The sequence below is a fragment of the Leptosomus discolor genome, chromosome 3 (assembly GCF_034619465.1).
Source record: "Leptosomus discolor isolate bLepDis1 chromosome 3, bLepDis1.hap2, whole genome shotgun sequence".
Taxonomy (NCBI): Eukaryota; Metazoa; Chordata; class Aves; order Leptosomiformes; family Leptosomidae; genus Leptosomus; species Leptosomus discolor.
In genome coordinates this window covers 10,563,285-10,634,040 of record NC_141393.1, presented here as the reverse complement: position 1 = coordinate 10,634,040, position 70,756 = coordinate 10,563,285, and the positions used below count along the sequence as shown (strand labels likewise).

The 70,756-nt window shown below is 44.9% G+C and overlaps 1 protein-coding gene across 2 annotated transcripts; it reads left to right on the top strand.

Annotated features, from left to right (window-relative positions):
- Nucleotides 1-16,351: 16,351 nt before the first annotated feature.
- On the top strand, nucleotides 16,352-69,760 carry CEP170B (centrosomal protein 170B). 2 transcript variants are annotated; one of them, XM_086462554.1, is made up of 20 exons: nucleotides 16,367-16,471; nucleotides 28,444-28,533; nucleotides 31,477-31,555; nucleotides 34,770-34,828; nucleotides 36,091-36,229; nucleotides 44,310-44,411; nucleotides 45,533-46,009; nucleotides 48,289-48,351; nucleotides 49,205-49,968; nucleotides 52,095-52,283; nucleotides 52,479-52,587; nucleotides 53,964-55,733; nucleotides 59,000-59,249; nucleotides 61,455-61,614; nucleotides 64,854-64,892; nucleotides 65,455-65,598; nucleotides 67,105-67,193; nucleotides 67,738-67,831; nucleotides 68,760-68,811; nucleotides 69,525-69,760. In XM_086462554.1, the coding sequence occupies exons 1-20, from the start codon at nucleotides 16,367-16,369 to the stop codon at nucleotides 69,758-69,760; spliced, it is 5,010 nt and encodes a 1,669-aa protein (XP_086318680.1). The 2 variants fall into 2 exon arrangements, with proteins under 2 accessions (XP_086318681.1, XP_086318680.1); XM_086462555.1 differs by lacking the exon at nucleotides 64,854-64,892 and having other exon boundaries at nucleotides 16,352-16,471.
- The last annotated feature ends 996 nt before the right edge of the window (nucleotides 69,761-70,756 follow it).

Sequence of the window (70,756 nt, the reverse complement as noted above, 5' to 3'; positions counted from 1 at the left end):
TCACTCAGACACACTGGCATATGACTAAACGGAGATGGCCAAGTTGCCACCTATGCTCCTTCACCTGCCATCTCCCACTGACTGAGTCTTCAGAGCAGACTTGGTGATCTTAAGAGTCTTTTCCAACCTAATTGATTCTGTGATTCTATGGCTATGAAGGAATGAAACAGCATCTGGATGAACCCAGAGCATCTGAATATGGCCCAGTCCTTACACCTCAGGCTTCCTGTCCTCGTCTACTTTTACACCATTTCAAGCCATGATAAAGCACTATTTCCAGAAAGCCATCTTCACTGGCATCAAGGAATGTAAGTAAATTCAATCTAAGGCACACACTTGGCATGCCAAAGTTTAAAATAAATGCTTCTTGTGATAAAACTACAAGTAACTGTGTAAAGCCCAATCTACTGGGAGATACTGGGCATATCTACTAGGCAAGGCAGGTGGCTCTGGGGAGAAAATGTGTAGCTTTTTATAGGCAAATATTCCAGCTGGGCTCAATGATCGTTGTAGATCCCTTCCAACTGGAACTATTCTATTCTCTTAAAAAGAACTGCTGGGCATACACCGTATTTTTGAACTTATTTCTTCTGCTGACCTGAGATTTAATTAGGTCATGGAGCTAGACACAAGATAAACAGGTTCAAGCAACACAGATCTTGAACATTAAAGCAGAAATGTTCATGTCACCAAGGCCACTCTGGATTTTGCCTGTTCAAGATTCTAACTAAAGTGCAGGTTGTTGAGTTTTGTGGACTGATGCCCTCCCATCTGCAGCTGGGGTGGTTCTATGAATTGGGAGTGTCAGTGTGTGTGAATATTTGCCCACAGACTTGCGGGGCTGATTGGTCACCTCCTGCCCCGTCTCGATCCTGTATCCTCTGAGTAACCTATTGCAACCCCACCTTGAGAGCGCACAGGCAGTGTTCAGTTTATACTGGCAGTGGTTTCAGTAGGACAGTATGGATAGCAGAAGCATGGCAACAAATGTATATCATGAATAGACACAAGTAGGACCCAATGATGTGTCATTTGATCAATAGAAAATCTCTTAATAATACTTGATCTAGATTGCAGAGCTACTGCACAACAGTGGTGAGAGGAGGTGTTGCCGGAGTTACTCATTCAACCTTGTGCACAATCTTGCAACCCCCTGCCACATCCCATCACAATCTGATGAAAAGAGCAGTGGCTTAGCTACTGATTGAAATAGGTGTTGGATCAGGTGCTGGTGAATGCTGTATTTTCTTGCACTCGTTTTAGCTGGTAATGCCACCTGCAGCACTGACTGCCAGTTTTTTCCCAAGATATTGAGTGATGCTCCCTCTGCTGCCTTCCCTCTGCCTTCTGTCTTTCTAATTAGGCTTTTACCCACCCACCCAGCCTATGATATTTGCCCCATGCCTGCTGCAGGAGGGTGGGCTCTGGAGTCACTTCTCTGTTGCTCTTTGGCTTCTGTCATTTTTGTGGAAATCCATCCTACCTTCCCAACAACCAAACCCGTCCCCTAAACCCAGCCTTCTAGCTATGCTGTCTCATTTCAAGTCTTAGATGTCCAGAAGCTGCTTTTCTTCAGCAAAGGAGCTAAGCTTGATTTATAAAGTCTATGGTTCTGATCGGTGCAGGCAACTCGAACTTGTTTCAAGCCTCTCCTTTTCCCTAGAAGGCTTAGCAGTTGCAAGATGCTTTGTATTCACCTCGTGGTCTTGCTGAGCACAGTGATCGTGGTGGGAAGACTTCCAGAGCCACATCACCTTGTGCATGACTCAATTCAGGTGAATCATCAGCATGCAGTGCCAAGAAGTCACAGTAATTGCCTAAAAGCCTGAAGGAAAACTCAGTGCAAGCTGATCTATAACAGCCTTTCAAATGCAGTAAGCCCTTCAAATACAGGTGTCCTAAATCCCCTCTGTCTTCACTGGTACAGGGGAGCCCACTGTACCCTGGTAAAGGAAGGTGAAACGTGGCCCCATGTGCCTTACATCTCTTTGGTGCAATATTATATTGCAAATGATAAAAATCATCCTGAGTTCAAGGAGAGGCTGGGCAGATTCTCAAAAGGCTGTTTACCAGAGGGAAACCACACAGACCTCAGGAAGCCCCTGAGCTGCTAACGGCTGGCAGCCAGGCAATACCCAGGGCAAGTAGGTATTTTTGCATTTTTCCCCAGGAATTCACTTTGGCTGTGGCCAGAGAGGCACTGCTGCCTAGATGGCTCTTTGCCTGATGGGGTATGGCCATTCCCAGGAAAGTCTTTGCTTCCCAGAGCGCACGTGAGCTCTCAGGTCTCTTGCTTATCCCACACTGGCTCTGCCTGCTCTGCCTGCGCGTGGCTGATATCACTGGGAGTAGGTCCCTGGGGCATTGCGAGCCTTTGTAGCCTGTGTCTTCCTGCCTCATGTCAAGAGCAAAGCAAAAGCTGGTGTGCTGCTCAAAGCACAACTGGCAGTGCTAATTTTAGGTCAAGAGCTTTAAGTTTCCCTTCAAACAGCAAAGGCTGCAGTTTAAACCTTTCCCTGATCACGGGGTGATGCGTGTCCCTGATAGGCAAGGACACAGCATGTAAAAACTTGCCTTGCTGAAGTCAGCAGGAGTTCACCCCTTCACTTGAACAAGGGGCTTTTCTGGCCATCCCACACGTTTCCATTGCGAAGGAGCAGAGAGATGCAGTCCCACGCAGCAGTCTACAGTCGGCAAATCCACCCGTCAGGAGCAGTGAATTTATGAATTTTCATGGTATCCATTAGGAGTAAGCAGAAGTTGCCTTGAGACAGGCTTTTTGTTAATTAACCTTCTGAACACGCACTTTTGTTTCTAACTGGTGAATGAATTCAGTGTTCAAAGTCTTTCCCACGTGCCCCTGCTTTTTTCTTTTCCTCTTCCAGGTTAATGGCTTTGTAATCCTTCACGGATAGTAAAACAATTACCAGGAGGCAAAAGGGGTAATTACACAGAGCAGAATAAAAGCACGTGGTCAGAACCTCTGCTAAGGTAAATAGATTTTGAGGGATCTATTCCTACTAGATGAGGGTATTCAAAGCCTCTCCTGCCCTTCTTCCTTCCCCAGAAAAGGAATTTGGAGCGAGTTCTCAGGGATGTGAAATCTCACTGTGTAATAATGTGAACATCTCCATGTTTACTTCTTGGCTTTTTATTTTTACACTGTCTAGCAAAAGCAGTCAGAGCACAGACGAAATGCTCAGCTGTGCTAAATGATCCCAGCACAACTGCTTTGGTGACTGAAAACCAGAATCCCAAATGCCGAGCCACCCATGTTCCAGTGGGTCCGTGGAGCTGGACCACAGCACACAGGGCTGGGAGGTCTTCAGGAGCAATGCATGAGAGGACATGGCCCATGACTGGCTAGCGGGTGATCTCCTGATCCCAGAGGGTAGGAGGGGGAGTCTGGGGGCTCTGCATGGGCGCCCAAGTGGAGCGGTTCAGATCAACTTGCTCCTGTGTCCGACCAGCACTTGTCCCTTCTGCCACGGGGGAGAGGGTGGCCCCAGGGCTGAGCTCCTGCCCCGCACATGCTCTGGATTTTGTATACCCAGAGGGACCAGCTGCAGCCCAGTTGTATGATGATATTTTTTCATAGCCAGTTGCAGAGGAGGCAATGGTACAAAACCAGCTTCAACTGGCACTCCTAGAAACTGTGACATCCACATTTTTTTAATTGGAGACTGTTTTACAAAACTGCACAAACCACACACCTTAGAAAAAGCAGCAGGGTGATGTTGGCTGCAGTATCAGGACCTGGTTACACTTCTGTTTCTTGCTGAGTCTTTACCGAAGTCTGTATTTTACTTAAGACTTGCCAGTTTGCCAGTTCCTAATTCACTTACCTGGTCCTTGAATGTTATTAGTTACCATGATAACTTATGAGAGTATTGCAAGCAATAAAGCATTTTGCAAAAGGCAAATATCTTACATCTATGTAGTAGCTGTTATCAACCAAACCAATAATTTAAGGAAAAGAGAAAATCAGGTTTCTTTCACAAGACATTTTCCCTGTAAATCATGTTGACCCCTATTATATCCACTGACATTCTTTATTTGCTGACTACTATACTAGTATTTTATTACTTTGCCCAGAATTGCTAAGCTGACTGGCTTAGAATTACTTATATTGCCCTAGTGAGTGTTTTTAACGATTTATCCAAAAGCAGCATTTCTCCAGTCCTCTAAAACATTTGCAGTCCTTCAAGATTAAGTGGGAGTGGGTCAGAGATCCCTCAAGCCAATTCGTTTCAGTTGTGAGGGTGACAGTTGTCTGGGCCTGTTAAGGTAATAACGTTTATCTCTAGTAATGCTGTTTAATAGCCTCCTTGGTTACTAATGGGATGGAAAGAGCACTGTTGCTCGTGACATCAGTGCATGATTCTTCTGGTTTCCAAATTCAGAACAAAAATATTTATTGAACACCTCAGTCCTTTTCACATCATCATCAACAATTTTACCATTTCCATCTAGTGATGCAAGTGCTTTTGAAGTGAACATCATCTTAAATGTAAACCAGAGCCAAATGCCAGCTTATTGCCATGTTCTATTTAATGTACTTGTGACCAATTTAGGACCTGATTGTTCAAGACTGCAGTAATATGAAAATCCTAAAGGACCTTCAGGGGTGAACTCAACCTCCCAGGATGTTGGTATAGAATCACAGAATGGTTTGAGTTGGAAGGGACTTGAAAGATCATCTAATTCCAGCCCCCCCACCAGTGGCAGGAACACCTTCCACTAGACCCAGTTGCTCAAAGCCTCCCCAGCTTCCAGGCAGGGGGCATCCACAACTTCTCTAGTATCTCTGCTCCTGCCTGCCAAAATGACTTCAAAGTTTGAAATGGGCAAAGACTGACACAGCATACGGTCTTATCGATTCTGTTAAAGCTAAAAATGGCTGCAATTCAAGTTTTAAATTAGTCTGAAAGGCAGCGCGGTACTTTTCCTAAGCCAATGGCATTCTTAAATTTATTTTACAGCAGCAGGCATCTTTCATACAATGTTTTTAAAAGCCGGTTTCTATGCACTATCCACTCTAAGTGCTTCTGATGTAAGAAATTAACCAGCTGTAGCTCAGAGGTGGAAGAAAATGGCTTAGCTCTGACACACAGCGCAGAAACGGCAGAGAGCTACAAAAGTGCACTGTGAGGAAGTGCCCGATGGCCAATGACATCATCCCTGCCGCTGCTAACATCTACGGTCTATGACCTGTTCTTGTGGTTAGGGCTCTGAAGGTACCAACATCCCTTCACATGGGTTATTTACATCAGGTAGACTTCTCTCTTCCTGGGCACTCTTGGGCTCAAGCTTCATGCTGCTGTGAGCGAGGCAGCGTCGAGGGGGCCGTGCTCCTGCTGCTCAGAGGGTTCCTGTGGTGGGAGCACCTTGGCCCCACCAGTGCAGTGCCTCTCCTCCTATTCACTGTGCGTGGGGCTCTGCGGTACACTAGGAATGATACAGTCACTCTTTTCCTCCAACTCCATCCCCCTTTTCTTTAAGGAAAAATAAAAAGCATATTTTAAAAGGTAGCTATTTTGGGTGGATTTTTTTTCTTTGCTTTGAAGCAGGAAATGTCACCTCTTTGAAAGCTGTTGTGTCCATTTCTGTTTGCAAAGGCAGATTTATAGGAATGAGGAAGCCTAAGACATGCTTCTGTATGACTTTTTATCCTGCAGGGTGGAACAAAGAAACCTGGCAAATAATTGGCCAATGCACTAGTCAGAGTTCAAAATGCTTTCAAATATTAATTGGAAATTTCAAAAGTCCTTTTGTGCCACCAGGACAGTATTGTATTAGTTTTTTTCTTCCCTTCAAATACTTGCAAAAGACATTTGCATAAAGTTTGCTGAATTCATTGTGAAAGGTCATAGCGAGCTCTCCGCAGAGCGCGGTTAACCTCAGCACCTCTCCTTGTCCAGACGTGTCCCAAGCAATCAGCTTATGGCAGAAAAACAGATCACAGGACCAGTTGAACTACATGCTGAAGAATTTTCTATTCATCTTCTCCTTATGTTAATGAGATGACTTGTTATAAGTTTGATCATTTGAGTAAAAGATGTTGCTCAGTTTCCTTTTTTCTGCCTAGCTGTTACCAGTCCATGACATAAATTATAGACAATGTCATCAACCTTAACTGTACCACCACCTCTCTCCCCTTCTCACTTTACTGTCTTCATAGTTAAATTCTAATAAGAAGCTATCTCCAGTTTACTTAGAGTCTCAAAGGGATCTGAGTTTCAGCCTTGACAGGTATACATTAACTTCCGTTTAACAATTATTTGTATTGTAGAAGTGCTGAGAAGCTCAATGCAGAGTACAAAGTGTAAGAGACAGTCCCTGACTCAAGATGCTTGCAGTCTATTTGAGTACCAGACAACAGGGGGGAAAATAACTGCCAAGTGGGACAACTCTCGTGTCCCACCTTTTCTCAGTCTTGTAGAACACCAAGGTGTACAGTCTTCAGCATTTTTCTTGCTCTCCTTGCCTTTTCTTTCACATTTTTTTTCCCCCTGACCATCTAGTCTTAAAGCACACCACTTGGAGGACCTCTTTGTGGCATCTCACTGCTGTGTTGGCTCCTCCATTCTCCATTATGTGTTTGAGCTGATGCATATGCAAGCCCAGGTACTGAGAAATGTCTGATGTAGAGTGGGGAAAATTACCCTTGAGAATGAATGAGAAATTAAGACAAAATACAGTGCTAATGAATATCTTTGTATTTAAATTCAACTCACAGTGAGTGGGCGGAAAGCTCTAGGATGTTTCTTCAAGATCTCAAGAGAAGAAATTTGACCTGTAGCAGCTAGTGGCAAAGGCAAAATGAAGCTAGACATGACTGTGATGGTGATGTGCCCTGGAGAAGGCTCTGCCCTGTGATGTGATGCAGAACCTATTCTGCATGTCCCAGTGCAATAAAGGATGGCTACAGCACCTTAGTGCAATTTAGTAGCATAATCCATTCTCATCCCTAAGTACTTGGCTGTCGGGCAGGTGTGACCAGCAGTGATTAGTGTTACAGTCACTGTTGTTTCCTAAAGGCACCATTTACTGGTGTTATCTGCCTCTTTTTCTCTCTGAAACCGGTGCCATGGAGGTGCCCAAGTCAGTGAAAAAGAGGAAACTTGCACAAATTTCCTGTGCCCCAGGGAATGGAGAGGCATCGGCCAAAGCTGATAACTGGGTCCTCTTCTGGAAGATCCTACACCCTCTGATATTAGATCTGGCCAGTGAGCTATGACGTGGTCCTTCTGCCTGCAGTGGCCAGATGTGATCAGTTCAGAGTTGTTTCTGCTAAAGCTTTTCCTGCAGAAAATGCAACTTATCCCCAAACACTGAAGCTGATTATTAACAAAGGCAGTCCGATGGTGCTGTTATCGCCCTGCAGGCATCCATCCTGTACGTATAGGTATTGAAAGGGCCCAGAATTTTATTCATCTCAAAAAATGCTGCAAGATAGTGAAACTTGGTGGAGGTGAGAGGTATTTTCTTCTGGGCAATTTAAACAAAGCAGCCTCTGTGTGTAGGAAGTGTACATTTACTTTGTGCTTGGCAGATAACCAACACTGTGGTACCTCTGGTTCTTCTTCAGATGTCACTTTGCCTTCATCAATCAATTATCTCGCCAGCCCACAACTCATTTCCAGGAGTTAATTTTACCAGCATGGAAATACCCTGGAACTTGAGAGCTGCTGGAAGTGTTGAAATGATACTATGATCTGTGCCCAGCTTACCTGAGAGCTTGTTTCAGTAGGGAACGTTTCGTTTACCTGAAATGGATGGAGCTTCTACTTATAAAATCTACGGTGAGAAGGATAGTCCCAAGCACACGTGTGCAGTTAGTTAACACACATATTTTTCAGGGTTTTGAGATGATTTAATAATTGTGGATGGGAGTTCATGCACCTGCTGACTAAAGAAGATTATCTCAAAGTATCCTGAAGCTTTTAAGGATCAGCATGTAATGAATCCACTACTACTACATCTTGAAAATACTGCTCTGCTGTTCTCTTTCTGGTGGCTTTTATTCTCCTATGGTGTTGCTAATCCAACTGTTTTCCCCAAATAAATAGATATTGACCTGATGAGTTCTTATAAAATGCCTGCAAGCATATAAATCTCCAGTCTGCTATAAATTACTAAAGCTGCCCCTACAGTTGACCCCATCGAAGCAGGCTGGCTCGTCCTGACACTGACAACATTTTCATCCATATTCATGACATTCTTCTCCACCATTTTCAAGTGAAGGAGGAGCATCACTGAAGATCAGCACAATGGAATATGGTTTTAACTTCACAGGGCAGAAAACAGGTGAATCTCCAAGTGATTTAGTAAATTGTTCCCTGCAGGCCAGCAAATTATGAACTTTGTCTTCCTGTAAGGGCTTCACTGCTACATTGAATATTACTGCAGACATATCCTTGAATTTAAAAGGAAGTATGATTTTTTAAAAATGTATCTGTTAAATATTTCATCAAAGCTTTTCATCTTGCAGGCAAAAATTATAATGCAATAGAATGCAAGAAACCAAGAAGATAGTTTCAAGCAGAACTGACATTTTCATTACGCTGGAATGGTCCGATCTAGTATTGGTCAGCAGGGCGAACACTTGGCTACAGAGATGATGGTACCGATTCCTCTAGAGATGCAGCTGTCTACTGTAACTTGGAATCTCGCTTCTTTATTTGCTTTATTTATAAGGCCAGCGAAGAAAGTTCAGCAGTCTTTGATTTCCAGTAAAATACATTAATTTGATCAAAAAAACCAGGAATGGCTTCTTTTTTCATGAGTTCTCATTCACCCATTGCCAAGTCTCTAAGTCTTGTCTTAATAAGTCTCAGGCAAGGAGCAACTTTTTGCAGTCCATAAATCAGTGAGCTCCTGTTGAATGACAATCTTGGTTTTCCTCAGTGTAAACTGATGTTTCAATTAAAACCAGGATTTTCATCCTCTTTGTGAATATCAATCAAACGGACCCAGTAAACTAAATATCAGGAGGATTTTCCCAGAAAGGTATGAAATTGATCTTATATTGAAGTTCTATAAAGCATCTTCTGAACAAGCAGACCCTTGGGACAGCGTAGCAGAGGATCAGCTGTGTGGAACAGAGTCTGCAGTGAATGTACTCCCAAAATAAACCTTGGACTGGGTCTGAAAATGTGCAAGCATGTGAGCAGAGTAGTAGGGGAAAGGAAGGAAAAGAAAAAGAGGTGGTTACTGGAGCAGAACTGCTTAAGGAAATCTTGCATCTCTGGTTTTCAACCAAATACTCTTGCCCTAGCATTATAATAACAACCACAGAGAGGTTCAGAGGGCAAAGTACAGCCCTCTGGCCATGCATATTGCACTGGATTCTCGAGGCCATGTGAAATAGTTTTTCTGTTTAAGTAGGCTTGCAACATTTCTCATGAGAAATAGGCACATGCACTAAAATTAATTGAATGAATAAGAGGAAAAAAACCTGAAATAGAGAAGATCTCAAGCTGCCCGTTGTTCCCATTCTCCCACACAGGAGTCCTCAAAACCCTGCTGCTTCTCTTATGAAACCAATCAACTTTCCCTGAGAAGCTATTTCTTTAAATGTGATATCGAAACGGCTCTGACTTGCCATAAGGTGATTCCTATTTAAGATGCCACACCATACAATATGTATCATCTGACCTAATCTCATCAGACAGCACGACATCATCATTGCTGAGCTTTTACTAATTAAAAATGCCAAAAATTAGACCAGTTAAGTGTATATTCTTAATTCTTTCAGCAAAGTTTCATACCACACAAATCCTAGATGACACATTCTGACAACATTAACACTACACCAGCTCCACCGTTTTATTGCATTGATATTTCTTCCTGCCCAACTCCAGAGCTACGAGGGTCATAAATTAAAAATAGGTGCACGATTTCAGCTACATAATAACAAGAAGATAATTTTTGTGGCATAGCAAGGCAATAAAAGAGGATGACTGGAGAAGGCCATACGGCACATTCTGAAAAGGAGTGTTAATGCATATAGGGTTTTATTTTAGTAAATTCCATAGTAGTAGAATTAAGTGTCATGTTGGTATACAGGACTATGTTGTGGGTAAAAAAAAAAAAACCAGAAAAATTCTCCAGCTGGTGTAAAACGAGGATGACAAACCAAAGCCATTTTGAGCAATGCTACCATGTTCCAGCTAAGAACCTGTCCCTATAGCTTGTTAGTAAATGGGTTAAAAATACTAGTATTGTAAAAAGCCATCCTGTAGAACCATCCAAATGACAGAGGCCTGTCCCAGTCAGACAGTATCTCTGCAAACATTTATGCCAGTGAATAACCATGCACATGAATGGTCTTATTGTTTTCCAGTTGACTAGGCAGGGCTGAGGCCTGTTCCCGGCTGTACAGGAGACGGGAATGTTGGCAACCAGCACAACCGAGATATTGGGCAGAGCGAAAGATTGATGCTTAGACAGAGAGGAGGGGCAGATTGCTTTTGCTGGTCCAAACTCAGTTCAGCAACGTTGTTACACCAGTCTAACTAAAATTAAGATAAACATCCATACTGTCGACAAACACCTAGTCATTTAGAAAGCAATAAATCAACGAGAAACAAAAAAAAAATTAACGTGAAGTTTTTCAAAATGGCGCTTAAAAAGCACATATTCAGAAGGGGGATTATTTGGATTTTATGATGATTCAGCTCATGCTGACACCAGTGATGAAAAGCTTTGGTCTCAGGCTCTGTAGGAATGGTCTCAATCCTGCACTTTCTGTTGGCAGGCAACGGCACCATTAGCCGTATGAAGGACACAGGTTCAGACCTGCAGTGCTTTCTTGCAGAAGTCCATGGAACTTTCCTGCTTGCATTAAAAATCAAGGCAGATATCCTGATCTGAAGTGAGAATACTGCAGGCACACACCAGGAGTGCACGGGTCCCTGCAGCAGGGCCCAAAGAACTGGCCTGGCTGCAATTTTGGCTTTCTGGGAAAGAAAGTCATCACTGGGGAGCAGAATCCATCCGAGTGAAGAAACGCTGCGTGACCTGCTTGTGAACCTCTCCTGATGCATCTCAAAGTAAGTTATCAAAAAGCAAATGAAATAATCTTGGGGAACAGTGCCTGACAACTACTTCTACAGTCTCTTTGATGCAAAGCGGCCAGGAATTCCTAAGCTGCACACGTGCCTGTGAATATATGTGCATGCAGCTGTGCACACTGGATTTCAGCCGGGCTGTGACGGGTTAATTGGGCAGAGTTCGCCTAGCAGTCCTGCACTCCTTTACTTATAAGCTACCCATCATGTCAATAACCGAAATTATTTCTTTCCCTTAGCTTATGCACAAGGAAAACTGCCCTTTAGGGGGGAAGCCACACAGGATATCTGGATCAGGCTATGATCAGTCTGGAACAGAAGCCTCCTCTGCAGCAAGATGCAGCAAGATGCAGCAAGATAGTTCATGTTTGGGAACTCTGTCAAAAATCTCACTTACATCAGAGCCTGGCAAAAAAAGCTTGATTTAGTTCAGCTCCTTTGGGGATGGTGGGGTCTTTGTTTTGAAGCAGGGATCCAAAGTGGTTCTGCTCCAGGTTGTGATAGCTGTGGGTTCAGGGTGACAGACAAAAGGTATGTCAGTAGAGCAGACAACCTTATTCAACAGCTCTGGATACAGAAATCTGGCTTTCCTATAGCCCTGTGACCTGCTGTTTTTCTTCTGCCTGGACATTTTGTCTCACCTTCAATCTCCTTGTGTACTGGGCATAGGAGTGCTTTGGGACAGGGACTGGTCCTGACTGCACCTGCACAATGTACAGCACAGTGAACCTCCTGCCACCTGAGTCGTGCAGGCTAGTACAGCTGTGGGCATGTCCCTTGTACTTGAAGGTGACAGTGCTGTACATAATGTGGAGAGATTTGCATGATAAGCACCTTCAGTCGTGAACTTAGAGTGAGCTGCATTGTGCTGCTGCTGCTGCACCCAACTTCTTGAGGTCTTTCCCAGGCCTTCCCTCCTCCCACTGGGAACTGATGGTTTTAAGACACTCCTATAGTACTGTATTTTCAAAGGCAGTTGTGTGTTTGGTCAGCCTGTGTGTTTGAGCAGCCCAAGGACCACAGTGGCTACCAACAGGGCTTGTTCCAATAGGAAAAAAATGTAAAAATCAAAGTACAACAGTGCAACAGCTCCTTTTGCCCACAGACACGCTCTCTGACTGGGATTTAAAGATGACAGTGTAAGCACCAGGCTATTCGACAGCCCCTAGTGCCCACACACTGTTTTGGGGGAGGTGAGGAGAGAAGAGAAAGAACTCCACTTATTAGCTTTTTTAATTCCTTTTAGATCACCGGAATAAAATAAAGAGGCTGTAATGCAGCATTCGGCCAGGCCCAGTGTATTGGCCTGAACCACATCTTCAATCAGGTCAGAAGACACATGGTGGGAACAGGAACTATTTTTCTTCTCTATAAATAGTGAAGTACTGACGGTTCAGATAAATACAGAAGTATAAATGAATGGGAAAACCGGGCTTAAAGAAAGGCTAAAGCAAACGCTAACCTTTTTATAGTAACTTATAACAAAGATTTGCCTAGATGGCAGGCTTGTATAAAGAAGTAAATTATCCCACTTTGTCACAGCAGTATAGAGATGCTCTACAGATCGGCTCATAGAGCAGCCTCTCCAGTAAACAGATGTGGTTCAGAAAGAAGTGAATAGTATTTATAAAAGCTTAACCTATAGGTCAGTTAAATCAATAATAAACCAGCACTCAACAACAGGACAAACTGGCAAATATGGTGGAAGTCCATTTTTATTTATAAAGGGTTTCTATTACTTCACAGCAGTGCTTAATGCAAAAGCCTCTGAAGTACCCTATAAGTGGTGGCCGCTCACTCCATCCTCCTGCCTGGTGTCCGAAGGACACAGCATGCTGCAAGGGTGTGGTGCTCCGCTCCAAGGAGATACCACAAGCACTCCAATAAAACACAGATGCTGCAGCTTCAGCCAGCTTTGAAGCCTTTGAAGGTAATCACACCCTGAAATCACCTGGGGCATGATGTATTTGCCAGGGAAGAGGCCAAATGTTGATTAAAGAATGCAATAATACTATTAATAAATAATAACAACACCCTACTGCTCTTCAGAAAGAGGAGAGAAAAGAATAAATGCTGTTTTGGTCCCCTTCTCACGGTTCTGCTGCAGCTCGCTTTGCTTTCCCTGGCTCCTCAGCCTTGCAGTAAGGCTGTAGACCAGGAGTAAGCCCACAGAGTGATGCTGCTGTAGGACCGCCCCCAGCGAGTGAATGCACCAGACCTGTGGTTTCTATGCCATCAGACTTTATTAAGGTCCTGAGCCAAAATTGTAAACAACAGTACTGAAGACACCAAGGGAAGCTCCTGTAGGTGACTGAGAAATGATACTTAAAACCAAACATATAGGGTATAAATACAAAGACACCTTTCCAGCTGGCATACGAGCCTGGGGAAATATCACTCTGGACTTGCTGTCTTCTTATAATCTTTCCTTAGCAGCCTGTGCCCGCTGGAACCAGTGCGAAGTTGCTGCTGTTTGCAGCTCCACTGACTTCTGCAGGAGCTGGAGGCTCTCTTGAAAACGCTTTTGCATCAGCAAATAGTTGGATTCATTACCATGATACTCAGTCTTCTTCCCAATGGGAAAAAAGAAGTGGTCATTGCTCTCTGCACTTACTGCTCTTTAGGAATTTTCTAGTTACCTGCAACGGAAATGAACCCACGAAATGGCATGTCCTTTCACAGCACCTATTTCAGGCTCTTATTCCATGGTCAGATCCTTGAGATTAATTCAGTCCTGTCAACTGCCTTTAGGTACAGGCCTGCAAGAGGACTGAGGGATGCACGTGGAGATGGATGTCAACCTACGCCCTGAAGCCCAGTGGAGAGTGAGGGAGAAGAGGCTGGTGTCGGGACCCACTCGGGTTGTAGAAGAGGCGGGTGTTGGGACCCATTTGGGTTGTAGAAGAAGCTGGTGTTGGGGCTCACTTGGGTGGGAGAAGAGGCTGGTGTTGGGACCCACTTGGGTTGTAGAAGAAGCCGATGTTGGGGCTCACTTGGGTGGGAGAAGAGGCTAGTGTTGGGGCTCACTTGGGCGGGAGAAGAGGATGGTGTTGGGCCTCACTTGGGTGGGAGAAGAGGCTGGTGTTGGGACCCACTTGGGTTGTAGAAGAAGCCGATGTTGGGGCTCACTTGGGTGGGAGAAGAGGCTAGTGTTGGGGCTCACTTGGGCGGGAGAAGAGGATGGTGTTGGGCCTCACTTGGGTGGGAGAAGAGGCTGGGGTTGGGCCTCACTTGGGTGGGAGAAGAGGACGGCGTTGGGGCACACTCCGGTGGCTAGCAGAGACAGCATTCCTGTCCCACGGCCTCGATCTTGCCTGTTGGGCCTCCCAAGGCCGGGGACAGGTGCTGGGAGGCTCTGCTGGCGTCTTGCGAGCCCCTCAGAGAGCCCGAAACGAGGGATGCTGAGCTGGGGCAAGGCCGACCCAGCACTAAGGAGCCATGACCCAGAAATCCCGTCGGCTCCGTCACACCTGCCGTGCAGCTGCCGGACCCCGGCAGGGCCCGCGCCGGCCACGGCCCGAGGCCGGAGCCGGGCTGGGGGCGGGGCGGGCCGGTCCGATGGGCCGGGGCAGGGCCGCGGCGGCGGAGGCGGTCGGGCCGCGGCCGGGCCTGGCGGCTGGAGCCGCCTCCTGACGTCGGGAACCTGCCGCGCGCGGGGGCGGGGCGGGCGCCGGGAGCGGCCCGCGGGGCAGGCAGAGCCGGCTGGCGGGGCGCGGCGCCCGGCCTGCCACCGCGCCGAGGGCCGCAGCAGGTAGGGCGGCGGGCGGGCAGGAGGGGGGAGGGCAGCCGGGCCGCGGCAGACAAAGGGCCTGGCCCGCCCCGCGCGGGGGGGATCCCGCGCCGCACCTGGCACCTCCGCGGCGAGCGCGGCCCGGCCAGGGCGCTGGGGAGGGGAGCCGGCCCCAGCGGCCGCGCGGCAGCCCGGCTCGGGGCGGTGAGAGGCGGCCACGGGGCTCGGCCGGCGGCTCCCGGCTCTCCCCCCCGGGCGCTTTGTCGGGGAGGCGGCGTTTCCCCGGGAGGGCGCGGTGCGGCGAGGCCGCTCGCACGTCGTGACACGGGCAGGGCAGCCCCTACCGCCGGCTCCCGGAGCGGTTTTGCGCGTCCGCAACGACAGAGCGGGCGGCGGGGGCATGCGGTCTCTCTTCGTCCTCCCACCCAGGCCTGCGCCTTGCCGGGGGCGGTCATTCATCCTCCCGGCGGGTGTCACCTGCGCTTCCCCGGGGGGGGGGGGGGGGGGGGCGGTGTGTGTGTCGGTCAGGCCCGGGAGCGCAGCGCAGCCCAGATAAAATGGAGATCTTCTTCCCGCGGCGTATTTAGGAATGCAATTTCGATCCCGGGAGGTGGGTGAGGGGAAGGCGAGAGCCTGATGTGTGCCACCTGATTTTCCTTCAAGCGGGGAGAGGAAGATACTGTGGGAGAGGGAGGAGGAGAGGCCCCGGACCAGGCTGCCGGCAGCCGGGCTGTGGCAGCGACAACAAACAGGTGTGGCCGGGAGAGTTCCCGATAAGTGCTGCACGCCGCTGCTGCCCTCGCAGGTCACGGCTGCCTGCTCGTCTGCCTGTGCGGGGGAGAGAGGGGCGGCGGACACGCCAGCCCTCCGGTGGGGATTGCAGCCTGTGTTTCCTGACCTGGGGTAGCGGCGCGGTTTGGTTTTTGGACCAGCTCATGCAGTGGCGCAGGAAGGAAGGAAGGATTTATGGGCTCCCCGTTTATATCAGTGTGGAAGTGGGGTGAGCAATAGGGAGGCTGTTCTCCTCCCAGCTCCGCTGTAACCGCTCCTGGGAGTGTACCATGAAAGGTTAGGGGATCCAGGTTATGTCACTGGTGTGCTGGTCCAGATCTTTGATGATGGGGGAAGCTCAAGCTGTGATTCGTGCTAGTGATGAGGAAATGTTCTGGAAGAGAGGTCTTTTTTTTTTTTTTTTTTAAACCTACCATGTTTCATCATTTCATTGATTGGATTCAGCTACATGCTTCATTTTTTAAACAATCCTCTCCTCAGACTCTTAGTCTTACTTTGCTGTGAGGATAATTCAGGGCCGCAGAGCTCCTACACATGGCACATGGGCAGCAGATCCTGGCACGCACTTCACAACTGCTTGTTGCCACGAGACATTAAAGACATGAATGCAAAGTGCAAGAGGCGGGGCTGGGCCCCATGGTACAGGGAAATTTGGGAACTGCAGCTATGCAGTGGTGTACTTCATAGTATCACTTCGTTAATAGCTCATGGTGTGTCATGGTTTTTTTTTGTGTTTAGGATGTATAAAGATTAAATGCTGAGCGTCAAAATGAGCGTGACTTCGTGGTTCTTGGTGAGCAGCACTGGCATTCGCCATCGGCTCCCTCGGGAGATGATATTTGTTGGCAGAGATGACTGTGAACTGATGCTCCAGGTAAAGTTACGCTTTTTGTTATTTCTTCTGAAAATGCAGATGTGAATGTAATGCTGGAAATCTGTAGAGATGTTGCATGCTTTCTTCAAATGCCATCTTTTAAAAGAAACTTCCTTTTTAATGTTGAGTCTGTGGTTCCCATGAAGACTTCATATGTTTGTGAAAGTGCAAGTGAGGTTTTTTCAAATTTGTGTCATCAGATGGATAGGAGCTGTAGTGGTGGGAGATTAATCAAATAGGTTAATTATCTTGAGGCTACTAGAAGTAGTAAGCAAAGACATACCATTCTGTCCTGATGTGCCATTATGCTACTGTTTTTTGTAGCTTTTAATATGTGCACTGTTTTACTAGTATGTGTCATTTGAATGGGCAGGGTTTTTTGTTTGCCTATCTTTCCCTTTAAGTTTTGATTAAATTGTCAGTGTTTTTATCTCTCATTTGTTTTTTTTTATTGTGGTAGAAAATACTGATGTTTAGTACGGACACTCTGGCTGTTTTGGTGGGGTGAGTAAGGTGGTGACCTCTTCCCAAAGTAATCTTTACTCAGGCAAACTTGGAGCTTCTGTGAAGTGCTTCCCATACCAGCATGTTTCTCTGGTGGACCTAATCCAATGCCTCTGAAGTGTTGACTGTGGCCTGATGTTTGACGGCATAATGTAATGGATGTCACTCCAAACAAATGGAGCTGGAATCTGGCAAAGAGCTTTTGACAGGAGCAGTTTAGCTCAGGAATTTGTAGAAGCTCAGGGTTAAATTAGTGTTTCTGCTAGACCTATGCCATGAGTACTTAAATGCAAAAAAAATGCTTGGTTGCACCTGCCTGGCCCCTTTTTACCCCTTTACAAAGGTGGCAAATGTACCTGTTGGTGGCAAAATTAGGAAGCTGCCTGCACAACAGGGAGTCCCACCTCATAATTTCCACTACTAACCTGGTCACAGGTATGTCCTAAATGCTTTGCTGATGATCTACCAAGCAGGATGTGTTTGCAGTTACTGCAGGGATTTTGTATGATATGTTAGCAGAAGATCTGTTTAGGGGGGTAGAAGTTCTTGCATGAGGTGTATTTGGAAGGCAAGGTGTTGTCTAACTGTGATAAAATGTTTGTGTCCACGAAAGGAGAGCTTGCAGTGTTTGTACTGCTCTGCTAGCTGGCAGCGAATGGGCTGGCTGTGCTGCAGTGGTAGAGTCAGAAGCATGCTCCTGTTCTGCAGCATATCGTTTGTTTGGGTTTTCCCATGAATCACGCTATCTTTTATTTCATGTTTCTGCATGTCTGACTGGTGAGACATGTAACAGTGAGACATTAAAAACATCCTAATATTTTCTCTGAGTCTGCGTTTGGCTGCTCAGGAACCTGATTGCTGTGTTCTCTCGTGACTTGAAGGGAGAAAACGTACACAGTGGCCTTGGTTTCCAAAAATGGTCTGAGTTTTAGGGTGCCCATCTTAATACCTTTTGAAAGTACTTGAGGTTTGGGTTTCGTTTTTTTTGTTTGTTTGGGTTTTTTTACTGTCAGTGTTCAGCACTCTGAGAGACACACATCTCAAGTTGTACACCCTAAAATAAAAGTGCCCAAATATCAGTCTTGCTTAAAATGCATTGCTTGGTTCTGTGGTTATTTATGTGGTTAACTGAACAGCATGGGTACCACATGGAGTGTTTCATGGTCTTTGCAAGTCTGAGCTGACTTGTCAGTGTTGCATGTGGACTAGCAACTTTCTGACACTCTACATTTGCCGTGCTTTTTTCTGTATGGGAGATGAATTAAGATTCCTTGGAGGAGCCAGCAGTATCTGTGAGTGAAATGGGGGCTCATAGGTGGTGGTATTTAAGGAGGTTTTCATTATTTTACCAGAATTAAGGCTCTGGATTGTCTGTAAAGCCAGCTGGTTATGTTTATGGGGTATGTTACGTGTGACCCTTTATAAACATACTAGTTTACTATCTCCAGTAATAAAGCTTTTTCTAGGATCACATTTAAAGTCTTATTTTGAACAGCGCAGCATGTTGTTTTCCTAGCTATTTGCTTATAAAGATGTTTTCCAGAGCTACCTTGGGCTCCAAATGAGGTGATTGTAGTAAGACTCAATGTGGAAGAGAGACTGTGGACAGAGACTTGATAGCCAAGCAAAATTGTGTGTCAGCAGATGGAGGATGAGATCTAAAAATAGACTTTTTTTCATACTGTGACTGTCCATGTCACAAAATCGTTGTGCAGACTGGCACAATCATTTGTCTTGAAGAAAGCTTGGGAAGCAGGGCAGTTATCAGAGCAGATGGACAGAGTTCTTGTGACAGTGCTTGCACCTGCAGTATTTCTGTTGTACTGACCCTGACACTGTATATTCACTGCACAGTTACTTTGTTTATATATTTCAAGATACTGGCATTTAATCCATTAAAGTGCACAACTGGGAGCAGACTGGCAGTGTCTGGGGAATGGACTGGATGACCTGCCCAGTGTTTTTTTCATCTCTGAGAATGTTACTACTTAGAGATTTCGTTGTGATGTTCTCTGTTGAGACCGTGTGTATTATACAGTGTGCAAACATACTACACAGACCTTTGTCCTGGAGACTTTGCATCTTGCCATTCTCATTTTACTGTTTTAGGAGTGTCTTGTCTTTTGATATTTTCTTGGAACATGTTGTCTCAAGGTATCAGATCCCTAAACAGCAAAAAATGATGGCTTTGTCAACAAACAATCAAGCTTTAGTTTAGCCTGTGTTTGCTTATTTCATACAGGTACTAGATTTGCTTCCTGGTTAGCAAAGAGGTGAAGAAAACCAGAGTCTTTAAGCTTAAAATTAAGTAGGTTTGATAATGGGGAAACATAATCTACCTTGGAATCTTCTATACCTACTAAGAGGATTAGAAATATTTTAAATGTTTTTGCAGCACTGTAAATCTTCTAGTACAAGTAAATGCGAGATTTACATTGGGTTTGAATGTTAATGCATGGGCAAAAATGCCACGTAGCGTAGCTTGGCATGCACGGTGTTGAGCACAGAGTCAAGCGCTCAGTTCTGCCCTTTTTCTGAAGAACAGTGCTTGGTTTCTTCAGCAGTCTCACTGGCTCCCTTCAGGTAACAGTCAACAAACAGCAGGAGTATGGAAATCTAGACCTTCACTAACTTGCACTAGCGTGGTTTTTTCTGTGAAGCTTGGTGGTGGTGGTAGGAAGTAATTATCTGAAAAGATTTAATTATTTTTTTAACCAAAAAAATAAGAGGAAATAAGAGGGGTTTTGGACCATTCCCCCTGCCTTGCCCCCCCCCCCCCCCCCCTTCTTGGGAAGTATAGTTGCTGGTTTTATCAGCTTTGATCATTTGCTTAATGTGATGGCTGTTTACTCAAGGGGGCAAACACTGCAAACTCAAAATTTTCCCTTAACTCTTAAAACCTTCCCCTCCATCCCTAAACAAAGCATCTTTCGCATTTTTACTAAATGTAAATATTTAACAGAAGGGAAAGAGGGAAAGCAGGGTCATGATTTCCCTGTTTTTGTTTGAGGGAGATGTGTTTGCTGGAAAATTTGTGAAAGCAAAATGCTTAACCGGTGCTCCCTTGACTATTTCCCTCTCTTTAGAGCGATGATTTGGGCATGCTGTTGTCCTGTGCTGAGTGAGTTTGTATACATGAACGTGAGTTACAGCAGGAGTAGGTGCAGATGGCATGATGCTTTCTGTTTTATGCCTTGGGCCTGTGTGCCTTTTAAGACAGCTTGACACTTCCTATTAGGACACAGTGTTTCTGATTGCTTATAACTGCTAAAATTTGTAACTGTTTGGGGTGAGAGTTTATTTTTCAGGCTCTGTTTCAGGCAGTGTGTTCTGGATGCAGTCAGCGCTCCTCTTGATGTGAGCAGCTCTGAGAAAAATGCTGTTTTCTTCATGTAAACTATTTAAAAAAGTATGTTTAACCTGTTCTTTGACATTCTGATGTTGTAGAGCTGGGGGGGGGGTGACTCATGAAAAGACTGAATGCCTAGGCCAGAGGTGATTTTCCATCCCACCGCCACCCCCAGTCAATAATCTAAATGTGTTGGCCAAGTTCCAAACCTTTGAAAAAGAAGTTAGACTTTGCACATGGTCAGCAGGGACTTGTTTGATCCTATTGTCTGAAGCTGTATTTCATCTGGGAGTGAGGTTATGCGGGGCTGATTGGAGGACAAAACTGTCACCAGCTTGGGCAAAGAGGAACTAGGTGCAGAGATGCACAAGGGTGGGGTTTAGGTGTAAGTGCTAGATTAGATCAAGGTGCATCCAGCCCAGTATCCTGACTCAGACGTTGGTCAAAGCAGCTGTCAAGGAAAGTGCAAAGACAAGCCAAGAGTATAGTGATACTTCCAGAGTACTTGCTCAACCTCTTGACCTGTATTTCAGGAAGCCAGAGGCCAGATCTTTGCGTCTAATCGTTGTATTTATACTCTATAAAGCCTCACCAGGAGGTTAAGACTTGACTGAGCAGGGAGGGGCAACAAGGGGTCTGTCATTTGTGCAGAGTGAGTGGAGGAGCAGCAGGACTTGGAAAAGTGGGCAGAAGCTGTTCAGCTGGGGAAAGCGGGGGTTACAGGAGGTGACTGCTGAGCAGCATCTCCCTTAGGCCTGAGATGGTCAAGACTTGCTTTTATTCTGGTGTCAGCAGATAGCTGTGAAAGCTACTAGCCAAGCATCTGTCACTGGTGCATATGGGACATCGCGTGCTGCTTATGGTATCAATTAGTCAGTTCAAGGTAGGGACATGTGAGCTGGACATACAAGTTTGTTCAGCTGGTGAATTAGATAAATGGTAACAATACTGCTTGAATAGACATTTTCCTCTTTTTAGCTTGCTTTGGTGAAAAGCTAGGGAATTAAAAATGTTCTAGGCACTGGAGGAACATTCTTGTGGCTGCTAAGCCAAGTGTTTATAACTGCGGAGCAGATACGACATACCAGCGTGAAGATTGCCTGTGGAATCCTGCTTCTGCCCCTGTGTACATAGGCATGAAGATGCAATCTGTTATTGTGCTGTTACCGGATACTTTTTTCCCTGCAGGATCTGTGCAGTGTTTGGTACGCAGGGTGCACAGCACACTCTGCAAATAACACGGTGCGATGGCAAATTCTGCGTGTATGTGACATCTGGTCAAATTAAGGTTTCATTGACCTGACACATCCTACCTTCCCCGGGCTGTGCTTGATAATACGATGTCTCTCCTATGTAGTTTAGTGAGTGTATACATAAACAAGTGCAAATAGGTGCGGTGTAGTTTGTCTACAGCATTATGCTGTGAGGAAGCAGATGGTGTGAACTTGGTAGATTATCTTTTTCCTGGTACTTCTAGGCAAGTTCACTGCAGTGCAGAAGTCATATCCCTCCATCACTGAGGTATTTCCTGCATTGGGAGCTCCCAGTAGAATCCATGGGGAGTCTCTGCTGCCTTTAGTGTCCCAACCTCCTTCCCCGTAGAAGTGCGGGGCTGGAGTGGGACAGGGTGGTGGTCCGATCGTGCTGTTTTGCTGCAGTTATCCAGAGGGCGTACACCAGCACCTGAGTTAGTCCCTGAGTGTTGGGAATTGCTGGGAGTCATTCATTAGGTGTCACAAGGGAAGTAGGTGTCTTACAGGCAGAAGGGAAAGGATCTAGCCTTGGGAAGGCTCTGCTTTTTGACAGGTAGTGTTTCTAGGTGCCTGGGCAGCAGCTGTGGGAGGAAGGATGCACATCCTGTATTTCCAGGCCTAGAGTTGTTTTTTTGGCTCTTGTCTCTCCCATTGTTTTCTGTTAATGTGCAGTTGACAGGAGGATTAAGATGTCTGATGAAATGTGGGTTGAGGAGGCTGGAGGCATGGCAGGACCGGCAAACCTGGGAGGGGAGTTCATTGCTGGAGGCAGGGTAGGGAGAGAGGTGATGGTGGCACTGCAGGCAGGTGGTTATTAGGGGTGAGAGGGCTGCACGCAGCTGGCAAGGTGCTTGGAGCCTGGCCTGCGGAGGGAGGGTTTGTCCCTTTCCCGAGTGGGCAGGGAAAGGGGACCCCTTCCGTGTCTGAGATCCTAATCCAGGCACTAGCATGCAGCTTGGCTGCGCTGCAGAAATTTAGGCTTCTGTCCCACCTAAGATGATGCTTTTCTCTGCCTCCTGGGTGGCCATGTAAAACAAAGGGAAAGCCAGTGCATCTGAGGGCAGCATGTTCCCTGCCTGCGGTCAGGATCTGACCCTGGGTCACTTGAACCAATGCTCCACTTTGGGAAAGGGGAACTAGCAAGCAAAAAGCCATCCTACCCCAAAATAATGGGTTAAATTGTTACGGGAACTATGCCAGCCTCCAAATCCCCTTGCCAAGCTGTAGGGATTACAGTTTCATTTTCTTGGGGGATTTCTCTCTTTTGTTCAGTGCCTTATTTTTTGCATGAATACTCAGGCCCTGGTCCTGCCACAGATCCACTAAGCCTGTGATCTTGACGGCAGCAAAGATGAAGGCAGGAGCCTCTGCAGCTTGGGAGCTGTAATGTGAGTCCAGCTTCAGAATGAGGTGGCTACGCTTGCTGAAGAGACATTTGTCTGCTTAGGCAGTCATTTAGAAACGGGCAGCACATGCCCCTGGGAGTGATTAGGCTGCCTCTTGTGGGGGTGTCTCAATTGCAACTAGCCTGGGGCAGGACAGACCATTCACTAATATTCTGGAAAAGTACTGAAGTGGCCGATATACACAATTCTGTGAAATGTGTTGTGGTGAAAGAGTGAGACCCAGTGTTCGTACCTGTCCTTAAATGTTATCTGGGGTTTTACTTTTGAGGAGCAAAAATCATATTTCAGGCCAGAATGCAAGGGATTTTTTAAAATTTGATTATTTTTATTTATTTTTTTTTTAATTTGTCTTTGTCTGTCTCCCTTCTCAAGTGGGACACTAGGAGAGGTTTGTATTTCCTTACTGGGACACTCATGCAGAGCACAGTACTGACAGAAATGTAACCTGTTCACTATGGAAAGTATTTGAGCAAATGTTTATTGCGTGCTGCCACCAGAATGCTGCAGTTATCTTGTGCCAGACGTGCACAACAGACTGTAGTAGGGAATAGGGAAACTGCTCTCGTTTGTTTATTTTATCTCCAATACCACGATGCCTCGCGGCACTGGCAGGGCTGAGGTCCAAATCTCAACCTCGAGCGGTAGGTTTTTGCCCGTGGCAACTCTCCTGGGGGAAAAGCAGCATCTGTATCTACATAGACAGCTGAGCTGTGTCTGCTCCCCGGCCCTGTGGGGAAACGCAGGCTGTCTGGCTGTATTTCTCCTCCTGCCTTCCTAAGCAGGTCTTGTTTCTTTGTGGGTTTTGCTTGGCATCTCTGCAGCTTGTGGTTTCATGCCAAGTGTCCTGTTCTACGTATCAGAGCCTTCACCAAACGCAAAGCTGTAGGATATGTGCAACACACGTAGCCAGCATGATATGTACCTCCGTGGCGACACCCGTGCACTTCTGAAGATGCTTTTGCTGCTCCCATGCTAAGCAGGAGCTTTGGCTGATTTGATGCCTGCAATTCTGAGAATCACAAGCGAGTTCCCTGGTTGCGTGTCTGATTGGAGACAGATGTTGGTACTGGTATGGGACTGGGAGACCCAGAGGTGCCATTCCTGTCTGTGATTTGGACTATCTGTTTAATATGATTGTAGAAGAAAGAAGAGCTATAAAATACCTCTGTCTTCAAATACACACCACACGTGCATTTTGTCTACTAGGTATTTAAAACATGATGCATTGTAGATAGTATGATGGAGAAGCAGGACAGCCTGATATTAGGAAGTGATTTCAATGTCTGGAAATGCAAGCCCTGGATGAGCTTAGTGTAGCAACAAATCAGTGTCTATGTTTTCCCTTCAAAGAAGTGTAAATGTTGTAATCAGAAAAGCACATGTTGTGTTTTTCCGAGAGTTGTTTTCATTTGGTAACAGGTCCAGTGTGGGCATGGTGAGAATGCTGTGTTCTTCCTTCATTCCCAGACCCTTGAAGTGTAGTCTTATTTCTTGCCTGCAAATCGCTAGTGCTTAGGAGGACACCTCCCTTCCTTGCTTTCTTTTCCCCTTCTCGATCTCGTCTGAGGTGCTCCAGCTCTGGTTTTGTTTGAATCCAAGCAGAATCTCAGTGATCCTTGCCATAGCTCAGGAGTGCTGCTCACTCCACCACAAGTGCTTTTCCAGTGAAACAGATTAACTGCAAGGGTGTACTAGTTATTTTCTGCCTTTGATGTTCTGAGTATAGGCACTTCAGAGTTTTTTAAACGCTTTATTGGAAATTTGTATTTTTTTTTTTTTCGTGTGGATCCCTGTATTCTCTCCCGACAGATGGATCAGTCTTGCCTTTTGTTTGGAGGTTGTGATTGATCATAAGGAAGGCTTATTGGGTGCAAGTGTGCGTTTGATCAAGGGAGTCCTCTTGTATTTGTGATTCAGTCAACTTAATTGCAGCTTTTCAATTTATAGATGCCTAAAGTCTTTCCAGTGGAGTTGCAGACCATTGGGAGCTCTGCATCTGTGGGCTGCTCTATGTGTGTTGACTCAGGCTGCTTAAATCGCTTTCTGTGATTCAGTGGGTCATGCATTAGAAACCACTGGTGCTGGGCTGAAGTGACTTCTGCAGGACTGTTTTCCATCTCTCAGCTGTTACCCGTCTGGAAACTGGTTAGTCTTTTTATTTGGAATGGGGATTGAGGCAGTCTGCTCCTCCCCAAGACAAAAGCACGATCAGCCGCTGGGTTGCTGCTGTCACTGCATGCAGGAGTGGTTTATGTTGAAAGTGACTGATGTAGAAATAAACCACACCTTGGCTCTCAAGTAAGAGTTGACCTTTGGCAAGTCTGCATCAAAAGAAATAAGGTGTGATTTCAGTTATTTTAGGTTGAGTTTCCTTGGAGACAGGCCCTTATGAACTCCTGCTGCCAGTTCCTGTGATGTTTCCTGGTTTATCATAAACAAAATGAAGAGAATTCCTATTTTCTCCACAAAAGCATGAAATTTCAGAGAAGTGCAATCTGTGTAACAGTTTGCTGTGTTCCTGATGTGCTCCTCAAAGAGATGCTGAGAAGTTGTATCAGGACTATGGGTCAGATTTTGCCTATCATTTTGACTCTGGCTTGAAGACATCTGAAACTTCCTTGGAAGATGGGAAGTTTTGGAATAAATTGGTTTCTTTGGTGACCTCTTCCTGGTTTTATGTAGGGGAATATCATGCTGCTGGAATACATCTCTGCTTACCTATGATGACCCTTGATGTCTGGTCTGGGAGCCCTGAGTGGCTGTAGTCAGCTGTTGTAAAATACAGCAGCCCAAAGGCTGTGCTGACTTATATCAAGGTCAGATCCAGGGCAAACTGAATTTCTGGGAGACAACTGGTTCCCAGAAATAAACCCTTTTTTAAATGACCTATGACTAGGTACCAGATAAAATCTACTCTAATTTTTTGTGTGGATTAGCTTTTTGGGGTGGAAGCCTTTTTGCCTTTGGAAGGGGGCTAGAGTGATTGTTCTGCCTTTAGATTCTGTTAATCTTTAAATGAGCATCTGCGACATGCTGTAAAAAGCTAGAACAAACACTGCTGCACCAGTTAATCAACGTTCCCTCACATCCTGTTGGGAACAATGATATCCACGATTTTTGGACTGGGGAAGACCTTGTATCGGTGCTGTGCAGACAGGACCCCAGTGTGTGGTGGTTGTTGAGCCCAGAAGGGTGAAACGTAGTTCTGCAAATGCTTATGGATGGGGAAAGGGGATTTCTACCCAATGGTTGTGGGGATGCACCATGGGCAGGCAGGGCAGTTGGAGACCCTCTCTCATCTTCCCAAAGGGTGTGAGGGACCACGTGGCAGGTCAGGTACAACCCCAGCTCGTGAAGCATCAGCTGCTGTGATACTCGAGGCTGCAGCTGGAGACATTCCCACGCTCAGGGCCGTGTGCTGAGGTGCAGGTCCTGGGCAGTATCCCCCAACCAACCTTACCTTACACTGCACATACCTGCTGCAGCCACTTGGGTGATTGCAAACTGGACTGAGGGGCTGCATCTGATGTGAATAGTAACGGAGAGAAGCAGCATCTTCATGCTGCAAATGCTTAAGACCTGCCCTACCTTGAGGTTGGGGTCAGACATCAAGCTTGGAGATTGCATGGGGGAGAGAGGTTTGTGTGTGCCCCTCCCGGGAGGGTGTTGCTGTGTGTCTCTTCCCACGTTTAGAGCTTGGCTTAGCAGGAGATACGAGTGGGGTGTCCCTGACTGCGTTGTCTGTGCGTGTCCCACCAGTTGTCGTTTGTTTCTTTGGGGAGCAATTGCTGTCCGAGCAGCACTGGTTGGTCAGCTAAGCATCGAGTGCTGCCTCATTTTTCAGCTGGGACTTGTGAGCTGACAACTAGTAAATTCAGCAGGGCATGGATAGCTGTATTAGTGAGGCAGCTGGAGGCTTGGAGTCACCTGCCCCTCTCCTCGCTGCCTCTGCTTACAGTGGGATTTCGTGAATAGTGTGAGGGACTCCGCAAGGTGGAAGGGCAATCTTCTGGCCAAGTATGTGCTTGCTTCGTATTGGTACTTCAGGGTTATTCTGGAGGACAGGTCTCCTGGGCTGACATATGCTCTGCAGGGGAAGGTGCCATTTATCACCTATTGGGGAATTACCAATGTGCTTGACAATGGCAGGGGCAGAAGAAATTCCTGCAAATGATGGTAATTTGTCCAGAAAAAGCCTTTATGTTTTCACCAAGGAACTCCCCTGAAACAATCTTTGCGTCTGCATGCTTGCAAGGAAGTAGAGAATGACTTGCTGAGAGTGGTGCTGTGGAAACCAGTGTGTTTATACTTGGGAAGGGGGAAGGACTTTCACCAAGAACTTGTTGGTTGATTCCCAGGAAGAGGAGGATTAGCTGATTTAGAGCCTGGCTCGTCTCCCCGCTCTGGTAGCATGCTGTACCCTCCCCTGGCCTGAGATACCAGGGAGGTCTCAGTGTCATGTGCACGTGCTGATGGAGTGACCGGTTCTAGTGACTGGTTGAGGTCAACTGCAGCAAGAATTCGAGTTATGAGAGGCAGTAGGTCTAAATACAGACAGTCTGGTGTCTTTATAGCTGTAACACTTCAGACATATTTCAAAATTATTCAGAGATTTTGTTCTAACACTTCTTCCTCAGAAGTCTGACACTATTCCTGCTGAAGGGTCATACTCTGTTTTGAAGATAAGGTGCATTTGGCACTTGTGCATTGTGGCAAAGCCAGTGGCACCAAATCACTGTCCAGTTCAGTGTTCTCAAACTTAGCTTAAAATTTGAATTTTTCTAGAATTGCTTTCTTTCTCATCCCAAGTTTACTAACCTCCTTCCAACTTGGAAAACATCCTAGAATGTAAATCAAGTCCAGGACATAATCCTGGGAACAGTATAAATTGTTGTGAACAAGTTTGGTTTATAACTTAAGAAAATTATTTTTTTTCTCTTTGAAAAAATAGGAAGAAATAATCCCAAATACGAATGTCCCCAGTAATGAGGCCACTGGCTTCAGCTGGTGAAAAATGGAGCTCTTCTAGTTCACACTGGCTGAGATCCTGCCCCCCAGGCTTTCAGTTTGGGTGGTTTTGTTTTCAGTGTGTATTGATATAATTATTGAAATTACAGAATAGTCTTGACAGCCTTCAGTGATTTTTTTTTTTTTTTTTTTTTTGGTCTTTTTTCCTCCTCTCCATGCAAATAGTGTATTGTCTTCAGTGAACTGTTTTAACAACCATAGAAGCATTTACTGTTTATCCTTTGGTTATTTATAGTAAATAATATTTATTTACTATTAATATAGTAAATAAATTTATTTACTATTAATATAGTAAATAATATTTAATCCTGTCTGCTTTTCTCCTCACTCCCCCTACTCCATATCAAGTTAGTTTAATGTCAAAATGTTGCTTTGATTAACAGTGTCTCTTATGCCTGACCGGTCTCACGTTCATTGTGCTTTCATTGCCAGTCCCGCAGTGTCGATAAGCAGCACGCTGTAATCAACTATGACAAGGAGAAAGATGAGCACTGGGTGAAGGATCTCGGAAGCTTAAATGGCGTAAGTAGCAAACCTCCTGGCTGATGGAAGCGAACACGTGGTGTGCTGAGTCTGCAAGCGGTTGTGTGCTTATTTAATTCTACTGTTGGACCCTTTTGGGTCACTGCAACTGTTGGCATGAGTTAAGCTAAACGTACATAATTATTTGCAAGGCCTGAGATATGGAGGTCATGAAACATCTCATCTTGGAAGAGGAGAGCTTTGGTGAATATTGTTTCTTTTCCCCTTTCTTCTGGTATCCTTGCAGAATGCTTCAGGGCTCACAAAATCTTAGCGCCTCTTTTGCAAGAGGTGAAATACATTCAGGGATGTTAACATTAAACTGCTGAAGATTCTGGAGCAGCTGTTTAGCATGAGCAGGGTGACCTTTTGGCAATTCAGTTGTCAGTGCATGGAGTGATTTATGGATGATGAGATATTTAATTTCTTTGGAGAGAAACTATTTAAAACCACCTTCTTTTTTAATAATAAAAATTGCTCTTTTGCCTGCCTTGAACCTGGTTTGTGTGAAGACTGAGCCCAGAACAGGGAGTTGAGCCTGCCTGAATCTTAACCCTTGCTCTGATCCCAATTCGTGTAGTGGTGTTAGGCAGCTCGGTGAGGGCTTTGTCTGCCCGCCTGAATTCTGTGATTTTTAAATACACCATCGTTGTTAAAACTGTCCTAATGTCATAGCATGCCTCTCTTTTTCGTCTGTTTCTTCATGCCAGCAGAGCTATTCCTGTGCTGGAGCAGGTCTAAGCTAGATTCACATAATTTTCTTCCCACTAGGGATTTTACTGCAGTCATTGTTTTGGGCTTAGAAACAGGAGCCTTCCACCATCACAACTGCAAAACCACGAACCCAGAAACTTGTATAAAAACACTGGCTACAGCAGACCTCAGCTATTCTGATTCTTCTGGCATCTGAAAACATCAGGAATGAGTGTTAATCCCTCTCAGCCTAGTAGCTGAAGGCACAGAGCTCTGCTGAAATGGGAATATTTCCAGTAACTGGTCTGGGCTCTAGCTGGATCCCTGGTTCAAAACCTGTGGTATTTAACTCATGGTGGCAAAATTGCAGCTGAGAATTCTGCTTGCAAGAGAGGGAGGGTTTGTACCAGTAGTTCTCATCTGTCTTCACACGCTGAACCATACGAATTTACAACATTTAAATAATAGACCTGTGCTTAGAGGGGCAGTGGAGTAAAAGGAGTTATAGCAGTGCCTGTCTTCTGGAGCTGATCAAACACGCTTCTGTTGGAGAAGACTGTGTAGCCAAACTGCATTTCTTTTGCTTGAAAGAAACATAGCTTCTTAATTGAAAATTTTCATGAAAACTTTTTAGTTCCGATTTCAGAATCTGCTTTTTTTTTGTATTTACTTTGTGGCTTGTAAACAATGCATTATATGGCTTTGCTGGATAACCTGGTTCGTATTAATTGTTGAAATATTTTGTACTGTTTTTATTATAATGTTCAGCTGATTCTACAGTTTCTTTTAAGGGTCTTCTGGTTTTGAAGGTAGTATTTTTATCTGCAGTAAGCAGTTTCCCTGGGGTTATTTTATTTGAAGTAACCTTGAATGAATAGGTAATATCATCAAAATGGGTTTTCTTGCAGACTTTTGTTGTGCAGAAAATTCAGCAAATAATTATTGCTGTTCAGATCTGACTGTTGTGGGATTTTTAAATATTAAAGAATTTCATGCAAATGGGAATTCTGTGCCTTTTAACCAGCTTCACTGCTTTTATTCTGAAATTACAGGCCTGTTCCCCAGCTCTTCTGTAAATTGCCAGGAAGCTGGAGGCTGTTGTCTGCTGAGGTTCTAGTTTCCTGCTCTAGCATTCATTTTTCCCCTGTGGTTAGTACTTGGTCTTATCATGCATGTTTGGCTTGGCTGAGGTGAGAAGGCAGGAGAATACTGTGCCTCAGTGGTGAAAGCAGGTAAATTCATTTTCTAACATCATTTTGATTCGTCAGAGCATAGCTGCATTTGAATTGAGGCTACAAAGACAGCGGTGGGTTCCTGGTCTGTGAGGCTGGGTGAATCCCACGGCAACAGAGTGGCTAATCCCCACCAGCACGCTGGTGCTTCTTCAGCTGAGTTTCTGATTTATTTTTATTTGGCCCGGATTATTACAGAAGTACATTATTTGTGAAAGATGTCCATGAGTGCTTGATTTGTTTCACTGTGGTTCTGCGATGATTGTTCCTTAGGGAGTCCCCTCAGAAAGCAGGCATCCGAGACATCCGAGATGTTCGATCGCAGCTATGACGTACATTTCTCGCACCTTTATAAGAATAACTTAGTTTCTTTGGGCCTCAATTACCTGCCTGGAGCGTAGAAAAAATGAGCACGCAAATCTTTTGCACGAAGGACCTGTTGTACTGATCTGTGGTGCCTGGGACAATGTGGCCTCAATGCCGCTGCAAATGCCTGTTTTCCTGTGCATTTTCGCTACTCCCTTCCTCTGCGATAGGCTTTGCTTGTTAAATTGTGAGGCCTTGAGGCTGACACCAGTCTTGTCTGACATCCAGCGGAAAGCTGATTCCCAGCTCAGTAATTAGAGTATGAGCACCGTTTGCTGTGCTTGCTGGTTGTGGAGGGTGGAAGAGAGCATCTGAAGTTCCTAACTTCAGGCATCTCATTTATGTGTTCGAGTTGGGGACTAAAATTTCACTTGCAGTTGGTGGAAAGGTAAATCTCCCTAGAGGTCCCTGCAGAGCACCTTGCTTTGAAGCATAATTGGGGTGCTCTAACTTGCCCATGGGAGCTACTTGCCGGTGTTGATTTTTCTAGGGAACTTAGCTCCTCGCCTGGATGACTTTGTGCTAGTGCACCCTGAATGTGTGCAGTGCCATTGGCAGATGGGCATGGGTGCCCTCCAGAAGCCCCATCCATCTGAGATGCATCACCTTGATACCCTCAGTCAGAAACCATTCCTGTGCTTCTTTCCTGCAGACGTTCGTCAATGACGTGAGGATCCCTGACCAGAAGTACATCACCCTAAAACTGAATGATGTCATTCGCTTTGGCTATGATATCCTTCTTGTCTGAAGAGGGAGTGGGACGTGGATGGGTCTCTACAAATACGTAAAAGGAAGTTGTAGTGAGGCCAGTGTTGGTCTCTTCTACCGGGTAACTAATGACAAGAGGTAATGGCCTCAAGCTGCGCCGGGGGAGATTTAGATTGGTTATTAGGAAACATTTCTTTACTGAAAGAGTGATTAGACATTGGAACAGGCTGCCCAGGGAGGTGGTGGAGTCACCATCCCTGGAGGTGTTCAAAAGATGGATAGATGTGGTGCTTAGGGACATGGTTTAGTGGTGGGCTTAGTAGTGTTAGGGTAATGGTTGGACTTGATGATCTTAAAGGTCTTTTCCAACCAAAATGATTCTATGATTCTATGACTGGGTTTTGTGCTGTTTGATGCATGGAGAGTTAACAGTGTTAATTGTGACTAATGAGTAAGGGTGTTTGTTTTGCCTCCTGGAGCCTTTGGATAACTCATAAGCTTTTGTTTCTGCACCATGGACCTTATTCAGAGCATATTTGTCATGATGCCTGCTACCTTCATTGGACTTTGAATCAGGCCCTGCACTGGCAGTAGTGGCTGTGGAGGTGGTGGCTGTGGAGGTGCCTCTTCAATCTCTTTCTAAGGAAGGGTTGTGTTTTTTCCATTCTGTTTGGGTGGCAACTGTAGCTGGTACCAGCTGGGGAGCAAACGTATTTCATATGCTTTTGTATGAGCTAACATCTTCCTATTTTTTTTTCATCCAACTTGTGTATTTTTGTTAATCATTTCACCCAAGCACAGACAATTTACAGGTCTTCAACATTTAGCTTTGGGGCTTGTGGTCAGTCCCTTGATTCTGTATTAATTGAAGCTTGCCTGTGCAAATTGCTTCTGCCACAAATGCAAGAGTAAATCTGACTTTAGCAATAGCAAATTTCACCACTATCGAGGGAGGCTAGGCTGCAGTTAACTGCATTGTTTACAAAGTCACAAATCCTGCTAGTGTCTGCTGAAACACCTTTGCCTTCATCACTTTCCTTTTGATGTGACTATGACTGGCTATACGCATAGATGTTGGAATGCCTTTCTGAGCCTGTGGAGCAACAGTGGTAAGTAGAGGCTCCTATTGCTGCCTTTTCGTGTAATTTAATCCTTTTTTCCACTTTTTTCAATTACTTCTATCATCTGCCAAACTTCACCCGCTCAGACTGAATTTAGAAGTAGCAAGTGTCTTCTCCAGGTTTCTTTTTTCTTTTGTGGGGAAATTTCAGTTAAAACAGTCCAGACATTTCTGAAAATAGAGGCAGAGACTAAATTCTACCATTGGGGGGTGAGGAAGTGTTTGGCCAGAAAAGTCCTGCGGATCCTTGACCCCCAGGCCACATTCTAGTGCCTTTTGTGGTCCCCATGATAATCAGTTTGTGCTTGGCCATGCTGTGGCCCTTGAAATAGTCCAAAAGTTGCTGGAGCCCAGAGAGCTTGAGCCTCCCTGGTCTCCCAGGCTTGGCTCTAATCAGTGACAGCGCAGGAGCACTCACTATTGCAACAGTGATGCTTAAACTGATGTGTGTGTAATCCTGGATCTGCTGGAGAAGAGGGTTTTCTAGGTCTTGTGTAAGACCATAACTTTGGTCTTGGTCTTGCTCTGTCTCTTGCCATTTTAGAAATAACAAATCCTTGCTTCACAGTGGTCTGTCTTTTTTTTTTAAAAGGGAGATAGTTGCTGAATCTTTAAAAAAAATAGAAAAGGAAAGGAGACAGATTATTTGCCTTCAGATTAGTGTTTGAACAAGGTGCAGTTGATGAGGGTTCAGGCATACATGGGGGTAGGGGGAAGTACTGAGTAGCCCCTTACTGAGTCTGGCCCAATGAAAGAGCACTGCCATCTCGGACCTTGTCATTAAAGGTGGCGTCTCAGTGTACATGTGATGAAGCCTGTTACAGTCCCATAGGCAACCTCAGTTCTAGCTTTTCTTGACTTTACAACTTTGCAAATTTTTTTTTTGATGTAGCTGGTCATGTCTCTTCTGGTCTCTAGATGTGTGGGGAAACTCATGGGAGATTTGCTGTGAGCTCCAGTCTAGCGAAGGCATAAGCCAGTGCCTAGAGCGTCAGTAGGTTTTAATGGCTGCGATACAGGTTTAAACTTTTTATAGAAAGCAATTCTGAGCGCTAAGCAGCTGAGTTGAAGTGTTTAGTCCTGCAGCCCTTACATGGATATTCATGTGAAATGAATGATTGCATTTATGAATTTTAAAATTTATTGCCTTCAACAGGAAAACTTCAAAGAATATAGGTTTTAAAGTAAGCTTTTTCCTTCAGCGTAATTGCTATGGCAATTACAATCTCTTCCTCTGCTGCTTCGGTGCCACTGTCCTTAGCAGCGCTTTCTGTGCATACTGTGTTCAGCTCAGTGTGGATGGCAGCATCTCCTGAGCTCTCTGAATCAGCTGTACGCTGTTGCATAAGAGCGTTTGTCTCTCTTCCATTTACAGTTTCACTTACAGACTGCGCGACGTTTCCCTGCTATGCCAGTATCACTTGGTTTATTTTTAGTCCAACATTTTCCATCTTTCCTTTTTCCTCCCTGTTGCTCTGTGCTGAGCTGATTGGGTTGTTCGTGATGACATTGCCAGATGCTTCCTTTTTTTTTTTATTTTTTTTTTTTTACGCAGTGTTGCTGAGGATTATTGCCTAGGCTCAACCATGTTGAACGCCTCCCTTCCTAAGAGGTCACAGCAGCTCATGACCTGATTTACTTTTCATCTAAGAAACTGCAGTGACTGAAAGGCCTTGTGAGGGCAAGAGAGTACTGTAGTCCCAGACATCCCTGCAGGGAGCTGAACTCTACTGTTCCCTTGTCCAGAGTGCACAAGATTGACCCATCTTGGCCAGGCTACCATAGGGGGAGAGCGCTTTGCCAGCAGGGTGGAGAGGAGCAGGGTGTGATTGAGTCAGGGCTCTGGTTGCTCTCTTGGCTCCTGCATGGAGCTGCTTCTCCTGCCCTGCTCCCCTTGTCTGCTGCCCTTCAGTTGGCGTGGGTCTGGCCAGCAGACGTGATTGCATGCTCTCTTGCAAAACATGCACAGCAAAGACCATGGTGAGATACAGCGCAGGCTGTAGTACCCTGCGTATTTTCAGCTTCTCTGGTTTTATGATTTTGTTTTCTTTCATGACTAAATGCAAGATTTCTCTGTCCATCCAATTCCTTTGCCATTTCCTTAACGAGTTCTGTACATTCGAACATGTATGTCCTGGAACAAATTCAACACAAAGTCCCAGAAGAAGCATTAAAGGTAAGGGTGTCTGGGTGCATCTGCATTTAAAAAAAAAAAATTAAGTGCTCTAGTAATGGTCAAGCAGACTGAAATATTAAAATGCTCTTGATGGCAGTGAAATGTTCCACAATGTGAGGTTCTCCCTGTATTGGGACTTAATAAAAACTTCCTTTGAGGAGAGATGCATTTCCCAGTTATCTCTGTTCTGATCTCTCTTATCCCTGTGCTAACATGTAGATGAAGTTATTTATGACTGCCAACAAAAAAGGTTACTAAAGCTGTAACCTATTAAAGAAGAGTCAGCACATTAGCTTGTCAGTGAAGCACAGCAGAACTTGCCCTGTCTCAGAAGTGGAGCACAGATGCCTTTTTCTAAGCTTGGTGACTTAGGTGTATCATCTCATTTTTCCTTTCAAGCTCCCAATTTTTACTTACTGAGCAGTCCTCTTACGAGTGAGATGTACTGTAAACAAAGAGTTCAGTAGCAGGTACAAAATATTTGAGCATTCTCTTATCTCAGGTAGAAAAGCAACCCCCTCTAGGCAAGAAAGCTGTCACGTTCAGCTGGGGGACTGGACTATCAGTGCCAAGCATCACCTCTTGGCTAGCAGATACTGTCCTCTTAGCCCTGGTTCCATGTTTACGACTTGGAGAGGATCGGAAATGTAACAAAATTGGGCAAATGATTCATTGACCTTACTCAGGGGTAATCTGGATGGGTACAGCCTTTTATTAATTTACTTGTAATAAACCCACTTTTAAGTAGTTCATTTACTATGTTAATGTGGAGCCTGTTTTAAGGAAGAATCATTCTCTTAGAGAGGGTTTAGAGAGAAATAATTAAAATATATTTAATTGCCTTTGCTGAAAAACTGAGATAATGCAGATGATTGCCCTGAAAGAATTTGTAATGTTGCTTTAAGAACAAAGAGGATTTCAGAATTTGAATCCTGAATAGAAAATGCACTAAGTTCTGATTCTTCTCAGCTTATTCTTTAGAGTTTCCTAATTAGCTGTTTTGCAGAGCTAAGTCACAGTGACCTTCTCATGGACTAGAACTGTCACTTAATGTCTTCCAAACGGAGTATCTGAAAGCCTCTCAGCTGGCATTTCTGCTGTTCCGTAGCCTCTACTAGGGTGTGCTTTATTTTTCGTTGCAGAACGTAGCAGTAGTATTTGCCTTTGCGTGATCAGTTTGCGGGGCAGGGTGGTTTATCTTTTCCTTGGGCAGGTGCACAGATCGCACAGGCACACTGCCACTGTTGCTTGTGTCTCTGCAGCATGAGAAGTACACCAGCCAACTTCAGATGAATTACAAAGGCACGGCAATGAAGAGGGCAGAGCAGCCCATGGAGCACGGTGTCTACACTGAGTCCCCACAAGCAAAGCTGGAGAAAGGAGAGAGAAAAGCAATTACAGGTACTTGCTCAGGAACCAGTTAATCAAGATTCAGAACAAAGTGCAGCTTGAGCCCTGCACTGGGTCATGATTCTGACAGTACAGTGTTGTGGGTTGCATCTAGGAGCAGTTCCAGAAGGGTCAACTTTCTAAACCTCTGAGTATTCCAGACTCTCAGTTTTTGGAGATTCAGCCTCCAAAGAAAATCAGCTGGCGTGATGGCTCACACATGCCTTGTCACTGTGTGTGTGCGCTGGAGAACCTGCAGGCTGAGCAGGTTTGGTAAGTTCTTTGGCACCTGTCTGGTCTATTTTTAATTTCCTAATTGTGAGCTGGTGTTTGAACAGAGATGGTGACTCAGAGTAGAAAATGTATGGCTGCTGTGGTGGTGGCAGGCAAGTGAAGAAGCAACAAGCCATTTCTTTCAAAAAGCCCTGTATGGTCTTAAATGGCTCTATTCCCCAATGTGCCATTATGTGGGATTGAAACTGACTGCCAAATTGGGAGATGTTTGTTTCAGGCTCACTGTTCCCCAGCTGCAAACCTTTTCTATTTGAAAAATTCCTTCTGTTCTCCATTTCTTTACCCACTGCTGCCTTCCTTTAAAGACTCTTTGTCAAACTTGCTTCCTCCCTGTCCCCCATCATGGTAGGCCAAGACCTGCCCAGCAGTCTTGTCTCGCCCATCTCGCCCAACTTCCTACCTCCTGCCGTGGCAGGTCTCTCCACAGATCTGTTCAGATATTGGTTGATGGCCTTCTAGAGCTCAATGATGCACGGGAGGAACAAATACGGTTTTAAAGCATCCGAGTGATAGATGACTGCCAGTGGTGGTCTTGTGGCATCAGGATGGTGGAGTGATTGGAAAGTTTTAGGGTTGGAGAGACTGCCCACTGGGTCTGTTGGAGGAAGAAGCAGGGAGGTGAATGGAGGGAAAAGGATGGGCAAGTAACGGTGTGATGAGCGAGACGACCTAGAGGTAGATACAGCAGCTTTCTAGAAAAGTGTACAACTTTGGGTAAATCCATTAAGGCTTCATGATAATTAATTGGAGTGGGTTGGCTGACATTAATCTCCCATGTATTGTCTTTATAAAAATCCCTCTAAGCTGACGTAGTGTACTAAAACAGTGTAATTTTTCTCCCTGGTCTTGTTACCTCTGGCTGTGTGTGGAAGCACATGCAGAGGCACCTGTGTGCCCGGCTCCCACTTTCCGCACCGCAAAACCTTTCTTCTTGTGGCATTAGCTGTGTCCGTGTGTTGCCCTCCCCCACGGATGGGGTGTTTGTGACTTGGCCTCAGAAGCGTGCAGTTAAAGGGATGAAGTTGGTGATGATTAACCATGACACCACGGAGAGTGAGATGAGGTGAACCTCGCTGGGGGGAGAGCTCTCCAGCTGTCTTTCAAGGGACATGGGGTTCTTGACAAGCATTGCCAGTAACTGGGCCAGTTTGCATTTGCTGCTGCCTGGCTGCATGAACATTCTCATTTTTGTTCTTGCCACCTTCCAAAATGTGCATTGGTTGGTTTTAACCTACATAGTGTAAGCGGTTGATATTCGGAACACCTTCAAAGTCAGGACGTCGAGTGAGTTTTCAGCAAGGTGGCCTATTTCTCTAGCGTGCAGCTCGCAGACCTGCATTACGTTTCTGTCATCATTAGTGGGCACACGGACTATAGCTCTAAGGCAAAAAGGGCTGTGAGTACTTATTGGGGGCCAATGCTGAAGTGTGTCACATGCAGTGGGACTGATGGACAGACATAAAAAAAAACCCTGAAGTGCTGCTAACCCCACTGAAAGATGGAGGAATTCAGGACTCGTTGGAAGTATTTTCCTGGATTGGACTGAAGTCTGTGGAAGTGAGAGAGGGAGTCTGACCATTAAATCAGCGCCTCGCTCTCCAAAAAAGCATCTGTCACGTGAGCAGAATGATCAGTGGGTCCCTTTTTCATCTGCGATGTGACTAATTCACCTTGTCTTCAGCTGCACACATGCACAGTTTCTCCTTGGTTGCTCAGAGGAGTGGCAGCAATTTAAAATGATTAGTGGAAAGAAGAATGTAGTATTCTTATGGGGAGTGGGCATGCTTAGTGGCAGCAGAAAGAGGCTTTGGGGAAAGAGCTGTTTTGCTAAGCCTGTAGGTATTTAGGAATTTGCATTGACTAATTAAAGCAAGGTCTGGGGTGACAAAAGCCTTTAGAAGGATCGCTTCCCAGGGTCCGGGTGGAAAAGAGGCAGAGGGAATGCAAGCTTTCAGGGAAGAGGTTTTAACAAAATAATGTGAACAATTAGAGCTACTTAGAAATGGGAGGAGGTGAGGGGCTGAGGATAAAGAGATCCAGCAGAGTGAATGGGAAACAGCCATTTAGTTTTTATGCTGTTGAACTTGCAGCTTTTGGGCATATGTTGCCTGTAAGCAGAAAATCATCAGTCTTTGTGAAATGTTTGAAGCAAGGAGCTTCGTAAGCCCTGTGGGTTGGATATGGATATGAATAAGAAAAGTACCCACAGTTCAGCTAGTTAATGCTAAAAATAGCCATCAGCTCTCAGGTTTAAAGCCCTAAGTGATCAGGAGGCCAGGTAGAGCCTTGAACTGAGCAGATTTTAAGACTCGCAATCCCCATCTGTTGCTACCTGAGTGGAGGTACTGGAGATGAGATAAGCTACTTTGTGGTCTTCTGTTGCAACACATAGTTAATCCTCGGGCTGATCTTGATAATTTTTTTTTTTTCTGTGGTTTCCCCCCGAAAAGCCCTCACAGGCTGATGGGAATAGATAATGTCGAATCTGGTGACTAACCTCTGAATAACTTCTGCAGGCCTGAGTTTCCAGGGGTGGAGGCTGCCCGCAGCATCCAGCTGAAATGGGCATCACCAACTGCAGGAGCAGGACTTGAGCTTCTCCTGGGATCTGTGAAATAGGCTTGCTTGCCAGGTTAGCGTCCGTGTCATTAGGGAGTCCTCTCAACAAAGTGGCTGACTTGAAAGTCTTGTTGGTGTCCAGGGCTGAGGTCAGCAGGCAGCGTGGATGGAGGCAGTGGGAGTTGTGCCCAGTTGTGAAGTGGTTTCCATGGTCTTTGGCTGCTTTCCACATGAGATCATGGTAATAGCTATTTAGATGCACAGCTCTACCCTAGCCTTTAATTTAGGGGAGTGCTAGTGATGTATCTGCTTTTTGTCTGAGCTAGGGTGGTGGTACCTGCAGCATGTTAAAGGTTTGACCATGTAATTGATACAAATACATTTGTGATTATCAGCCTGATTTGAAATCCTCTGGGATCTGTGAATATTCACAGCAGGTACAAAAGACCAGGGCTTAGGTTTGCCATGCACATGTGAAATAAATACTGCAGCAGAGTCAGAGAATTGCTTTATGGTTATTCCTACTAGGTCTGAATTCTCTATTTTGGAGAGGAGTTAAAAAGCAGAGATGTAAGGAATTAATTTTAAAATGTTGTAGCTAGATCATCTTTCTTTTTCCCCAAGGCCTCTGCCATAAGAAGCCTACTCTGCATCTTCTGAAGATGGACGTTATTGTTATTAATAATGAATCAAAAACAGTTTGACTTGAAGCAAGCTGGATTTCTCATGCTTTTGTTATGACTTGCTGTAGACAGCTTCAAAGCTGCGTGTGCTTCTGTCAGCAAAGAAATTTGCCATTGCCGTCTGTCTCTGTCTCATCATGGTTTGAAGCTTTGTGAGGACTTGGGCAAAGCACAGCCCTCAGTCCTGTCCTGACCACAGGGGACACCTTCAAGGGAAATCAGACCTCTGCAGTGGAAGCTGTGTGCTTGTCATGAAAGCTTTTCTGCCCACTTGCTGATAGAAAGCAGCATTAACGCAGGCTTTCTCCTCTTCCCTTTCATCACCTGGACTGTATTTTTGGTCCTGCCCTTGTGTTGTTCTGTGTGATTCACTTCATAAATACATCCTTTGTATTGACACGTCTCATTTTCTTTTGTTGTGGTGCCTCTCCTTCGGGTGATCAATAGTTCTGTGTTAATTTAACAGGCCACATTCTTGTCAGGCTTGTTAAACAAATGGACTTCCCTTGTTGTGTGCTAAAACAGCCTTCGTTTTGGTTTTTTTTTTTTTTTTGAGTGACTGCCCCAAAGACTGAAATCCAGGAGCAGAACGTGTGTATGTCAGTGGTCTTCCCTGTCTTACACTATCACCAATAGCTCAGTATTTATCTGGCTGAATGCTTGTGCTGACCTCAATTCAGTTATCTAAAAGGATGGCTTTCAGGCTGTCTGCCTGAATTGATGAGCCAAGAAATATGTCTGAATGAATTGGCACCATCTGGGCAGCCTGGTGTGGAGTGGAGAGAGGTGGTAACGAGCTGCCATCAATTGGAGGAAGTCTCATGTTATTAAAATGACTGAGCAGTTACTTTTCGTTGGTGTTCCTTGCTTCACCGCTGATTCGGGCAAGCCCCAAGTCTCTCTGCTCTTGCAAGAGCTTCATCTTATGCTAAAATATAACAGACAGGCAGTGGCTTCAGGGTGGCATGCATGCCTCGGGATACAGGCAGATGCGCTGCTTTGGATGCTGCAGGTCCAGGTTGAGGTCACTACTTAAAATGCATTCCAGCTGGTGAAGAGCAAAGCCCCCTGGCACAACTGCATAGGTAGCTGCTCCCTGGCCTGCTTCTGTCACAGCCATCTGGTTTAGCTGCCTTCCTATCATGCTTTTTTTTTCACCCCCTCCCCTTTTTATACTATATTGTTGCATTAGAGCTGGCGTGGGAAGAGACATCAGGTTGGTTGTGCTGGCAAATTAGAAGAGATGGAAGATTCTGACGTGAGCAGGGCAGCAAATTCATGTAGATCTTCTGAAGTCACAGAAATTTCATTCTGGCTCAGGATCTGGCCACTTTCAGCAGTAGCCAAGAATGAGAGTGTCTGTGTCACTTGATGTTATTCAAAATGCAAATTAATATGAAGGCTCAGTGGAAACATTTATTGCTCTTAAAATATTGAAGCTGTCCCCAAATAGCAAGATGCTGACTCCTTGGCTTTCCATCTGTGCTTTTTGCAGTCTTTAAGTAGTTCCAGTTTATTGTGGAGGCCGGGAAAGGGAAGGAATTAAAAAACCCACAGAAGCGAGCAAATGTGTGGCACACGCTGTAACAGCGTTGCAGGTGGGGGCCCCATGAGCTCTGTGTGGTGGGGCAGGAGGGACCTTCTGCTGCCGTGCAGAGAGTGCAATGGAGCAGTTCCTGCCCTGGTGGCCCCAGGTCTGTGCACTGTGGCCAACCTTATGTGCTCTAGGTAGGTGCGCCTTCAGGTGCCCTGGGGTTTTGGCTTTGTGCTAGCTTTTGTCAGAAGGGGAATCTGGGGACTTTCCAAGCGCCTATTACAGCTGTTGAGGGTAGAGGGGGAAATTTGAGAAGGCAGAGGAGCTGGCACATTATTTTTCACAAATACACCTCTTTTTTTTTTCTTTTTTTTTTTTTTCCTTAAGCTTTCCTTGCAGTCCTGAAGTTCCCCATCAGCAAAGTCTGACCAAGGTTGACTTGCTCCCCTAGCTGCCTTTTCCTTGTAGTAGAAAAGCTCCTGGGGAGCAAAGGCAGTAAGTAGCTGCTGTGTTCAGCACACAGATGGGACACAGATCTTGGGGCTGGAGCAGCCTCTGGGAGAAAGTCTGTCCTGCAGGATGGGTGTGAGCTCTCTTAGCTCACTTCTGCCCCTTTGGAAACAAAATTTTCTTGGAACAGGTAACTAGAATCTTCTAGGCTAGGGGGCCTTTGGTATCCTGTGAGGGGTTGGGATGTGCTGGAGAGACGAGCTGTAACGAGGCAACTCCTTGCAAGGTACGAGTGGTAACAGCACTCGTGCTTGGGAAAGATGCTGCTTGTGCAGGAGTTGAGTGCAAGATGGTCTTTGCATTTTATCTGTAGGGTAGTATGGTCAGGATTTGTTCCACCAGCAACTTAAAATAAACCGCATGATTGATCATATTTACCTGAGACAAGTATCCAAAATCTCATGTGTTTCTTCAGGATTGAGTCCTTTACTGTGCCTGCTTGACCTTTAGGCCTGAGTCACCCCAGACATAGCTCGCTGTTGTGAATGGATTTGTCCATCACCCCAAAGTGGTGTTGTCCTCCTCCTGGCCCTGACTGCCCCTTGGCCATCAACCCTAAGATAATACTGCAGTTCAGAGGGTGATAGTCCGTTGCATTGTGTCCCCAAAAGAAGTGCCTGACATTGGTAGAGCAGATCCTGTGTGGTTGGGGTGGAGGTCTAGTGGGCAAGTCACGGCATGAAGAGAGGGTGGTAGGTTTCTGAGAGGCTCTGTGACAGAAGGTCTTAGCCTAGCAGAGAGCAAGCCCTGCATTTGGATGACTCTGTTCATTGACAAGCTTGTGAATAGGTGGGTTTTTTTTTTTCTTTTTTCCCCTTCCTCTCTCCCTTGAGTGGTTTACCCATCCTCAGTTATGAAACATATTGCTTGGCAATTTCAATTTATTCACAGTGAGAAATGCTTCCTCCTTTGAACTTTCAAAGGCCGCCTACATAACGAGAACACAGTTTATCTTCCACACACTCTAGGCAGAAAGGAGAGTGGTACTTTCAGTCTCTTTTGATCCTCAGTGTGAAGGGAGGCAGCGTGGTTAATTCTGAAACACGAAGATCTCTTGAAAAGGGCCTGTGGGCTGCGTCTGTAAAGCAAAAAATTTTTGCCTGTGGACTGTCAGTGTATGAGCTTATATATCTCTAGAACTATTCTAGGAAATGAAACTTCTGAAGTAGTGGCCATTGGGTCTGTGGAGCTTTAGAAACAGCAGCATAAAATCAAGCTGCTTCTTTTCTTTGACTTATTTAATTCCCTTTCCTCTCCTGACTTCCCTTATGCTAATGACTACTTTCTGTCATGTCTCTATTAAAGCAGGGAATGCAAAATAGCAGGGCTGTCTGAGGGCTGCTTTACACAGAGCAGTGTAGTTTTAAAACCACAAGCTGAGCAGCAGCTGGCAGTAGAAGCCCGGCTATGGCTCCGTAGCTGGAGCCAGGGTTTAAGACGTGGCCAGCAAAGCGTGTGCTGATGGCTATTATGGGTAGAGGCAGAAGAAGCTAACAAAGCTAGAGCTTAATCTCAGCCCCTGACCTATCCTTGTGTTTCTGTCACCTCTAGATGAAAGAACAAAAGCTACTTTATTGGCTTCTCTTAAACTACTATAAAAACATAGTAATAATAACTATACCACAGGTAAATTGAGGTGCATTCTTTTTACTTGTTGCATAAATAGCAGCGGCCCAAGGCACTGCCACAACAGAATCTTATTTTGTGGGAGATAAAATGAGAAGCAGTCGATCAACTCCTTTGGGTACCAGTTGTTGCAGCAAAGCTCTGATCTTCCAGTGAGTGCTCAGTGATCAGAGAAAATGACAGAAGCCTGGCTCTCCTAGGGGAAGCTTCTCCGTGAGAAAAACCTCTGTCTTGCAGTGACTCTGGAATCCACTTGGTTTACTTTAGGCTTTAGAGAGCAAGAGTTTACTACTTCTTTATGTGTGTGTAAGGAGATGGTTTACCATTTTCCCTAAACTTGTAACACTTCAAGAATTTCCTGTTGTGGGATGTGTGTCACTGAGAGTGGGAGTGGTGAATAGCTGGAAAAAGTCCCTGGCCTCGCAACATCCCGGGGGCATGGTGGGGCAAGAAAGGACAGAGCTAAAGTCTTCCCAATTAAAATCAGGAAAAAAGGCTGATTTTCACCTGCATTGCTGGTGAGTTGCAGACAATTCTGTGGTTAGTGTTTTGTAGTCTGTACTGCCAGAAATCTTCCACTTTCTGTGAGTAATGAGGCTAGAAAGGGAGAAAAGCCAGTATTTGGGAAACACAGCTATGACAGACAGCAAAGGGAGGTGGAGTCAGCATCTTGCAGCAGAAAGTAAAAAAGAAAAAAGGGGTAAAAAAATAAAAGCCTGAACATACTCATTATTATGTATAACTTGCTGTTGTTATAACTGCAATGTAACAGGTACATGATCTCATCTGACCCTGCTGTTTTGCCCTTTTTGGCATGTGGTTTACTTCTGTGAACCTGGTAAATTGCTATTTTCTGTGTCAAAGTATTTGCTTATCCTCTTCCTAGAAACCAATACTTACCGCACCCCTCTTTATGGGCAGCCCTCCTGGTGGGGGGAAGATGATGCAAATAACAAGGAGGACAGAAGGCAAGAGGAACATTACTCAGGTAATGGAGGTGATTTGGGGTGGGAAAAGGTGAGGGGACAAAATTTCTGCACACTTTTGATCTTGACTGTGTGAAGCCATCCTGCTTCAAGGCTTTAATTACCACTTTTTTTTGTGCTCTTATTTGCACATTCCTATCTGTAGATTGCTGCTGCTGAAACCAGAATAAGGGAGATTAAAATGTTTCCCCTAAAATATTTGAACGTTAGAAACAGCAGTTGTGGAATCATTCAGTGTGGATGAGAAAGGCCTTGCTAAGCTTGTTTGAGACCTAATTATACAGCAGTGCTGTATCTATGATTGTATGCAGCCCACCTGAATAAACCGTCCACTGTGTCTCCCAGGAGCTTCCGATCTAAGAGGCACTTTAAGAGCTAATGCATTGACTGTATGTGATTAATGTGGAAGCAATCTGTTTCTCACCTCATCATCCTTGGAAGCCGCTTAGTCTTACCACTGCTGCTGTTGTGAATCTGTAGGCATGGAAGATGCATCGTTTTTCACTTGTGTAGTTTCTATCAAGCGTATGCTTTACTGTGCGAAGAAGTGGTTTATTTCACTGAGCGTGCAGTGTAGCTGTTCTCTAGCAGAGAGCAGCCCTCACAAGAGGTTGAAATAAGTGAGTGACTCTCTAGCCAAGAAGTTTGGATACTACTGAGAAAATGTGGTTTTGTTCCTTGATGGTGATACAGAATTAGGTGTTGATCCAGCAAAACCATGCCTGTGATTATCTTTGCACACTCAAGCTTTTCCTCTGAACTGTGGAAAGCTGAGTATGTGTGCATGTAAGTGAATTCATTGAGGTGAAACAGGATCTTCCTTCCACATCAGCCCAGGCATACAGAAACCTTAAAATGCCACCAACCACACAGGTTCTGTCAAAACATACAACTGTGCGTGTGCGTGCTCAGCTCTCTTTGGGGAGCAATGGAAGAAAAGACAAAGTGAGTATAACAAATGTTGGTCAGACTGCAGCAATGCAATGAGCACCGATTTTGGTGATGAGGCCAGAGTACAGAGCTGTCTAAAACAGAATGTGTATGCTTTTCTTTAATCCATTTCAGCTACTGTTTGTGAATTTAAGGTTTTCTTGCCTCTTTTTTTTTTTTTCCCCTTTCATAGAAAGATCAAAAGAGATAACCCAACATGAAGAGGAACTGAATGGTAATATTTCTGCTTATAGAGATGCCCAAGAACAGTCTGTGTTTGCCTTCCGGAGAGAGCCAAGTTACTTTGAGATTCCAACTAAAGAATTTCAGCAGCCATCAAAATCTCCAGAAACACAGGTCCATGAGATTCCAACAAAGGATGTTGATGCAGTAGTAGCCCCTGTTGTACAGAGCCACGCCTCCTTTACCATTGAATTTGATGATGGTACCCCTGGTAAAATAAAGATAAAAGACCACGTAACTAAATTTTCACTCAGACAGAGAAGACCATATAGTAAGGAACCAGCTCATACAGAAGTGATGTCAGCAGAGAGCAAAGTGGCTGACTGGCTTGTCCAGAACGACCCAAGCTTGATGAGACGGCAGTCTCCAGGAGATGATGTGTACAGTACGAAGAGTGACCTGCCGGTTCATGTGAGGACGCTTAAAGGTGAGTGAACATCTTTTCATGTGGACATAGTTCTCTGTTGGTGGTGCAAATGCAGTATAATGAAGGGGGAAAACCCTTCTCCTGTCATGGAGAACTGGACTTAATTATCTCTGCTCCAGATTTGCAAGATGAATATTTCTTTAATGACTGTTAATGGTTTTGAATCTGGCTAGCAGGCTTGTCACCTGGCCCTGGAATCATGTGTGGTGCTGGCCTGGGGGACTGTAATCTCATTCCTCTACATCCATAATGCCAGCTCAGCAGTAACAGTGATTGAAAAAAGGATTTTGATTTTTAAATGTCTAAAATAGTTTCCATGTGGTCAGGCAGGCTGGTAAACACAGGTATTTTAGTGAATTTTCCTATCTGTGCTTCTCCTAGATGAAGGAATGATTTTTCTTTTTAGCTGTAGTCCGGAAGAGGCTGAGTGTGATCATCCTGATGGCTGTAATGACCAGAGCCACTTGGTTGGATGACCAAAGGCCCTGACACAGAGACTGGTGATATATACATGATCACTGATGGAGGAAATTCTTCTGCTTGTAGAAGAAGGTTTCTTCTCTTAAAGTTTCTCTGAAATCCTGCTCTGTTCAAAAACTTCAGGTTTCATGGACCTGTGTCCTGTTAAGTGTGTCGCTGTAAGGAGTTCTTTGGGGATTTTCAAAGGTTTGAAGTGTAGTATGGAGCCCAGTTCTTAGTGCAGCTGGTGGGACTCATGTGATTCTCATGCAACTTTGAATACATTTTGCAAGATTTGGGCTTGCTTGGATGTCTCTCTTGGGCCATGCACTGAACAGCTAGGAGGAGACCACAGATTCCTGCATCCTCACTGCCTTGCAGGCCTCGGGGAAAAAATATTGTTTGGATCTGCAACTTTAACTGATGAAGTCGTATTGAAGGTTACCAGACCTACTTGTGCTTGAGGTCCTTCTTAAATGAGAGCAATACATTGTTTTCTCTTAAAGGAGTATTTGCTTGGTCCTTGTTGGAAAAAACCTCCTCGTAATATGAAGAGTTTTACCTATTACACCTCCAACTTGCTGTTTTGTGTACAGTTTTTTGAGAAGCCCCCTACGGTCAAAAAGGTCTCGCATATCCAGCCTTGGCATTTGTCATGGCATGGAAATTGAACTGTTTTGTTGTCATTGCTTGTTTCTAGTTCTTCCCAATACAGGACAGTGTTGAGGTGCCCTGCTCCTCAGTAGGATTAGGGATATTTGGGGTCTTAGTTTCAGTCTACTGTGACTGTGTGATAGAGGGTTTTGGGGTTTGGGTGTGTGTTTGTTTGGGGGTTGGTTTTGGTGGGTTGTTTTTTTGTTATTGTGATACTGGATTTTGTTGACTTGCTGGAGAACATTGCCAGGGATAGAAATGTACTTCAGTAGTTTTGCTCTTTCCTGTTGGAGAAAACTAGAGAACTAGGCAGCTGCTGCTCTTCCTAGGATTTTCAGAAGTGATGCACAGGAGTACTAGACTGGCTGCGCTTGGCCTCTTTGCAGTCCATAAGGTGTGGAAAGAAGCTGAGGTAATTTAATGCATAATTTGCATATCAAGAAATAAACTCTTTGGACATTTGATTAAAACGTACAGTGTTGGTGGCCTGAGGAGTTTATCCACTTCTGCTTGGGCAGAGAACAGGTTGTCATTTATCTGCGATAGTTGTTGTGTAACGTGTTCTTCTGGCAGGGCAAATTTTGAAGGTGTCTTGGAGGCTACCCCTGGCTGCCTACCAGGTTTGGGTCTTCAGTATCAGAAACACCCACTGTCAGGGTTCATTAGTAACATTTGTTCGCTTTCAGGAAGGTGGTGATTGTAAAGCCTGGTATCAAGACTAGAGAGTTCAGGTCTTAGCAGCTTGAAGGGATGTACGTGGTGTTCTGCTGGGGCATCCATGGGCACGGTGGGTGTTTTTCCTTGTGTCCTCACCATTTTGCATTCAGCCGAGTTCTTAGCCAAGACCCTTTAATTTAAGAACTTTCTCTTCCAAGGACAAAGCTTATCAGCCCTCAGGGCACAATGCAAAGTTTCTGGCTTCCTTCATGAGGGTGTTAGGAAACTTTTCAGAGGACTGACTCCTGGGTTGAATGGATCTTGTATTAAATTCTAATCTTTCAGAGCTAACTCGAGGTAATAAATGGTCTTCACCCATGTGTCTGGAGAACTTGCAAAGTAGGTTTGAGCAGTTTTCCTTTCAAACACGTGGTATTTTAGCCAGTATATCTTGCTGCATATTACAGTCTAGAGCGCAGAGACCTCTTTCCCCGTTCTCCCGATGACAGGTTCCTGGTCGTTGACTGAATCGTGTTGTGTGCCTTCACACCCGTTTCCTTCTCCAAAAAAAGGTTTGTTTTTTGTTTTACTTTTAACTTTTTGTTCTACTTTAACTTACTTTCTGAGAGTCCTGAACTAAGGTGCTGAGGGACAGGCATCATTGATACATAGAGAAAGTTGTAAAGATGGTTGTTGATAACATAAGTGAAAATAATTATAAACTTGCTTTATGTTTAGTGAACTTTTAAGTAGTGATTTAACCTTTGTTTGGCTGGTGATAGGATGATGTAACTCATGGGGCTGTCATGGTATGATTCTTAAATCTTCAGGAAAAGTAAAGAATCCTGCAAATTCAGTTTTCTGTTAGCCTCTGGTTTATTTCCCCCTTGTAGACGGGGGTAATGTGGGTGCTCAGAAGTGCATGCACTTGTAACATATGGATCTGGTCTTTCATCGTGGGGATTTGGTTTCGTGGAATGCAGTGTGAGTGGTTTATTTACTGGTCCTGCAGAGATATTTCTGCTTTGTGACAGAGAGAACCTAGTGAGGTGATTTTGGGCTATAGTAATTGGGCAGAATGGCAAAGTAATGTCGTCATTTTTATTTAAATGGAAAAAAAAGAAAGAAACGAAACATTGGGTATCTAAAACAATCAGCATTACAAAATCAGAAACCCTTGGGTTTGAAATGATTTCTTGAATTGTTTTTTAATAAATTGATAGCCAGCCAGTTGTGAAAAGTGGGGTCAGGAGACAGCTGCCTTTTCTTTTATTTCCTCTGATGGGATGCAATCCCTGTACCACAGCAGGTGTCTTTTGAGTTGTTTTTGTCTTTTAACTGAAATGATAAATTTCAACTGGGAGGTAATGACAGGGCCACAGTGACTGAGAATATGAAAGTCAAATCTACATACTTTGTTTCCAGGCAATAGGCACGAGGACGGGACACAGAGTGACTCTGAAGACCCCGTGGCACCCAAGGCAGAGAAGGAGACGACGACGGGCAGCGAACGTGGGACGGAGCAAACCAGGCTGCAGCGCCAGATGAGGCGTGATCCCCACGAGATGCTGCACAACAAGCAGGCCTTTGTCATCGAGTTCTTCGAGGACACACCACGGAAGAAGCGCTCACAGTCCTTCACGCACAGTGCTCACTCCTCCCAGAGCGACACTGATCCAGGGCTGAAGACCAAGGTTGAAAAGCGCAAGAACGCGTCGCCGGCAGAGAAGCTGGGAAATGCGGTACCACCATCCCACCTTGGGGCCCAGGCAGGCAAACCCAATAACAACTCCTGTGGGACCCAAAGAACTAGCTCCTTCAAGAGGGAGAAGACGGAGGATCGGATCAACTCTTCATCCTCCTCTGCTTCCAGAGCATCAGCTAAAACTTATGGGAGCGTTGGAAGGAAGTCTAAAATGGCTCAGGATTTTATGGCGGAGTACTTGCGGGAGACTGCTCAGTCTGGCAAGCCAAGCACTGAGAAACCAGCACCTCTGCCCATGCCGGTAGCTCCACGCGTGGTTATATCGTCAGAACCAGAGTCTACCTCTGCTCCACCTCCGGAGGTAAAGTCAGCCCAGGGCAGGAGGAACGATGAGGAAGACAGTGTGAGCGAGACAGGCACGTACACCATCGAGACAGAGTCACAGGATAAAGAGGTGGAGGAAGCGCGAAAAATGATAGATCAGGTAAATCTGATTTATTTATTTATATATATATATATATATATAAAAAAATATATATATCTATAAATATATATAAATATATATATAAAAAGATAGATCTGTGCTTGGCCAGTGAGCTAAGGGCTGAAGGTCTGGGCTTCTGCACCTTGTGCTGGAGGGTCTAACTTCATTAGCTGTTGTCACAAAGGACTGCTCCCTTTTGAATTTGGTGCAGTGCGGGTTTATGGTTAGGGCTGGGGAATCTTCCTGGGTGACCTGTGTTAAGGAGAGGCCCCAACAAACTGAGAGACTGGTCTTTAAAAAACCCCAACAAAATTACAAACAAACAAAAAAACCATGAAGTGCAAGAAGGTAAGGTAAGCCCACAGCAAAGAGCTGCCTTGCTTCCAAAACGGGATTTGGATGTAAAAGTGCAAGAGTGGGCTTGCCGTCTGTTTAAGGGGAAGCCAACAGCAGAATAAAGATCAGGCTAGTCCTGCCGAGAGCTGTGGCTGGAAGCAGCTCTGCTCTCTCCTGCTCCCAAGCCTCTGCCTTGGTGTTGCATCACCTCCTGCCCACTGTTACGAAGATGGGCGCTGCAGCCCATCACTGATGCAGCATCCTGTGGTGGGCCAAAGGAAATACAGGCCAAGGGCTGGTGCTCCTGATCCTTCACAAGCCTTAGTGGTAGGCGGTCCTGTATTTGGCTATGCCTGGTTAGGAAGGGAGTGCTTGCTGGCAGGGCAAGTGGCAGCTAGTTCAGATAGTGAAAGGTGTGGTCTAGGGCAGAGGCAATCCTAGATGGATCTATGCTTGTTTGGATTTTGCAGAGTGAATAGTAGTCTAAAAACAAAACCCCAGCGATGAGGGAGAGGCTTAAAAAAAGCCACCCAACTAAGCAACCGCAGGGCAAACCAAACTTTGGCTGATTTTCAGGTTTAACTTTCATCTGCGGTCTATTATGAAAACAAAATGGGCAAGTTGCTATGAAGATTTAGTGAAGTGTAGGCAGGAGGATGGTGAGGTTTAAAGGAAGCCTTAATTGAACCTGGCTTTAGAACTTTGTATACAGCGTTCTGTGAGCCTGGATCTAGCTTCCCTCTTTTGTTTATTTACATTCATTCCTTACATCTTGTTTGAAATGTGATCGGAAGCTTTCAGGGCAGGGTGTTTAAGCCACAGCAAGGCCCTAGGCCTGACATTATATGGTTAATTGTTCTGGTGGGGAAATATGAGGAAAAATGCCACAGAAATACAATTATTTCTGGAGATTAGTCTTGGCAGCTGTGTGACTTCAGCAGGCAAGTTGGCCAACTTCTGCTCCTGACTCTGCCATAGACTTAGTGCAGTGCAGATCTGCCACTTGTGAAACAAATAATAACTGGACCTCAGTGTTTCGGTCCAGGAAGAAAGAGGATATGAATTCTGGACTTGCTGAGATTTTGAGGTGACTCTGCTTTTTATTCCCCCGCCATTGCACATGCACTTTTGTTTTAATAGAAGTGAGAGTGGAGAACTCTGTCCAGCCTAGGCAACCTCCATGGTGGCGTCTTCCTTTGAACTACCTGTAGTCAGGGAAGAAAAACAAGCCCTTCTGAGGCATGGATCTTGGTCATCACCCCCTAGGAAGGCATATCTATCCCCAGAGGGAATCTGGCCAGCTAGCTCAAACGCTCACCGATCTCAAAGGTGCATCCTTTCCCAGGTCCTCACATGGGCAGCGCAAGGCTGCTTTGCTCAGCCCACTGTCTACTACAGTCTATGAAAGACCCTGGAAATGGAGCTTTCCCTTTTTTTTTCCTAATTCACCATGAATGAGCTGGTAAATAGCTTTCCTGACACTCATCCTAAATTTCTCAGGGCTGATAAGGGTCTCCCTTTCAGTGAAAGTTATTATTGTTAAAGGCAACACACTGAAATAATGAGGGAGAGAGGAAAGGTGGGCGTGAGTGGGATTCTATGAATAAGTATATTTAAAGCTGCTACTGTGGAGTACAGGAGAAAATTAGTTTGTAGGAAGCATTGGCAAGTGTTTCTGGCCCTTTGGGTTCATAGTTTGTGTGAGACTAATGCTGCATGGATTTGGATTTTTGGCTAATATTTTTCTATTTTCTTGGTTTTTAATCTTTCCTATGCAAACGCCTCTTCAGGTTTTTGGTGTTCTTGAGTCACCTGAATTTTCCAGAATCTCTTCAGCCTTTAGACCAATAATTAAAGGTGAAAAAGATGACTCCGGTTCTCATCAGCATCTAATCAGTGAAAATGGCAGTAGTCAGAAGTCACCCTTGCTCCAGGCATTTGCCCCAAAAGCTGTGAGTGGGTCTCAGGCTGATGCGCAGGTATGGGCAGTCCAGGTGGATTTGCTGGGGTAGTGGAGGTGTAGATGGGTTTTCTGTCTGGATGAAAATGTGATGCGTAGATTGATTTCCATTTTTGAGGAGACTGAGTGATGTGTGTATGAGAGGAGAGATTTTGTGGCTAGGATTTAGTTTGCAAACCCTCTTTCTGACACCACCTTCCATACCTTGTTGCAGATGTCTGCAGCATCTCAGGGGAGTCAGAAGTGGGTGTCTAGGTGGGCGAGCCTTGCGGACAGTTACTCTGACTCTGGATCTGTCTCTGGGCAGGGTGATGGAGGTGCAGGTAAGTCTCATCCTGACATTACTGTTTGAAGGTGGCTTGAAAAGCAGAAAATAAGGGCTTCTGTGCATCTGGCTGTGGCTTATTTTCTGTTTTAGTTAATGTATTTGGGAATGAGAAGGACAGATTGAATCATTCCCAGTGGAGTAAAGATGGAGAGAGCCTCTGGTTTGCATTTCAGAGTCATCTGAGAAGTTCTTAAATGTTACATTTGACATGGCTAAAGGGCACCTGGGAAGGAGAAAGATTGTGAGGGCCTTGGGTGTTAACTAGCCCCAAGTAGTGATTCTTTAGACTGCCTTACGATGCCAGATGAAAGCCCTTTGCAAGTTGCCTTGGATTTAATTGCTGACTTGTGCTTTTTTTGTGTGCTTCTCCTGCCTGTGTCTGAGAATTTTAGGCTGTTCTGGGGTTTCCTGTTGGGTGGCATGTTTGAAGCATGGAGAGCAGCATAGAAAATGGGTATGAAGGGGAGAAGGGGAGTGGGTGGAGATCAGGCTGCCATCGTAACTGGGGAGACAGCTTACAGACCCTGTGGGTCCTGTAGGTATGTGAGAAAGGAAGAAGAGTGCTGCTTTGCCATCAACGACTATAGATAGATGCAGTAAGGATTAGAAGAACCCTTGGTTTCGGAGGTCATCGCCACTGTTTTCACACTGTGTGAGAACCTGACTCCCAGAGTGTTTGAAGTATTACCATAGTCAAATAACCAGTTATCCTGGTGTTTGAAGGTCGTATCAGATATGAAGTCTTGGCCAGCAGCATGGGAGAAATAAGAATGCTCTTTCTATGAAGTGTGTCCATACTGATAAGCCCACCCATGCTGGGGGTGGTGAGCTCTAATTTGGAGCCTCATAATTGTTATAGGGTCTTTCTTCTGAGACTTTGCTGTGGGATATGATTGTATGAGAACTTGTACTGTGAAAAACATCATCTATTTAGTCAAATGGGCTATGTTGTGTAGAATGGCACTTAAAATACTGCAGCACTACAGTGGTTTGTTTGATGACTTTTCACCTCATTCCCATGGCCTGATTTGTGGTAGAAACCAGCAACAACATTAGCCTCTGAAGTATGTGGTTGTACTGAGAGGTATATTATGGGAGAATGAATCTGAAATCCTGCCTTGAGAGAGGGAAGGTGTTGAGCACTCTGATCCAGCACAGGAATTAAGTATAGCATCTATACTGATAAACCTGAGGGAGCGAGCACCAGCCAGGTCCTACTGATGTTCATGTTACATAAAAGCTTAGTTCTAAGCATGTGTCTTGTGAGTGCTTTTGTGGACTTGGACTTTGCAGGATCAAACTCATCCTGAATAAGTAAATAAGTGGTATAGTTGTACAACAATTGATTCTTGTCCACTTAACTCTCTTCAGAAAGTGGTGTAGCCCCCAAACCCGGGGAATCAGAAAATGCTGTACCCTTGAGAACAAGGCGCCTTCTTCCCCAACTCCCACCAAGTGATAAATCAGACAGTCCCACACCCACAGTCCTGGTTTGCCAGGATTCCTATTCTGAGGTTACCAAGAGAACCATTGTGAAGGACCGCTGTGTGGAGGCCTATGGTGATCCCAGCAGCCGCCTCTTCATCCAAGAAGACTTGGATCCAGATAGCCTCAGTGATGCCAGCAGATCTGATGATGGCTTCAGCACAGAAAAAGGCAAGAAATATAAAGAGAACAATAAAATGCTAGAGCAGATGGCGGAAGACACAAGATCAGAGAGCCGGCAGCCAGGAGCCTCCCGGGTCTCAAATGTGAGAGCTGTGAGTGAGCCACTTTCTACTTCATTCTACATTGGTGATGACAGCAATGATGCGGGGATTCCCTCCAAGCTCTCTCTGAGCGTGTCGCATGCTCGAGCAGACAAAGACGGCAAGGATCAGGAGTTTTCCTTCAAGTCTGCTGGCACGCCAGTTCCTGGAAAGCCACCGGTCAAAGACGTTAGCGCTTACATAAATGCAGCTGGAAAAGTGGTTATTTCCCTTCATCAGAGTCTTCCTCAAGATGAGGAAAACATGGCAGGAAAGGAAACATCATCTTTTGTTAGACAGGAAAGTTTTACCAAAGATAAATCAAGCAGTGGTGTTCCTCAAAATAAACTTCCACATATTTCAAGTCACCCTCTGCTTAAAGATTTAGAGGCTGTTCGGTCAGCTCGTATGGACTTTGGTCAGGAGACTCATCTTCTTCTTAAGGACACTGAAACTGCCTTGGCAGCACTGGAAGCCAAATTACTTGGTCAAAGCCAACAGCTGGAGCCCTCGGAAACTGCTGGTCAGCTGGAGGACTCCTTGTCAGGGGACTCGGATGTGGACACTGCCAGCACAGTCAGCTTGGTGAGTGGCAAAAATGTCCCAACAAGTGCCCCGAAACGCAAAGTGGTTGCGAGCTTGCAGAAGGAGAAATCTTCCTCCACGCCGTCCATCCAGGACCAGTGCGGGCAGCCCAGCGCTCGGGACAGGCTGACAGAGAAGCGGAAAACGCAAGCACCAGATGCGAACCGCACGGAGGCTGCCAAACGCTTCCAGATGAAGCGGAGTGCTGGTACTCGAGGGTCACTCGACTTCACAGATGATGAGAGAAGCTCGAGTTTGCCCTACTTGCCAGTCCCCGACACAGTCGTGTCTGACCACGAGCACTCGGTAACCCGGCCGGTTCCCAGAAGGAAACCTGTTACTCAGGCCGCCAAGGAGGACCACAGCAAAACGACCTCGAATGTGCAGAAAATCCAGCAAGTTCTCACCCGCTCCAACAGCTTATCCACCCCACGACCCACAAGGGCCTCGAAGCTACGTCGTGCCCGTCTGGGAGATGCTTCAGACAATGAATGCATCGATACCGAGAAAACATCCGCCAACCCTGAAGCCACTGCTCCGGGCCCCAAGCAGTCCACAGAGACGAAGAAGCTCTCCCGGCTGGACATCCTCGCCATGCCAAGGAAACGGGCAGGTTCGTTTACGGTGCCCAGTGACTCTGAGACAGCACAGTCGAGGACAGGATTTTCAGGCAGGAACGTGGAGCCCTATCGGAAGATGGGTGCTTCGGAGGTTAGAGCCGCGGCGAGGAAGACAGCAGCTGCTGCCTCCGCCAAGCAGCCTTTCAGCAGGACCCGTTCAAGCAGCGTCAAGTATTCCTCCTCGTCCAGTAAGTGCTCGTGCTTTATGTTTCTCCCCGATTGCCCTCTTTCTGATTTATAGGCTGCACATGGTTGCCAAGGATTGGTGTCTCAGTAATACAAGTGCTGCGCTGGTGAGTACAAAAGTCTGCATTAACAAGTGGTACGGAGGTTGAGATTTCCTGTGGGTTTGGAGGCAGCAGAGTATCTCTCATACCCAGTGAGATATTGTGGTGTTGTCTGTGAGGATAGTGCAAATAGTTCTTTTTCTTTTTTTTTTTTTTTTTTCAGTGACTTCATTTTTTGAACAAGTAGTTGTCATTTGACAGAAGCATGTTAGCCATTTTTCTGTAAAAAGATAGAATTTAATGCCTTTCCAGTGCTGCAAGGAATTCTGTTCTGTTTTTCTTTTGACTTCTAAGATTCAAAGTTTGCTCCCAGAGAGCTTATAATGGTGTTGATGACAGCTGATGTCCAAGGTGGCAGGTTTGAAGGCATCTGAAACAGGAGAACGAGAAATAAATGTCCCTGTGTTGTGAAGGCTGTTCCCTTGTTCGTCTTGTAAATGCAAATGTGGAGCTGGACACTACACGTTGATTACCCCAAGAGATTCCTGCTACTGTGTATTTTCATTCACTTTTGCCGTAGGTAAGGCAGGTGCACAGTCGTGATGCCCACGAGGTGGGGATTTGGAGTCTATCCTGCCCTGTAGCTGTGCACTCAACAGACCCTTGCAATATCAACACTTGTCATATTGAAATCAGACTTTAGTTAAGAGGCGAGGACAATGCAGATGACAACTCTTAAGAAGGTAGTTGATAATGAGAGATTGTCCCTGACACCTTTGGACTAAGTCCTGATCTACGCCTGTAGTCTTTGGCATGTGCGTGTGGCAAAGCATATCTGTTCGGTAAGTTTTTTAGGAATGACAGGGGACCAAAGGGACAGGAAGAACCCCTTTGGCTGGGTTTCTCAGGCCTGTTGAGAGGGGTGCTATTATCAGCAGATCTGTGTTTTTGTAAGGGGTCTTAGAATTCTGGGTATGTCCTTTTTGTGTGTTTTCATACTGTTGAAATAATTACCCTGCTTGCAGTATTCATTTTTATTGCATGCTAAAAATGTTGTTTGCTGCTTGTTTTGATTTGGATTGTTTAGTGCATCCAGCTTCCCTTTTATTTTAATGATTTTTTTTCTTGCACATTTATATATGCATGTAACTCAGAATGTGAATAAGCTAAAAGAGTATGTACAGTCTCTTCTCGTGCATTTTTTGACATGATGCTATTATTGACTTCTTGTTAAACAATAACAAATTTAAAGCAAATTAATGTGGTCAGAGTTTTCTGAACAGGAGTCACTCTGCACTCCCACTGCCTTTGGACCACAGACTTCAAATCATTTGGAGAAAAATGATAAGTGTTGGCCAGTTCTTGATTTAAATGAATTGGTTTTTGATTTCCAGAGCTCTGTAGCAGCATGCTAACAACTTTCCTTGTGCATAATTGCAGTAGATGATGCTAATCCTTTCTCTGAATTAGTTGCTCTTAATATACTAACCTCCTAATTCCTTAATAGGATTGTGAACCTTGCACAAGCTCTAAGTATACTAGTGTACTTCATGCTTCATCGTGCTGTACCAAGTCTGTGATGCATGTTCCTGTACTAACGCTATGGTAGATATAGTGTATCAACACGTAGTACCCCGTTCCTGGACCAAAAGTGAAATGTTGATAAACTGAACTACTGCACTGTGCTATCAAGACATTTTTTAGCATGATACAATAACCCTTGAAGTATTGAGTGTCAAGGCCTGGGAGAAAGGAGGCAGATGTGGCTGATTTATTCAAGGATTTCTTAAAGCGTTTAGCTAACCACAATAGTTTCCAACTCTCCCAGTGGGAGAAAGTTAATCTCACTAACGGAGGAACAGAATTAACTATCTGGCCATGAGACAAGAAATGCCAGTAGGTTGTTAGGCCATCGAAGTAACTTTGTGAAATGCACAGATAACATCAGAATAATCCAAGTTACCAGTTTTGAAAGCTAAGGGCCTGTCTGTCCCTGCTCCTCTGTGTTACATGATTTGTTTATTTGGTGTAATTTGAATGATACTGAGGGAGTTGATTCGGGTTTCTCTGGGCATACAGGGATGGAAAATCAGGCTCTTAATATTAAAATTGCTGTTCGATGACAGGGTGATCTCTTGATTCTAAACTCTGGGTAAACAAAAAAAAAAAGATATTTCTACTGATGGAATATGTGGAATATGGGCAAATTTATTTTTTTCTGTATATATATATTAATCCAAAGACAAGACACTTATATAGCTATAGCTGAGATAGAAATGTTCAGGAGTGCTTTTTTCACTATACAGTAGTTGTCTACAGTTTCTACCTGCATCTTATACACCAAATTAATTGGTTTTGTTTGTACGATCTATGATGTTGGCTTAATTCGCTTGCAGTGTCTCAGTGTAATGATAATCTTGGTAACACAGTGAAGCTTTTAGGTATTGTAGTTTTAAATAACACTGCTGGTTCTGTGTTTGGTGGGTCTTCATTCTCCAGGGAAGAATGGAAGGGAATGAAGCAATATCTGTAGAGTGTAGTGAGGCAGTGAGCTCCGGGAGCCCAGTTTTCAAATGAGGACATCTCGATGCTTCCCATGCAAGAAGGACCTGGGTGTCTACAGATCTGCAGAACTGGTTGGCATAAATGGGCAGCTTCCACTTGGCTCCAGGGGTTGGAGCCGATCCTGACTCTGTGAACACTCTTTTTGTGGAGTGTCATTAATGGCGAATTGCAAGGCAGGAGGTGAACGTGGGGGTGTGGACTCTTGCAAATAACACCAAACACCATAGTCTGTTCTTCACTTAAAAAACCCTCCTCTTGCTTGTACTTGCAGCTAATTGGAAAGGTGTCTGCAGGCTTGAAAATTGGGCTCTTTTTAGAAAAGGACTTCTGTGGGACTATGAGGAGTCTGAAACGTGTGCTACTTATACACAGAGCTTCTGTGCATGGAAAGCCAAGTTTGTGGTAATAATGTACTACATTGGAGTTGTTAACGCAGTCTTTGCTTTTCCATTGGAATTTCCCACTCCAAATTTGTATAGTGAATGGGAGCCATAGAAGTGCTCAACTTTGAAATAAGCTCTGAGAATGTGCTGTTTAACTTAAAGTGTGCACAGAAACTCTCCTTTACTTGTGCTCTCGGGCTAGTTTTGTGTTACCTTTTGCCCTTTTGTAGTTATTCTTTACTACTTTCTTCAGTCTGAAACCAATTCATTTTTTATAAGCATCAAGGCGGAGGCCACAGGGTTCAGATTACACTTCTACTTCGGAGGAGGAATATGGCTCAAATCACAGCTCCCCTAAACACAAACGCTCCCATACTTCAACAGCCACACAAACACCGAGGATACGTGGCTCTGGGCTGAACAAGCAGAAGCACAACGGCAGAGAAACAGATGACGATGAAGATTTTGATGACCACCCTGACCCCTACAACTTCATGGCGCAAACAGCAGAGATAGCAGAAATAGCCAGGTGAGGTGGGGCTTTATGCATTGACCCACGTGCTGAAAATGGATTGAGGATTTTTTCGGTGTTCAAAACAAACCCAGGTGTGGAGGTAGGAGGAGAGGCACGCTTTCCTGTTGTTTCTGTGCCCCCCATCTCCTTCATATCTGAACATCAGTATGTTCAGGCTTGAAAGGTTTTCATGAAGCTTTACAGCCTGTGCTAGGCAGTGCTGGTTGCACCTGCCCTCTAGAAAATGCCAAGGCGCAGGGAAGCTGAGTTCTATCTTGGTTTGTTTCTTGTTCAAGCTGTGGACAGGTATTGTCTTTTAGTTCTAAGTCTGTCAAAAGATGTAGCTGTCTCTACCTGCTTATCTCTGCTTTCTGCTGGAAGTCACTGTGTGTACACAGAGTGGTTGGTTAGTGTGAACTGTCTTAATTCTCTGCAGAGGAAGTCAAACTGATTAGCAAAGGCTAAATGTGTGAACTGTTGAAGCTGCTTTACCTGAAGCCAGTGAGGAAGCAGTGAGCAGTCCCTGCGGGGCAGAAACCTCTTTGCTTGGCACAATTGAATCCAAACAAGCAAATCTGGCTGGGCCCCTGTGTATAAATGTGTCCTCATTGCTTAGCTTGATGTCCCTGGATACAGGACCCATTGTGTACCGGTGGTCTGGTGGTTGCCTGGAGGAACTCGGCAATAAAGCAAATAGATTCTTTTTTTAAACAGTGGCATTTGAGGTTTGACATCCCTAATAAGCCACTGTGTTATGCCAACTTTCCAGAAATACTGGTCTTCCCTTGTGCTGGCCATACTTGAAATACTTTTGACTGAGGAACCAGTCTTCTGTCTGCTTTTGGTCAGCATTTCCACGTCACCCATATAGCTTGCCGCACTGATCTGAAAAAGGCTTTTCTTGCATGAACGTTGCTGTCAGGCTGCTAGAAAGTGTGTCAGCCTTCAAACCAGGCTGCATTACCTGTGCCACACGAAGTGTGCGTGTGGGAGACGCTGGCTTCCCTCCTAGCAGCGTTCTGAGTGCGGGAGAGGGCTTTGGCTTGCAGCAGCCATAAATAAATGGTTGCGTCAGACTTGTCTGGCGCTTGCACGTTGCAGGGCTCGGTCACAGAGTCTGCTTCCTAATTGCAGTTCTGATTTCCATTGCTGCTCCCAAATTAACTGGGAGGGGTTTAGAGGAGTCAAGAGAGAGTTAAAAGGGAAAATGCCACTTGTTTATAGTCAGTGAATCACATAATGCATGCATTGGGTGACAGCTCTATCCAAACCAGCACAGATAGGGGGCACCTTAGGCAATCAGATCAAACTGCATTTTATGAGTGCAATTATGCATTTTCTTTCCAAGGAAATGTTTTGATGAACTGACAGTTTTATCACGTTGCTTGGTTTCTTTCACTTAAAGAAGAAAGTGTCTTTCAGCTGAAGCTGGCTAGCTGTAAGTTTATTTCTCAGAAGCCTTTCTTTAAAATGACCACAACAGCTACTTTTGGTCTGAAGGTTGGTTTTTTTGAGCTCTGCTAGCAGCAGTCCAGAGGCTTAGACGTTGGTTTTGAGCTCTAGAGCAAGTAGAGCAGAGTGCTGCAGTCACAGAGTGTTAACTGGACACTTGTCAAGGGGCTTGAAGTTTCAAGACTTGGTTTCTGAAAATCAGATCCCTCCAAGGTATGCTATGCTTACCCTGGTAGTCCTCAGCCCTTCTGGAGAACGTGGAGGCATATTTTGATTTCAGTCTATAAGCCACAAGGAAGAAGGAGAGAGAATTTGAGATTTTTATTCTTTAAGTAACAAAGAAAAAAGCTTCTTTCTTTATATGGGCTTTGTAAGGAAAAACAAAGGCGTCACGAGAAGAAAAAGGTTAAGCATGTTCTATTAAAAAAAAAAAAGGAAGTAGAGTGGATGGGTGAGGGAGCAATAACATAAAGCTTCTTTATGGATTGTCTCAAATACTTTCTGGTAGCGTGTAGTCACTAGAATTTGCTTTTTATCAGATCTCTACCTTGAATCTGGGTTCAGCAGGGGAGTGGGTTTATTTTGTATGCAGCCAGAGTGTTCCTCGTCACCCTGCCAAGGCACCCCCCAAAAAAGCGTGCTTTCCCTAGCCTTGCAGAGGTTATAGTTGCCACAGACTTCTTGTGGCTGCTCTTTTTGTATTTTATGAATATGAGGCTTGTTGTATCATGTGTCCTAATGGCTCTGCTGCATGACTTGTACTTTTAGGCTCAGCCAAACCTTGGTGAAGGATGTGGCCATCCTTGCTCGAGAGATTCACGATGTTGCTGGAGATGGGGACTCACAGAGTTCATCGGGGACGGCACCAAGCACCTCCCTCAGCTCTGTGCCCAACACTCCTGCTTCCACCATATCAGCAAGGGAAGAGGTAAGATCCCAAACGACACAAACCTCTGCCTCTGAATGCGAGCAAGTATGCGGGGTACGGTTGTGGTGGGACACTAGGGCAGCATCCCCAGTTGCTGCAGCATTTAAAAACCTCATCCTCTGCCCTCCTAAGAAACACTAGCAGAAAGACTGACTGTAGTCTATTTAGGATGCTCTTTATTTTGCCCTCCCCTGTGTCACAGCCAGCCTTGCAAGAGGTGTGAGCGGGCTGCATGGGTCAAGAGCTGTATTGGATCTGGGCGGGTTTGGCTTTTGTTAGGAGTATCCTTACCCTGTCTCTAGGAAGCAGGAGGGCCCTAGTGTCAAAATGTTGGATTCCTCCTATTATTTCCTAAGGATCTCATGGCCTCTAGTAGGACTTTAGTCCCTGAACTTTGCAGGGTGGGAACAGGATAGGGTGGGTGTGCTGTGCTGCTGTACCAGGGAGCCTGAGCCTCCCTTCTTGTTTCAGACAAGGCACTGACTGTGCCCCCTCTGTCAGCTGTGTATTTTGTACCTCTGCTATGTCTTTTCTGCCAGGGCTGTTGAAATGCTGTGTAGGTGTTGCTTGAATCCCTTCCCTCCATCTGTCTATTGATGGGCAAGGGCAGGGACTCTGCTCTCCAGCCAGTGAGGTGGGCAAGGAGACAGGCAATTAGCTTGGGAAGTACCGTCCTCCAGCTCTTCAGCAAAGCTGTGGCTTCCTCCTGAACTGTGCAGCAGTTTGTCTGCTCTGGAGTGGGGAGGAGAGAGGTGGTTTCTTAGTTTGGCTCACCAATGCTGCAGCGCAGGGTCTTAGCTCAGCTCAAACTTGGCTGCAAGGTCACAAGGAGGCTCCAGCTGCTAAAGCAAAATTGCCTTTGCTGCTGTTTGAATCCAAATTCCTTCCTGTTGGCCACCAGCGTGGACTTAAAAAAATATACAGCTTGCTTTATCTGCTGTTCAGACGGGCCTCTTGGCCCTCTGTTGTCTTTGTTGTGAGAATTGCAGACCTGTCCTAAGCAGGATTCCACACTGAGGTCCAAAGTTGTTGCCCTGTTAAGAGAGTACTTGTAGGCCCTGTGACCCTGCTGTGATCATCACTGAAGGTGCAAAGCAGACGTTTAGGGAGACACCCAGAAAATCAGGCGAGTGTGGCTGTGCTTGTGTTAAGTAGAGGTCAGCTGCAGCCTGCTCAGGGAGGGGTTTTTCCTGGGGCGGTTTGGAGCCACAGTGCGCAGATGTTTTGCAATAACTTCAGGCTCTGAGATAGTGTTTTACTGCTTTGTTTCCATGCAAGTGCCACACCTGCAAAACTGCCTTTTGTATTGTTCCTTTTGAGCAGTTAAGGTGACGGACAAAACTGGTGTGCGTTTAATAAACACACATCACATCTTTGGAAGTAGGCTAGAATCAGCGGACATGCTTCCCTCAGTCTGGGTGCTGCTGGATCTGTGCTAAAATAATTATTTTGGCTTAATGCAGGGAAGTTGCTAGGAAATATCTGACGATCAGTGTATGTGATGTTAAACACTGTGAATTTTGTGTTTCTTAAACAACTTTGTTAAATATTCTAGGAAAGGACATAGCAATGAGAAATAGCTACTATAGTTGTGATAGTAATGTATTGAAATATCTGATAAAAGGAAATATGTGAATAAGAAATGTTTGCTGGGTGTGACTGTCTCTTACACTGCTCTGGCTCTTGCAGGGTTGTATGCCATTCTGCTAGCTCTTGATTTTCTGCTACTAAATATTTATACCTCTTCTAATAAAGTGGGGGAAAATGCAGGAAAAATAAGTGCTGATGCTGGAATAATTTTTAATGGTTTAATGTCATACCAGAAGCTTCACTGTGGACCAGTGTGTGGCACAGCATTTCTCAGCCTCAAATGAACTGCTTTTTAAATTACTTTTATTACAAGGTTTCGTTAGATATTAAAATTGTGATTGTTCTCTTAAAAGTTAAGATGAAGCCTTAGATTTAAACCTCATTCTTCATGTTCTGTCCTTTCAGGTCCAGTGGTGGCTTGGACGTTTGACAGGGAGGGTTTCAGTTCCTCAGTGCATGTTTTGGGTGTTCTTGTTTGGTTTTGTAGCTCTCAGCTGTATAGTATATATAATAACTGAGATTCCTGACGTACTGAGCTGAGTACTGCTACAAATTAAGTAAAAAACCAAACCAAAACAAACAATAAACAAACCAACCAACCAAACCAAAAAAAAAAAAAGGGTCCAGCAAGGGTGAAACCTCAGTGATTCCTGTTTACCGAAGCCACGGTTTGGGTTGCCATGGGTTGTGGGTGTGTATGTTTTATAGGACCCAGCTTTCTGCAGAGCCGAGCAGTCAAATTGAAGGCTCGGCCACTGCAAGCAGAGTCAAGTGGGTCATCCCAAATCACTGGCCACTTCTGCAAATTTTAGCCCTGCACAAAATTCTTTTGGTTGTTCTGTCTTCAAAGTTGGCGATGATATAGCAAAAATGTAAGAGCCCAATTTATGTTTGTTGAGTTGTTGTTTAACGTATTCGGTATGAGTATTGGTATGATGAGAGGAAATGCTTACAGGTGTGATGGGAAAAAAAGCATGAGAACTGACCATGTTACATAGGAAAATCTCCTGGTTGTGGGGGACCAGGTGTTACCCTTAGTGTGTTTTCAACTCATGGTGCTGAGAACTGCTGGACTGTGGGAGTATCTCATTCCCTTCTGACGCTGTTTCACTGCTGTAAGCAGCCTGACTTACTGTTTCTGCACTTCATGAAAGGACCCTTAAAAAGAGAGAGAAGCTTATTAGCTAAATGTTTTGGCTGTTGTGGCCCTGTACCATGGTATCTCTTACCTTCTGCCTGTGTATAACCTCAGTGCTATTGCATAGAGTGTGGGGAGCCTGGACCTTGGGTGGCACATGGTTTCCTTGCAAGAGCTGTGTGCTTTGCCAATCAAAGAGCCTCCTGGGCTGTATGTTTAGCCCAGTCCCTGTGCTTGGAGGGCTGCTGGATTTCACTCAGCACAGTCTGTTTCGAAGTAACTGGGGAGCTGTCCGAAACCGCCTCTGCAGAACTGGTTGGTGACCAGGACCTCCATGGGCTTCAATGCATGCCGGGGGGGGGGGGGGGGAGAGGGGGTATTGAGTGCTGATCCCCAGGAATGCGCTTTTGGGAATGTCAACCCAAAATAACCCCAAACCATGTGTTCTCTTTGATACTTGCTGTCACAGTCATTCACTGGCATTGACCTCTTTGTTTCTGTTTTAACACAGATTGCTCGTAGATCTTTTCGGCTGGCATATCCATCTCAGGTGCACTCTCCATCCCATTATTTTTGTATCTCTGTCTTGTCACTGTTATTTCTTCCTCTTCTTTTAGAGTTTTTGTCTGTCAGTCAACCAAACAGGCGTAGCTGTCTGGTCTTTTCTGTTCTTCCTGTTAATTATTGGCATTATCAGTGGTTTTGTATTACTTTTTCATCTCTTCCATGTGTTACTAAATGGTTTCGGATTAATTTTAGTGTGGCTTTAATATTGCATTGATATATTAAAACATAAGATGTGAGAAAACAGGGCCTTTTTGAGTTCTAGCTAAATTCAAAAAAAGCAAAGATCTGCTTTTCATCTACGTGCTCAAGACTCAAAATTATAAAGTGGAATAGCCCCACTGAGTTTCATAGGATGACTCCAGTGGGTAGACACTTGCAGGATTGGGGTCTAGTAATTTGCTTAGGAACCCATACCTGTCTGAACAAGACTTAAATGAATCAGTGTTCCTCTGGGCTTTGCCTGAAAATCTGCAATACCTGCAGTGAGTGCCTGTGTGCCTCCTTCCCTACTAATTTTTAATGACTCATTACTCATTATTTCCAAGTTGGTACAGCACATTCCAGAAGCAAGTCTGAACTACCAGAAAGTGCCTCCAGGATCAGTGGAACTGAAGGATTTTGACCAAAATATGAACGATAATAGAGAAGAGGATCCCTCAAGAAAAACGAGGACAAGAAACCGTGAGGAGGCAGGCCACCTTTTTCTTGACTTTATATATGACATTGCTTTAAGCTGCAGTATGTGTACCTGCTCTTTCTAAGCTGCCGAAGGAGGCTATGCAAAAAAAATGCACTTTAAGAGCCCTGACTTGTAGGTGTAGAAACAGTGTTTAAAAAAGAAAGCAAGCAAAAAAAAAAAAAAAAGGAACGGAATCACCTTCTTGCCAGCACTGACTGGAAGTTTCCTCTCTTGTGTAAAACTCTGCTAAAACCTGAGACTTGGTCACGTGTTGTTTGGGAGGAGGCATTCAGTGTTAGAGCACACTTAGGCTATTTCACTGCCGTTTTAGAGAAAACCACAAAAATCTCAACTCCGAAATCTGCAGCACCAGTAGTTTAATGGCACCTTACTCTTCTGCAACCAGCATCCTGGTTAGAGCTGCCCATGGAGCAGCAGTGGGAGGATCTGGACCTTACGAGGAGTTTCTGCAGCTGGGTTTGTATGCTGTGGCACGGCTGGCTTGCTCTGCTGTGCCGTGCAGACAGCAAACCACTTGTTCTGCGTTGCTCCCTCCAACGTGTGCAACTCTTCTGGGCTGAGAGAGCAGGGTAACCTGGAAATCACTGGGATTATGCTAAAGGGTGAGGAAGCCTGGCCTGAAACCTGAGGCTGGGGATGGTGTTGGGGCAAGGGATGTAGAGGGGTAGTGGTGCTGGAGAGCTGGAGTTGCTTCTGCTTGCTTTCTGCCTGCTGGTGCTGGCTGGGGGCGGGGGGAAGAGCTGGGGCAGCTGCTCCAGGGAGGCAGTGCAGGCAGGAGGGGAGAGCTGGGCTCCAGCACAGTCACTCTGCTGTTCAGACAGGCAGATGGAGGGGGAGCTTGGGCTGAGCCACTGGTACTGGTCCTGTCCTGTGACTGCCTTGAAGCCATCCCTCACTTTCCTGTAGAGGTGCCAAGCTGAATAAAAGGTGCAGGTACAGAGTGTCCCCAGCCAATGTGAGCTTTCCTGGCAGAAGCCTGGGTGCTCTGCTGAGCCACAGGACTTGAATATTTGGGGTTTGGTGGGGTTTTGGTGTTGTTTTTAATAAAGCAGAATGCAACATGGTGGGATACCTGTGAAGGTGTCTTGAACTCATGTAAATCATATTAGATGGTTTCAGTGAGACTGCCAGTGGGAATTCTTGCCTTGTGGTTTGTCTTTTGGGGTTGTTTTGGTATTTTGGTGGGTGGGTGGGAGATGTGCCTGTGAGGCTTAGAAAGTCTTGAGCTTTTTCTTTCAGAAATGCTTAAATAGTTATGTTAGTGCGGACAACTCTGTCTCTCTGTCTCTAGGGAAAAAAAAAAAAATCTGAACAAGTTAGGATTCATCTTTTTACCAAAGTGCTGCAACAAAGCTGCGCATCGTCTTAATCTCCCTTGAGCTTCAAGTATCATTTACATAGATGAAGATGCCTCAGTGGAGATCATTTGCTGTAAAAAAAATTTCCAGTTTTGTAATATGTCACTTTTGCTAAAAGTTCTCTTATTTGCCCTTAGGTAATCTTTGACAATCTGATGTTGAACCCAGTGTCCCAATTATCACATACTATCCGTGAAAATACAGAAAACCTAGCTGAAAAAATGAAGTAAGTAATTTTTTTGTCCCAGGCCTGACTTGCTGCTGAGCTTGTTGACTTGCTACTTGTGGAAGGGAATGCATTATCGCCTCAAAGTCTTGTTATCAAGATGCACGGAATCTATATGTAGGAAACTGTGTGTAATGAATGAGGGATAATATGATTATTTGCTATCTCTTTTCCTCACTTGTGTGGCCTTTGGAATTTTAATGCTGGATTTGTAATGCCTGTTGATGCCTTAACTTTGAAATGTTGCCTGTACAAAGATACAGCAGAAAATTGGTGGATTGTCTCCTCTTCCTTTCTCTCTCCGAAGTCTTTTGGAAAGCCTACAGGTCACCAAGCTTGTGAAATCTCTTCAAAGCTTGTTGTTGCTCTAGAAGACATCGGTTAGGGAAGGACTTTGGATTGTTCCTAAATCAGCTGAAAGGCGCTTTGTCCAGCCGCTAATCCACTAATCTCCTTTGTTGCCACATCTTGTGATAACTAAGTCTTTTAAACAAGCAGCTTTTGGATGGCAATTTTAAGACCTGCTCCACTTCTTGTGATGCAGGATTCTGTTTCAAAACTCAGAAAGGACATGGGAGGAGATGGAGGCCAAAATGAATTCAGAAAATGAAGTGCCAATCCTGAAGACCTCAAACAAGGTAAGACCATGCAAACAAGTGAAAATACTGAAGGCTGTCGTCCATGAAAGCTTTGTAAGAAATTAAAACAACAAGCTCTGGCCCTTCTCAAGTCTGTTTCTGAAATTTCTAGACCATTTGCATGTGTTTAACTGCTGGTTTTTTGTTGCTGTTTGAAGTGTGACAAAGTGAGTTCCTTCAGCTGTTGTGTTTCACCAAACTCTTCCCTTCTCCCTTTGTGATTCATCTTCAAAGACTCAGTCCCTTAACAGATGTTCAGGGTCATTAGGCCTCATTTAAGCATCTACCAAAGCTTCATCTACCATGTGGTTGCCACAGCTTCAGTTGTAGGCAGGTGTTTCTTGTGAATGTTTGTTTTCTTCACCTGTAACAGTCTGATAATAGAGCAATAAAAAAATTTCAGCCTGAGGGGGGTGGTTGTGCTCTCATGACCTCTTACTGTCATTGATGGGGACCAGTGGGCATTTATGTACAATAATGGACCCAGCAAATATGGTTGGCGCTAAGCGTACCTATGACACCGTGCAGGACCTAAATAGCTCGGTGCTGCCGCAGTGCATATGTGACTAATTGCTTTGTCTGGTCCAGGAGTTGAGTTTAGTAATATCTTTGTGTATTTGGTATGAAGGAGGGTATGGAGGAGCCTTTGCACAGCTAAGATGACTAGCATTTCAAATCTAAAAACCACTGTGGCTATGAACTGGGTGGTGTTATAGCACTTGGTGAAATGATGTAGAGCAAAGGTCCCAGTGCACTGAGCAAATGCACCTCGATACAGATACTAGCTTTGTCTTGTCTGTTTAACGAGCAAGGTTGGAATTGACTTTGAATCTTCTTGATCAGATAAGGCAGCAGGAGTTAGACTAGATTCCTGTGTCAGTTGAGTACTTTGTTGCTTAATTTTCCATTCTGATGCTTTTGTTTCTAGGAAATCAGTTCTATCCTGAAGGAGCTCAGGAGAGTTCAAAAACAGCTTGAAGGTTGGTCATTTAAAATGTTCTTTTTGTCTCTCAAATACCAGTAAGTTGCACAAAATAATATGTCTTAATTTACTGGAGAAAGTTGGGAAAGGATGCAGAAGTTCAGTTTGTTAGCACAGTGCTCTCTGAGTGCATATGGAATGAACAGTAGATTTATCTTGTGCTGCCAATTCTTAAGAAAATTGTTGACTTTTGAAATGTGGAAGCTGTTGCTGTGGAAATGCTTTGTTTGTGGTAATTAGTGTATTCCCATAAGATGAACTGGCAAAGGTCTGTTCTGCTGAAATAATATTTAGCAGCTCTTTCAGCCAATAAGCTGTGCTGTGCTTTTTGGACTTGAATTGTACACATAGAGCTCTGTGCAATAGAAAAGGCAAGACAAGCTCTTGCATCATCTAGAAGCTTAATAAAGACAAAAACATACAGGCGTCGCTCTGGGCTCCTGCTGAAAGCTTGCCGTTTGGCTGTTGTAGTTAATCTTTTCTAATTTAACCAGAAAGTTGAGCGTCCTCATAGCTTCAGTTTGGGAGAGGTTTTGCTTGTTAAAGCTGCTTAGGCCTGAAGGTACTAATGAAGAAAATACCGTGACTAAAATTAACGTGAGAACTGCCTACAGTTCTACTGCCTTCAAAATGAAGGCAGCAACCTTCTGTTTAGAAAGACTGACGAGTGCTGCTCATCTGTGTATGTCTCTTTCTTTATTTCCCTGCCAGTCATAAACGCTATCATTGACCCTACTGGAAACTTGGATGTGGTTGCCAGTAACAAAGCATCTTCTGCTGCTAAACAATCTACAGCCACTAAAGTCAGGACTGCTAATGCTTCTGGGTCCACACTGGAGACTTTGTCCCCAGCACAGATGAGAAACTACACACAGAAATCAAACTGTGGGTCTTCTAGCTTACAAGATTCAAATTTCATTCCAGATGGAGAGAAATATGTGATCTGAAAGAATATTTTGTATTGCTATCATATTGTAATCTACTGTCGCATTAGTATTGTGTATGGGTGGTTTGTGGACAGTTTGTGTGGAGCAGTTGTTTAGATTGCTAACACGTTGCACAAAAAAAAAATAATCTATGCTGTGAGGGTGAATGGGAGGTCTGTGTATGCCTTTTAAACAAGACTAGCACTGTGGAGCAGCACATATTCAGCATAGAGGCAAACTGATTTTTACAAAATTATGAGTCTATTCTTCCAGTGTGCCATAAGAAAACAGGCTTTGCATATGCTCCGATCAGTACTGCCGAAGCTAAAGTGTTCTTGCATTGGCTTGTTTATAATTATTGAGTTGTAACGAGGCGCGATTTTAAAAAAAAAATCACTTTTTTTGGTACTGTATTTGTTTTGGTTTTATCTGTTCGATTGGGTTTTTTTAAGTGTACGAGTGAAGCATGACAACTCTGTTGGAGTCAACCTGCACCTCCAACAGAACGATAGTGCGATATCGTGGGTTTCTAGGAGAAACTCTTACTACAGCTGTGTAAGAAGTCCTTTACAGCGGTTGAAAAAAGGCAGCCACTCTGAAGTTATGCATCCTTTTTTTTTTTCAGTCCAAAACCCAAAACAAGACAGAACAAACCTTTTGTTTTTCTCTTGGGAAAGTGTAAAAGTTAATAGTTGTATGAATGTAAAGACTACTAATCTGGTTGCTATTTTTGATGATGGTTCAGGCCTGAAGTTTTGGGTAGGTACAAAAAAGTCAGATTTTACAGTTTAGCTTGCCAAATTTTCATGGTTTAGGTACGAATGCTGTCTTTAAGCCGTTTTGTTTTGGTTTTAAATATACAGTCTTTTTACAATGAGCTATGAATGCTCTTGGCTGGGCCAAAGACTAAGATGTTTGCAATCAGCTAATTGCTAAGAAAAACATCTGTTCCAATGGCTCATATAATAAACTTTGTTGCACAGTTGCTGTGAACTCGTGTTCACTTGACAGCACTGA

Excerpts from the sequence above, each read along its gene's own strand:
- CEP170B (XM_086462554.1), top strand. The coding sequence starts at position 16,367 with ATGAGCGTGACTTCGTGGTTCTTGGTGAGCAGCACTGGCATTCGCCAT. Across the intron at positions 67,194-67,737 it reads AACCTAGCTGAAAAAATGAA|GATTCTGTTTCAAAACTCAG; the intron begins GTAAGTAATTTT and ends CTTGTGATGCAG. Across the intron at positions 67,832-68,759 it reads TCCTGAAGACCTCAAACAAG|GAAATCAGTTCTATCCTGAA; the intron begins GTAAGACCATGC and ends TTTTGTTTCTAG.